A 62624-nucleotide genomic window follows, 5' to 3' on the forward strand; every position below is an offset into this window, starting at 1 on the left:
TTGAATTTTTGTTTTGCTATTAATAATAAAAATTTTAAACACACCAATAACTGATTACTCTAAATTTTAGGAGTAGAATTTCCAGGATAACAACTATATTTATCAGTTATGTCTTGAAAAGAGCAAAAGTTATAGATATTTCAAACACATGATTTAGCATAAGGTTGATGAAGCATATATTGAGAAGATAAAGAGAAAAAAGAAGTAAAGATAACCTAGAGATTGATAACTTCAACAAACTCTGGTTAGAAAAAATCAAGTGATGAAATTCACTTATAAATAGGTGGATAAGGAGAGTATCATGCTGAATGAAATAAGCCAGAAGAAGAGGGACAGACATAGAGATGACTACATTCATTTGTGGGATATAAAATCATAGTATGAGACTAACACCCAAGCACACTAGAAACAAGGGCAAGGAGGACTGGTCCACAGTTGGAAGGCTGCCTCAGGGGCTGGAGGAGGGCGCAGTTGGGATAGAGAAGGGACTATTATGACAATGATGGTTGGAAAGGATCACTCTGGATGAGAGATGTGTGCTAAAAGTGAGTAAAAGATCAAACACGATGGCCTCTCAGTATCTGTAATGCAAACCATAATGCCAGAAAGAGAGAGAGAGAGAGAGAGAGAGAGAGAGAGAGAGAGAGAGAGAAAGGAAAGTGCCTGCTATAGAGACAGACTGGTACTAGGGGGTGGCAGAAGATATACAGGGGATATTGATGATGGAAAATGTACACTGGGGGTTGGAGCAATAGCACAGCAAGTAGGGTGTTTGCCTTGCACGTGACTAACCTGGGTTTGATTCCCACATCCCATGTGGTCCCCTGAGCACTGCCAGGAGTAATTCCTGGATGCGTGAGCCAGGAGTAACTCCTGTGCATCACCGGGTGTGGTCCAAAGAAAACAAAAAATAAAGAAGAAAGAAAGAAAATGAAAATGTACGCTGATAGAAGGATGCATGTTAATGTACACTGATAGTAGGATGGATGTTGGAACATTGTATGACTGAAACTCGATTATGAAATCATGAAAGCTTTGTAACTGTATATCACAGTGATTCAATTAAAAAAAAGACTTGCAGGAACTTGGAGAATTAAAGGGAAAATACTACTAGAACTCAAGAGAGTGAAGAGGATCCAACTTAAACTTCTAGGTTCCCAAGGCGCATGCTTGGATACCAACAAGCTCCCATGGGTGACACACAAAGTCAATGCTAGGAACTCCACAAGGAACACACCCACAGTGCTATTCAGACTTCACAGTGAAGGACCATGACTCTCCTCTGATAGAGTGTTGTGTGCTGGATGGTACTCTAGATGGTACTACATCAGAACACTATCTGGTACTGCTCCGAAAGGTGCAAATGATTTGAGGAATGCAGACCTCAGCTGGAAGCCAAAAGTCCCTTCTCCCCTTATCTTGCCTTCCAATTTCCATCCTTAACTTTTATCAGCCAAGTAGAAACCAATTGCAGTTAACTCTCGTAGTAATTTTGAAATGAAATATGTCATTGTTTTCTAGAAAGTTTGATTATATAACACACTACCATCAGGGCAAGGAAATATCTAGATCCCAAAAGTTTATAACCCTATTTTCATTTAAAACTTTTTCTCAAACTATCAGGAAAGTATTATTTCTTGTAGCTTTTCTTTTTTTGTTTTTTTTAGTGATTCTGAATACTTATCTCATTTTGTGAATTGTTAAAATCTGAGGCTAAACAGTAGAAATGATATCTGTACTATATGTTCATTGTAGCACTGTTCATAATAGCCAAAATCTGGAAACAACCCAAGTACCCTAGAATAGATGACTGGTTAAAGAAACTTTGGTACAGCTATACAATGTAATACTATGCAGCTGTCAGGAGAGATGAAATCATGAACTTTGCTTATAAATGGATAGACATGGAGAGTATCATGCTAAGTGAAATGAGTCAGAAAGAGAGGGACAGTCATAGAAAGACTGCACTCATCTGTAGAGTATAAAACAATATAACATGAGGCTGACACCTAAGGATAGTAGATACACGGGACAGATAGACTGCTCCATAGCCTACTCCTGCCTCATAAGCAAAGGGGAGAAGGCAGCTGGAATAGAGAAGGAATCACTAAGAAAAAGATGGCTGGAGGAATCGATCAGGATGGGAGATGTGTGCAGAAAGTAGATAAAGGACCAAAAATAATAACCTCTCAGCGTCTGTATTGCAAACCATATTGCCCAAAAGTAGAGAGATTATGGGGAATATTTTCTGCTATGGAGGCAGGGGGAGGATAGGAAAGGCGGGGGGGTATGCCGGGGATATTGGTGGTGGGAAATGTGCACTGGTGGAGGAATGGGTGTTTTATCATTGTGTGATTGTAATCCAAACATTAAAGTTTGTAACTATCAAAAAAAAAAGGACAAGCAAGAAATAAACCACTGTCTATAAGCCATTTCAAAAAAATAAAATCTGAGGCTAAATAAAATGTCAGATTTCATGTATTTTAGCCATCTTTTTAAAAAACATTCTCAAGGTCAGTTATTTTCATAATTTTGAAAATAGTTCCTTAATCAATCAAAACTCCATACTATTACCCTTATTTCTTAAGTTTTAAAAATAATTAGGCACTTGAGATTGCATGTCCTTCTCTTCCAAAAGGGAGCACAACATGACGCTCACCATAGCCATGCTACCAGACCCAGCACCAGTCTGTTTCATTTGGAGCGCCCCAGACAGACGGGATGGGTGAGAGCCCTCCTCACCCCAAAGGACCCAGCCCCAGCAGTTGAAAACCTCCACAACCCAAGCACCACCACGCTCAAGGATGCTCCCCACAAGCTCCAGTCGAGCCTTATGCACAAGAGAACCTATTCCTGGACCACATGGCCACATTGAGGCAGCACGACACATCATAAGACACTCTCTACCCATTCTCCAAGAGTACCAGGCCACATTTAATGGGGGCTCAAATAGCAGGAAACCAATCATAGAGGGAAAAATATACATATTTTAGTATATATATTTCAGATATATACATATACATATGTCTATATATACATATGTCTATATAGACATATGTATATGTATATATCTGAAATATATATACTAATATAGACATATGTATATGTATATATCTGAAATATATATACTAATATATGTGAAAGTTTGCAACGCTCAACCTTTAACAACATATTAGTGATATCTTAAAGAAGGTATTAATGGCCCCTGCCAAAATAGAACAATCTTCACACTCTTTACCCTATGGATACTTTTTTGTAGCATTTTCAGCATTTTTTCATAACAAACCAAACAATACAAAATATATTATTTCACTTCTGCTTTGAGACAGGGATTGGGGCTTGGGATGAAAATATCCCAAATATGTTTTGGGATAGGTGGGATGGGTGGGAAGGCGTAATGGTGGTGGGAAGGGTGGGATGAATGGGTGGTGGGATTGGTGTTTGAATATTAAATGTAATCAAATATTGTGAACTACCTTATAAAATAAAAAATTTAAATTTAGGTTTATAATACTGCTAATGACAGGTTTTCATTAATAACATATTCTAGCGCCTACTACTCTTTAATCCCATCTGTATCTAGAGCACAGACAGTATTTCTCTGCCTGTAGCCTGAGCTCTGTATGAGGTCCTGCTTGGGCTCAGTATATTTTGTTACAGATGCAGGTGGCAGAGAAGCATTGTGTATACCAACTGCACAGAGGTACGTAGCTGAATCGCTAGACTGGGACTCTCTTATGAACAGAGAGAAATGCAGGTTGTTTTTATCGAGCTTCATTGCAAATTTTCCTGTGTCTTTGTCTTCACCGGAGTACATAGAGATCAGGAACTCAGGACCTTTTCCAGGATATTTTCTGTACCATAAAAAGTATTGAGAAGCACTGTTACTGTAAGTGCACTTGAGAGATGCCATGGCTCCCGCTGGGACACTCAGAGGTTCAGGACTCTGCTCCACTTTATTCTCTTGGCTTCTTGTCCCTGTGGGGGGAAAAGATATTTTTTTACTCAGTCAAGCAAATGGGTAGTGGTTGCTTTGTGTCCAGGATTTATAGTTTACTGCAGGTTGACTTTAGGTTGACCTGCAACCACTCACTACTTTCAGACTAATCTGAGTCCAGAATTTAAACTATCTTTTCACAAACCTCACACCCACACCCTCCCTTGGAAAAATATATTTCTAATCTTGAACTGTGAATAGACAAAACTCATTGTATTTTATGATCCCATAGAAATGCCCCAAACTTACGGGTTATCTGAAGACACAGGATTACCAGCAAAATGCTAGAAGGTTTCATCTTTGTTTTTTCCTCTGATTTACTAATAATCCAAATTTTAGACCCTAAAACAAAATTAGCCTAGTGCAGTCAAATCTGCTTTAGGAAGCATATAAAGAATTGGTTCTACCAACCAGATAAAAATGTCCTACCTGCTATACCAACAAGCCCCTCCTCTCTCACCTCTCATTCCCTCCCCCACCTCTCTCTCTCTCTCTCTCTCTCTCTCTCTCACACACACACACACACACACACACACATTTTTGAGTTTTCCTGAGTTCCTAAGAAGACACTGCCACCTTGTGGATTCATGACAGTGATTTTTAAATTTTTTTTTTTTATGTTGAGGAACTTTATTATGTGAACTGAAGAAAATAAAACTCTTCTCTAATTCAATAAAAATATTGAGAAACAAAAGGTCAGTCAATGTGTATGGAGGGGGGGATGTGTCTGGACTTTACATCAAATAGCAACTCTTGTCTGATCAACAATGGTTATATCAAATAGCCACTTGGCTAAATTGAAAAAAAAAATCACTTTAAAGTATTCTATGATAGAGCTCTAGGTGAGGTTCTTTGCATTCAAGAAACATTTCACATTGCTCAGTTCTTCCACATCAGAGCAAATACCTCCTAACCCATTCTTTCATCTCCAATTTTAAAAGAAATATATTCTAACACAAAAAAAAAACCAAAAAAAAAAATTCAAGACAGAATAGCCTAAACTATAAACAAACATATTTCCTACTTGAAAACTGAGCAATAATATTTAATAAAACAGAGTCAAGAAATTGCTGGAGGGGGTATGGTGCTGCCAGCAGGTCAATCTGTACCTGTAAGGAGAGTGCATCAGCAGCCTAATGGCGCCTTCAGACTTCCAGGTACCCCAAAATTGCTGCTGTACCTTTGGCCAGACCCCAAAAACTTGGGGCAAAGTTTACCAAGAAAGTAAATTGCCAAAAGTTAGGTATGTGGGAAACACACCCACAAACCACCTCCGGCTCAGCTATATAATTGGAGGCAAGGCCTCTCTGGTTCCTGATTGAACTGCTTAATGGCCATGAGCCCAGAGACTCAGAAACAAATCTCGAAACCCAGCAGCTTTTGGCAGAAATGCGTCCAGTCCCTGCAGTAGGTTACTGGTGCTGGGCCAACCCAGGTGGGAATAGGTTTTGTGCCTTGGCCTGTTCCCCCTGGCAGCCCAGTGGCCTCCATCCTCCAGAGGCCACTGGAAAGTCGGGTTTGGGCCTGCAGTGACAAGACAGGCAGGGCCTAACAGGATGGGGGTGAAGCCAGTCCTGTACTCCCCACCCCAATGAGACCCCAAGTCATCGCCCATGAATGGCCTCTCTGGCTCCTGATCAAGCTGCTTAATGGCCATGATCCCAGAGACTAAGAAACAAATCTCGAAACCCAGCAGGCTTTTGGCAGAAATGCATCCAGACCCCACAGTAGGTCACTGTAGCCGGGCCACCCCAGGGGAAAAGGTGTTGTCACTCCACCTGCTCCCCCTTGGCGGCTCGGTGGCCGTCATCCTCCAGAGGCCATGGACAGTCAGGTCTGGGCCTTTCTGGCTCCTGATCAAGCTGCTTAACGGCCATGATCCCAGAGACTCAGGAGCAAATCTCGGAACCCAGCAGGTTTTAGCAGAAATCCCTCCAGATTTAAGTGTTAAAATTTCAGAATTTCAAAATAGCACAGCCACTACTGCAGCCACGCCACATCATATGTTATTCATAACCAGCAATAGAACACAAGTTGTCTACTGTTGCCTTTTCAGCAGATCTGAGTGTTGGGGTAAAATCTCAAATAGTAATGGTGGGTCTGGTGTCAAAATATTGAATGAGATCAAAGTAGAGAGAGACTAATGTGGAAATCATCTGCCCCACAGATAGGGGGAGGGTGTGAGATGGGGGTATACTGGGGTTTTGGGGGGTGGAGAATCGGCACTGGTGAAGGTACGGGTGTTTCATTGTATGACCGAGACTTAGACCTGAAAGCTTTGTAACTGCTCTCATGGTTCATAAATAAAATTATGAAAAATGAAAAAAAAGTAAGGTGGAGTTCATGCACAATTCAATCAGCTAATCAGTGGCTGAATAAATAGCAGTACTCTTACATAAAAAAAAAGAAATTGCTGGAAATTCTCTCTGCATTTTTGCACCAATGATACATGTAAAACAGTGCTTGATCAGACAGCAATTGGTTTTGATTTTATTGTTAATTTTTAAAATATAGTAGTGATAGACCCCAATTGCTAGACTGTAAATAAAATCCCATGTGACCAATCTATAGATAGCAATCTCTAAATGTTGTGAATTGCTCTGCATTTCCATCATATTGCAACAAGGAACCAGATGCATCAATGCAAAAAGCACAATAGCATCTTCAGTGGAACAAGCATAGGCAGCCTCTGTTCCACTTTTGTTCCATACCTGCTGCATGTCCTTGAAGAATGGCTGTTGGTTAGAAATCAGCAAAAACAGCAGTCCTTTTCTAGGAAAAAAGAAGCTGGTGATCAGTATCCGCCAAGATGAACTGGTCCATCAGTCCCTTCCCATTTCCACTGAGAGCTGAGAGTGAGATGAAGTAAGGGCAAAGGTGCGAACCAAAAAGTCCTCTTCTCTGAAAGTGCAGTGACAAGAACCACACAGCAATTTCTCTCACGTAAAACCTAAGAAGTTGTGACACTGACTCAAGATGACAAGACTTAGAACTTGCAGGGAAATCAAATATAAAGCCTAAAAGTCTAGGGTACCATAAAGCAGTCTTCTCAAGAAGCACCCCACTTTAAAGATTTATAATGGACATATATATAGGTGAAGGCCTAATAGATCTAATGCCATGGTGGATCCAAGCAATGCAGAGGCTAGAAAAGTCACAGAATTTGTGTCCATGCTGTCCCACCCCCAAAGCTTCTGTGCTTGAGAGGATAGCTTCACAGACTTCCACAAAAAAGAAAACCAACAGTCCCTCCCCCACCTGATTTTATTTGGCACAGTAATACATTTCTCAACTCTACCCTGTGAACCTCAAAGTACTTAAAAAAAAATAAGCACTCACTAGAAAGCTATTTATCTTGACATTGTGTCCATTTGTTTGTAAGCTGTATTATCAAAACCAGCAGTAAAGGAGAGAGCTGTACATGTAGAAACACATCTTTAATCACTGTTACCATTAACAGTGGAGCGATGGCACAGCAGTAAGGCGTTTGCCTTACAAGCGGCCAACATGGCCGACCCAAGTTCGATTCCTCCGCCCCTCTCGGAGAGCCCGGCAAGCTACCGAGAGTATCTCGCCTGCATGACAGATACTGGCAGAGCCTGGCAAGCTACCCGTGATGTATTTGATATGCCAAACACTGTATATGCCAAACACAGTAAGAACAAGTCTCATGATGGAGACGTTACTGGGCCCGCTTGAGCAAGTTGATGAACAATGGGAGAACCGTGACCATGACCATTAATATACCTCTATAATCATTGTTTCTAAAGGTAAAGGTAAAGGTAAAGACCCTCCCGTTGATCGTCGATTTGCTCGAGCGGGCCCAGTAACATCTCCATTGGAGACTTTGTTGTTACTGTGTCTGGCATATCGAATACTCTCGGTAGCTTGCCGGGCTCTCCGAGAGGGGCGGAGGAATCGAACTCGGGTCGGCCATGTTGGCCGCGTGTAAGGCGAACGCCCTACCCGCTGTGCTATCGCTTCTAAATTAAAAAAAAAAACATTCTTTTTAAAATCATGTAGGAGCAGGGAAGAGAACCAGTTTTTAAAGTACTGACTTTATGTTTATCTATGCAATCATCTTTTCTGTTGTTCGTTTTGTTTGTTTGTTTGTTTGTTGGTGGTTTGCCAAGTTACTACTCTGCAGTTTCATTTCAGGCTGTTAGGCTCCCTTTAGAATTTCCTGTAGGACATGTCCGCAAGTGATAAACATTGTTAACTTTCATTTATCTGGGGATTTCTTCACTTCTTCTTTTATTGAAAGGTAATTTAGCCAGATAGAGAACTGTAAAGTGACAGTTACTTTTTTCTTCTAGTAATTTACCTACATCATCCCTCTGCAGGGTAACTTCTATGGTTTGGTTGAGAAATTAGCTGATGGGTCTACAAAGGATCTTTGTATGTAATAAATATCTTATGTCATAACTTTCAAGAGTCTCTGATTATCTTTGTTTTTTGACAGTTGTTCTTAGGTAAGAATCAGGATTTCTATGTTTAACAGCAGAGGAGGAAAAAGTAAACTTACCTCTACTTTGCAGAAGTGATACTCATGATGCTTCATCCTTTCTCTAAGTAGTAACCTCAAATCAGTTTGGCTGGTCCACTTCCTTGGTTGCAGTTGAGAGAAATGGTATTTAAATTTAACTTTGGCTTAATCCTCTGGTTTCTCTACTTGGATAAATATGGGCCTGGCCTAGATTATGAAGATATCTAACACTGTTTACATACACTGCCCTAACATTTTTCTTATAATGTCCCACAAAGTCCAAGGTGGTGAATAAAAATTGGTATATGTAAATGCTTTAAAATTGATTTTTTTAAATCATTCTTTACAAATTGTTTTGATACATTAGTAACTGACAGGGTGGGCAGGGGAGGAAATTTAGAGCAACTAGGATATCACACTAATTTGGGGGCAGTGAATAAATAGCAAAAATTCTGATGCCTACGATGGGAAAATTTAGACCTTGGGAGAGGGGAAGAAGAGTGAGGTTAATGCTCTATTTATATGCTAAATCCAGCACCAGAGCCTAACGAAACAACCATGCAATCTTCTGGAACCAAGCAACAGCAGCAGCTAGCAATCTTGCCTGTTTCGGTTTGTGAAACACTCTTCCATGGTCTCTGAAAACATAAAAATTTATATTAATATAGCCTATCCTGAATTATTATGCCTAACATTATCAATGGACACTTTAAAACATGTACTTCTGTTCCAATATTTGTAAAGCACATAGCTCACCATAGCTTTGTTTCAGTTTAACTGATACAGTCTTGACTAGCTATAGAGAGTTATGATTTATCTAGTTATAGATATTGCAAATACTCATTAGCACTGTACACATAGCTTTAACACTGTACAGGTAGCCTTACTAAAGTGGTGTGATGCTCATCCTAACTAAGTGAATGATAAAACATAAACTGAAATTAGCTGTACCCCTTTGAATATACCTTTATGTCTAGGAAAAAGGGGTTCACCTAAGGTCATCGTAAATGTTTGCTTTTCAATCCTTATTAGGCAACTAAATCAGATGTTAGTGTGTCTGTCAATTTGAACTCCTTTTAATAGATCATAATGAATATATTTATATCTGGGACTTATTTACAGTCGACTGGATTCAAGATCCTAGGAGTGATGATTAAGGTTTATGCCACTGATTGGTCTCATCCAACATCCTAGAGTTCTGTTGATAAGGCTTTAATCAAATGTTGTTGAGAACAATCGAATGCATTTAGTCTCTGTCACTGTCAGACAGATCAATCAGAATGGATGTAGTAGTATATTTATCAGGAAAAGTTTCAGCACAGGACCATGGAGTAGATGTTGTTGGGAGACTTCACTGAGACTCTCTCATCCTCCTCTGTTCTTTCTGAGTGTTTCAGTATGTAAGAATGTTGCCACTTACCAAAATCATTCCTCAGGTTGATGCTCATAGCCAGCAAACTTGAGGGAGACAGTAATCTTCTCTGAAACAAAGAGTAGGTTTATTTATTGCAAGTTTAACACAAAGCAGTAAATCCCCAAGCTCAGTGAACCTCTTCTTTGACACAGTTCCATCCTCCTGCATCTTTTACCTCACTTCATAGAAATTAAAGACTAAGGGATAGAGAACCTGAAGCAAATCTGCTGATGTTCTGTTCTTGTTGTGCCATAATTAAAAAAGTTCTTTGTCTCTGTCTCAGAGTACTGTGTCTTTAATAATAGCATCAAAGATACAAATTTATTTTATACAAAGATAAGATCCAAGACATGACAATTCCCCTCGTTGACACTTTTATAGATACTAAAGACTTGAATTGCTTTTGAGTAAGATAAGTTTCTCAAAACTGGGCTAAAATGGATGGCCTTTATTTTGGAAGGATATAATATATAGCCCATATGGTACTTAGCTATAATTTCTGATAAAATGCTTGAGCAATTTTCTGATATGCTTTAATGAAATAAAGACTCCTTCTGGGAAATTAGTATCATATACCCAAATGACTATTAATCATGTGATGAAACTAATAGCCAGTACACAGACAGTAAGAAGTAGAATAATTATGACTTAGTCATCTGATCATAATAATGATCTTTAATCAGGTTTTTTAAAATATCTAGTCTCCTATGTCTCTACCAAAAATAATTAATTGAATTTGTTTCCTGAGGACCTTTTCTCTTGCAGTAATTTGAAATAAGACTTTGACATGTGCTCATGATTATTTGACTTGAGGTTACTTTTATACTTTCCAAGGTCTTTATGTATTTTTTCACCATCCTGTTAATAGCCTTAAAGCTGACCCAGTTCATTCATATTATATCTGACAAACTGATAAGGTGCGGTTAGTTGGATGAGGACAAGGAGGAGAGCCCGAGTGGATCTAATTGTGTGAGCAAGCAAAGGAAGGCTGGGAGAACTGAGGACAGGAGAGAATTAAGCCAAGCAAGAAGAGACAAAAAACATAGAGTTATGTTATCTGGATAGGAATATAAAGAAGGAAAGGGAAGTAGAAACTAGCAACATTTATTTATTCATTAGTTATTTTTTATTATGAGCCAGTTATTACTATAGAAAATGATAAAGTTGTGAGCAGAACTACAATATTTTAGACCTCATAGAGATTATAGTTGAATTAAAAATATAAGCAATGAACACATTAATATATAAATATAAATGCATATCATAATTATTCCCATAAAGGAAACTTTAGATGTGCTGAAATCAAGTTTCAATAACATGTCTGAAACTTTCCCCATACTTACAAGCAATTCTCAGACACAGGAATTATTTAAAAATTCAGCTCAATTCTGACATCATTAAGCTTAGATAGAATAAAATTCCATAGGTAAAGAACTCATCCAAGTACTAACCAGGCCCAACCCTGCTTAGCTTCCGAGATCAGACGAGATCGAGCGCGTTCAGGGGCTGGAGCGATAGCACAGCGGTAGGGCGTTTGCCTTACAAGCGGCCAACATGGCCGACCCGAGTTCGATTCCTCCGCCCTTCTCCGGGAGCCCGGCAAGCTACCGAGAGTATCTCGCCCGCACGGCAGAGCCTGGCAAGCTCCCTGTGACGTATTCGATATGCCAGACACAGTAAAAACAAAGTCTCCAATGGAGACGTTACTGGGCCCGCTCGAGGTAAAGAATTCAGTCTCCCAAGACTGCCTCATTCTTAAGACACCAATTGCAAGTCCAGGCTTTTAACCTGGTTTCTGAGTAATCAGATATAGATTAAAGGTTCCAAAGACATCCTCCTCAGGTTGGATAAATATGCCAAAACAACTCACAGAACTCAGGAAACTCATTTACCCAATAGATCACTGATTTATTACAAAGGATATAACTCAGAAACAGCTAGATGGAAGAGATATATAGGGCAAAGAATGGAGGAATGTCACAGAGCTTCTATTACCAAACTCAAATTGGATCCATGTCCCATGCATGCATTAATAAGCCAAACACTGAATCATCAGGGCTCAGAGGAGAGAAAGTTATATTATTATGCAGATGGTGCTAGCAGGAAAGCTAGGGCTATACCACAAATCTATTTTACTCTAGCTAGTGAGGTTAAACTTTATTAGACAAAGAGAGAGTGAGAGGAAGTGAAAAGGGGAAGATCATATTTTTCAGAAATGGTTAAAATCATAGAAATCTTCAAGACACTGGCAGAAGTCTTCGTTTGCCATTCAGTGGTCAACTGATCACCTTTGCTGCAAAAACAGTCCATAAATAAAAGATTATGCAGGTTTAATAAAATATTCTGGCCTGGGCTGAACAATGCTGAAAGGTTAGTAATTCATCTATATGTGTTTTTATTCTCTCTCTACTCGGTAGTCAGGACACTCAGACACGTATATGCCCTATCCAGGTGTATCCACCATTTCCTCCAAACTGCCAATTGCTCACCAACCACTTGAGTTTTTGTAGAGGTTTTATCTCTTGGATCACTGTCACTGTCCTCCTGTTATTCATCGATTTGCTCCAGGGAGCCCAGCAACGTCTGCATCATGAGACTTGTTGTTACTGTGTTTGGCATATTGAATACGTCACGGGTAGCTTGCCAGGCTTTGCTGTATGGGCGAGATACTCTCGGTAGCTTGCTGGGCTCTCCAAGAGGGGCAGAGGAATCAAACCCAGCTCAGCTGGGCTGGCTGCGCACAAGGCAAACGCCCGAGCACTGTGCTATAGCTCCAGCCCATCTCTTGGATATAATATACTAAATCAATGGTCATTGATAATTGAACAAAACTTCTAGTCACTCTCCCTTCCCCAAAGTTGGGGATGGACTGAAAGTTTCAATTTTACAACATAAAATTTGTTCCCTGGGCAATCAGACCCTGTTCCTAGGTGCTTCTAGCAAAGTCATGTGTTAATATACCCAGAGAGATCTATATACTCCTTATATTTTGGAAATCAACAAGATTATGGGATCTGGGAAGCAGAAACTTTAAATGAAAACCAATAATATATGAGAAATAAATTTTGATTATCTCAATAATCAAAGAAGTTTTTTATATAAATAAAAATAGCACTGTCTGTAGCACTGTCTTCCCGTTGTTCATCGATTTGCTCTAGTGGGCCCAGTAACGTCTCCACCGTGAGACTTTTGTTACTGTGTTTAGCATATTGAATACAACACAGGTAGCTTGCCAGGCCTTGCCATGAGGGCAAGATACTCTCGGTAGCTTGCCCAACTCTCCGAGAGGGGCGGAGGAATCGAACCCAATGCGGGTGGGCCGGCTGCACACAAAGCAAACACCCTACCACTGTGTTATCACTCCAGTCCAATATCCCAGAAATAAACAGGATGTTGTGTGAATTCACAGGAACTCAGTGGATAGCTAAATAAGCTCAGATGAGCAGAAATCAGGAAGATTTTTCTACAGATTCTCCAAGATTGAGGGGAAGCAGGGGAAACTTCAGATGGATAAAAGTGTCATCCATGGATCAAATGTAGGAAAGATCATGGCAAAGAAAGCAGTGAAAGGAAGCCCACAATGTTAATGCAGAAAGCCAAGGTAAGAAAGTTAAAGGCTAAGACTGGAGAATCAGGTGAGATTCAAATCAGGTAGAACCTTGCATCCTATGTGAAGAGGGGAGAAGAGAGATGGCAGCCTAATGAAGGGCATGTACTCTTATCTCTCTGATTGCCTCAGTCACTGGGGAAGTGTCTGGGAACCTTTAGGACTGATGAAAGTCTGCGAATGAGCAGCTGCAGAAACAAAGACCTCATGTCCCAGCAACACAAGCCACACCTGGGTTCCACTTGCTTGTTGAGCCCAGTGTAGGAAATACCTGTCACCCCGTTTCTCAGAGAGCTGTGGATCCAGGTTGGATCAAAGAATTGTTCTTTGCATAAAAGAGAGTAAATCTTAAATTCCACACTTATTTTCCAAGAATGTTGCCATCCCTCTCAGAAAAGAAAAATTCAGGAGGAGATGAACAGTGGAGTAAAAAGTTTTATTTAGAGATTGTGAGGAAGGAAAAAAAGAGAAAGAGAGAGAGGGGAGGGAAGAAGGGAGGGGAGAGAGGAAGGGAGAGAGAGAGAGAGAGAGAGAGAGAGAGAGAGAGAAAGAGAGAGAACATGGATTTATTCAGAGGGGAAAGTAGTATATATTTCAGGTATATCTCAGGTGGAGATGGAGGCCAATCCCCAGAATTGGCAAACATCCGATTTGCCTTTGTAAAGTTGGTTTTTGAAGTTTTTTCTCAAACTACCCCCATATGTTATTCTATACGCAGATAAGAGTCCATTGCTAGGACATTGTTAAGGGGAAGAGTTTGGAGTTTTTAGTGTGCATCTTATCACAACTCTTCACTCCTGCTGGGGTGGCATTAGGATAGATTGGAGTGAGGTCTAGTCTTCTCTGGACCTGCACTGACATCATAGTCTTACCAGGTCTCAGTTCTTATGTCCACAGAATGAATCTGGCTATAATGGTTTTTTTTTTTTTTTTTTTTTTTTTTTTTTTTTTTTGCCTACTTCGGCTAGTGACAAAGTAACTTATTTAAATTCCATCTTGGTTTTATTGCTTCTCAAAAGCTCATTTCCAGCTCATCCCTCTCTTCATCCACCTGTATAGCACAGCCTGAAGTCACTGTCACTGTACTGTTACTGTCCTGTTTTTCATCGATTTGCTCAAGTGGGCCCTATAACATTATGAGACTAACATTGTGAGACTTTGTGTTTGGCATTTTGAATATGCCACAGGTAGCTTGCCAGGCTTTGCCATGCAGGCAAGATACTCTCAGTAGCTTGCCGAGTTCTCCGAGAGGGACGGAGGAATCGAAGACGGAGGAATCGAACTCAGGTCGGCAATGTGCAAGGCAAACGCCCTACCTGCTGTGCTATCACTCTAGCCCACAGCTTGGAGTATGTATTTTAATTTAGAAACACTAAGAATAAAACAATGAAGCATATAGAAAGAACTTAAAGCATATAGCATATTGAAACAGCTTCCCACTTATACTCCAATATGTTATTAAATATTAAAATAACACCATATTTTATTTTAGGTGCTCAGAATTACAATTGAACTTTTGTGCATATTATATTATGATCTCCACCAAAATCCAGTTTCCATTCATCTTAACCCAAGTTATTCAGCCACTTCCCTGCCTCCCCTCTGGTAGCTACCATTTATGCCACTGCTTATCATTTGAATTGGTGCTTCTCAGATTTTTAAGTGATAAAGTCTCCTGGGTATCCTGTGAAAATGCATGTTTAAATTGAGTTTGGGTGAAGAGTGTGCCAAGATTCTGCACAAATTCTGATCTTGCTGGTCCTCATTTTGAGTAACAAATTTATAAATGCCTTGCTAGGGAAATGGCTCCTAGGGTGATAGAGTGCTTGCCTTGCATGTGTGAGGCCCTGGGTTCTATCCCCAACTAAGAGGGAAAAAAGCAGTAGATGGTAACTTGAATTAGAATAATGTTCTTCAAACTTTGTATATCTCATTTTGTGTAAGATAATTATTATCCATTGTAGAGCACTGCAATGTTTCCTATCTTATTTCTCACTACATGTGTGTAACCTCACAAGCTAAAGGAAAGCAAAATCAAATTACTAAATATGTTTACAAAGGGAAATGGGATATAATAATGTCTCTAATTGGCAAAGTATTTTAAAATAACCAGCTTCATTCACCACTGTTGAAACCATAGCTTGATAAAAAATTTCTTCATGGAAATCAGATATTCAGTGTCATATATTTCCCCTTATTAAGCAATTCCATTTCTGTTTTAGCTGTGGTTTTAATGATGTTCATAATGACAGTGTCTGTAACACTGGATAATTGAAAATGCCAAAAGTGATTTTAAAAAATACATTTATATAAAGAAAAAGAGGCAGTCATTATAATTATGCCTCCAATGTTTGTTGCTTGGCATGAAAATTCACTATAAACTGGAGAAAACTATGCATGTTAATAATTACAAGAAACATTACCAGTATACTTTATAGGAAGATATAGTTGTATATGTGCACCCACAAAATTGGAAAATTGGTAACAGTAAATTATTTTTAGGTCATGAAATTATGAGAGTGTTTCTACTTTTTTTTTCTGAATGCTTGTATCTTCTAACTTACCTAAAATTAACGTGTACAATTAAGTAATATAGAGTTAAATTAAATTTTAATATAAAACACACTGATCTTTTTAAAAATTAGACTCTACCTTGCATCTTTGTATAAGAAGCTATTGATAAGCATCAGAGTATCTAGGTTCTGCTTCTAGCTTCCATGTTGCTATAAGTTGGGTCATTCTGATTCTTTCAGCTAGTAAATAAAGAACATGAGTTGGTTCAAAAATTAATAAGTGGAGTTGCCCCCCACACCCAGCTTTCTGGCACAGCCATGGTCCCAGAGGTACACAGACCTAATTTCGGAACACAGCACCTCTGGCAGAAATGTGAATGGACTATGCAGTAAGCTACGGCGCTGAGTACCCCCAGGAGGGAAAGGGTATCTGTCTCTTCTGCCATTTTCCCCCCTCCCCACCCAGCGGCATGGTGGCCATCGCCTCAGAGCTTATTGGACATCAGGTATGAGCCGGTGGTGATGGGGCAACTGCGTCCTCATGGGATGGGTGGCAGAACCGGCACATTCTTCTTGCCCTGCCGAGAACATGAGTTGCCCCTCACAAGTTGCTCTCCAGCATGGTCATGGACCCAGACGCACACAAACCCATCTCAGAACTATTTGGCTTTTGGCAGAAATCCCTCCAGACTTAATTAGTAAAATATCAGAAATTGGCTGCACAACATTGTATGGTCTTCATAACCAGCAATAGAAAACAAATTATTTCATGATGCCTTTTCAGCATGTTTGATTGTTGGGGGGAAATTCCAAATAATAATGGTGCATCTTTTGTCGAAATAATGAATGTAGTCAAAGTAGAGAGAGAGTTAAGTGGAAATCATCTGCCTCACAGACCTGGGGAGGGGTGGCATTGGGGATATATTGGAGTTCTTGGTGGTGGAAAATATGCACTGGTGAAGATCCCTTCACCAGTGTTTGAACATTGTATGACTGAGACTTAAGCCTGAAAGCTGTGTAATTGTTCTCATGGTGATTCAATAAATAAATTTTTAAAAAATTCATAAGTGTTATTGATATAGTAAGTCATGTTATAGGTGAACTTTTCAGTTGTTACATACGTGATATTTCCATTTGTATTAGAAAAACTTGAATAAGGCCATGCTGTATATGGTTTCACAGACAGTGCTAGTTAAAGCAAGGACCTTTGTTCAGCTATTTTAAAAGCTAATTTAATATAAAGACCAATTCAATTTTCTTTTTAGTGCCAGGAATCAAACCCAGGACCTCATACATGAGAGGCATGTGCTCTACCATTATATTTTAGGTCCATAAAAATTAACAATTCTGCTAAACATTAAATTTGTAAATTATGGTACAAGTGACACATGAAGAAAACACAAAGAATAGTACAAATTAAAATGTTGGCAAGAATAAAAATGTTGGTGAGAGTGAAAAATAGTTTTTGGACTAGAAGTTGGAGCCACAAAGGGGTCACTCTTAAAGTCAAGGGTAAAGTAGTGAAAAAAAAACTGAGCAAATAAGTTTATAATCTTCATCGAAGAGGAAAATTTAATAGTAAGAATATTTAATTCAATATAAATTGAGATTCATCCCTTCAGAAAAATGATATATTACCCTATGCTCCAGTTTGGAAAATATTTTTAATCCCCTATCTTGTATAAATACAGAAGATACAACCCCTTCTCACCCACAAGGCTAGACCCAGGTCAAAAATTGCAGCTGCAGGATTAAGGCACAGACTTTCAGTGATTGGTAACTACCTTTTTGTGTCATAGAACATAAATGTATGTGGCTGAATCTTCATGACTCAAGGTTAGGATCTACAAAGTTCTCTTTAAAGTATTTATCTTTTTTACTTGGATAAATTAAAAGCCAGAGATAGAGTTAGAAGTCCCTTCCAAGGATCCTGCCTTAACCAATCAATGAAAGTTGTAAACTGCTTCAAGGTATATAAGATGCTAAGAACTATTTAAACACTGACACAGACAGAAATTCACTAGACTCATTACTTTCCGAAAGAGCATACTTTTTCTTTCTGTAATCCTCCAGGGTTAACATTGTAGGTCTAACTACTATCTGCAGTTTTCTGTATTAAAGGGAACATGACTAAGAAATCCTCCTTTCATTTCCATCTTCAGAAACTTCCAACTCACCACAAGGTGCTCAAAATAAAATCACAAATGGAATCCTTATGGACTTCTCTAGTTTTTCTATTTATCAGGCTCGTTGGGACTCTGGTCAGAGTGTGAGAGCTTCTCATTCCTCCATCAACCAGAGTCAAGATTTCCTTATCCATGCACAGGCTCACCCAGCCATCTCTGATGGTGACGTGCTAGAACATTGAGCCATTGTAGAGCTAGACCTACTTTTTTGTTGTTGTTGTTGTTTTGTTTTTGTTTGTTTGTTTGTTTGTTTTGCTTTTGGGGTCACACCCGGCAATGCACAGGGGTTACTCCTGGCTCATGCACTCAGAAATTACTCCTGGCAGTGCTTGGAGACCATATGGGGTGCTGGGAATCTAACCTGGGTCAGCAGCATGCAAGGCAAACACCCTACATGCTGTGCTATCACTCCAGTCCAGCTAGACCTACTTTAATTCCTTATATTGTTCTCTTTCTTCTTATCTTCCACAAAATTCTTCAGCATCTACCATGAAAAAATAATAAATTGAATAAGTAAATGGTATCATTTTTCTCTCAAGGAAAGCCTAGAGAAGTTCTATTTTCTTCTCTCAGTGCAGAAATGATCTCCTGCCAAATGACCTGTCAAATGTGTTTCTGCATAAGAATCTAGTTATTGACATTGTAGCTCAGCATATCGATCTTCTATCTGAGTCTTGCTCCATAAAGTTTATGCGTATTTATCTTTTCATTTACATTCAATTTGATTAGAAACAAGAAATTGTCATTGTCCTGTGATGAATATACATGAAATAAGGAAAACAAATAAGAACATTATTCCAATCTGCTCAAATAATTGAATGTGTTGTGGACAATGTGAAATAAAAGGAGACTCCCAGGCATAACCCTAACAAAATAACATATTCAATAGTAAGAGTAAAGAATAATCTTTCATCTGTATTCTGAGTACATACTCTGAAGAATCATGTTCTCCAAAGGAACAATGGTGGAAGGCAGTAGAAGGCAGCCTCTGGGAAGGCACCATGATATAAAGTTGGGCTAAGCAGTTGACGTTGCTCTCTCTGCACAGAACTCTTTCAAGAATTTGAGTGGGTAATTAAATGAAGACTTAAAACCTGTCAGGAAGGGAAGGAAACTTGTCAGATATTATCCTCAACTCCATCTATTTGTTGCTTTTACACTTATTTGACATTTTACTGGTAGCCAGAACCTAACTAGAGTTGAGCTCTGCCTTTCAGTCAAAATTGGCATTTTATTTTTTAGGCAGCAGTAATGCAATATAGCAGTGGTATCCTTGGGAGCAGCTAGAAGTAGAGGTATCTGCTTGAAAGAAGATCTTTCATGCTGAGACTGGAGTGATAGCTCAGCGGATAGGGTGTTTGCCTTGCACGCAGCTGACCTGAGTTCAATTCCCAGCATCCCATAGGGTTCCCCGAGCACTGTCAGGAGTAATTCCTGAAATTCCTGAGTGCAGAACCAGGAGTAACCCCTGTACATTGCTGGGTGTGACCCAAAAAAAAGCAAACACACTAACAAAAATAAAGATGTTTTATGCTATCCATGTATCTAGACTCACTTTCAAACCCAGTCTGAAAGAGAAGTACTAGCTCACAGACAACATTTTGAAAATTCTCATGCTTCAGCTCCAAAGATGCTTTGACAAACTGCAGGTGCAGGTTAGAGTACTGGCTGTAAGCATGTGGGAACCACGGTGCGCCCCACAACACAGATGTAGGAGGCTGTATCTTGGAGCTGGGCAGCTGTGATATGTAGGGAGCTTCGGAAAGAGGCTGGATTCAGAGTGACTGTATACCTTCCACTTGACTTCCTGCTGTTGCTGTAAGTCAGGACTATTAGGGGAACAAGCCCTCTCCCAGAATCCTGCTTATACCATCTTAAATTGTTAAAGGGGGTCAGTGTGTAATTGCATTGCAAGGAGCAGTTGTCTCCTTCCTGGACGATCAGGGATGCAGGACTCTGTTCCACATGGGTTTTGCCGCTCACCCCTATGCAGAAAGCAAAGTGAAATTCAATTTTTGTATCATCCATTCTTAAACCTTCTCATTTGTATTCTGTTCCATCTCTTCACAACAAACCCCAGATTTTCTATAAATTGACCCCATCTTTTTTCATATTCCAACCCCCATCTGATAAATATTTGCTGAAAATCCCAAGAAAATGTTCCCTGAACATTCCATGTCAATTGAATAAAAACTTTCATTAACTTACAGTGAAACTGAAGCCAGAAAACCACCCACGAGATCTTCAGATGCTTCCCCATTCTTCTCCACAGGATATCTCAAAATCTGACTTGTCCATTCAACATCTCCTAATAAAGAAAATTCTCAGGGTTTTTGCCCAGCCAATCAGAGACACATGTCCAATCAGAGAGCAGGCTTTGCTCTGCTGCTACAGAAAATCTTAAGTACAGGAAGGGCCAATGCGAACACTGCCATCTTGGGGTGGGCTACTGTCACTCAAAACCTTTGTGCAAGATTCTTGGTAGGTTTTCTTCTCAATTCTTGAAGGCTATATGACTACATGGCCCTTATCTTTCTATTTAAACATCACTATTACTTAAAACATGTGTGAGAAACAATTTGAGTTCTGTTTGTGTGTGATATTATATAGGAGAATTGAATCTCAGGTTTTATCTCTTAAAAATAGTGTAGTAACACCTGACAATTATTTTTTAATTTTATAAGAAGTTCACAATATTTCATTACATTTCATATTCAAACACCAATCCCATCACCATTACACCTTCCCACAACCATATTTAGGATGTTTCCATCCGAAACCCCAATCCCTGCCCCAAAGCAGAACTGAAATAATATATTTTGTATTGTGTGTTATGAAAAACCGCTGAAAATGCTGCAAAAATGTCTCCTTAGAGGAAAAAGTGCGAAGATTGTTGTATTTCACCCAGGGGCCATTTAAGCCCATCTATAAGAGATCAATTACATGTTGTTAAAGGTTGAGCCTTGTGTGTTTTATATATATATATATATATATATATATATGTAAAATAAATCTGTATTTCCCTCTAAGATTTGTTGCCTCCTACTTTGAACCCTATCAAATGTGGTGCAGTAATCTTTGAGTATGGGTAGGGTGTGTGATTTAAAATATTGCATGGCCGCGAATGCAGCTGCATGGTCCAAGAAAAGATTCACTTGTAAATGATGCTCGGCCTGAGCGTGTGAAGAGCAGCTGTGAGCATGGCAGTGGCTGGATTCTGGAGATTTTTGACTGCCAGGGCTGGGTCCCTTGGGGCAGGAAGGGGTCTCATCCGCGTCCTCCCCCCTCCGGCGTGCCCCAAGTGAAACAGCCTGGTACGGGGTCAGGTGGCATGTTACGGTGAGCATCATGTTGTGCTCCCTTCTGGGAGAGAAGAACATGCGATCTGGATGGTGGTCAATGACGAGATTTTCTGGTGCCAGCCAGAGGTGGTTTATGCGCGTGACTGCTGAGTTGCCAGAGACGGGGGTACGGGTGAAGAATCTTCATTCCCTGTCCGTTGAACCCAGAGTTCTCATTTAGAAAGTCTGCATACCTGTTTTTTTTTTTTTTTCGGAGATTCACTCATGGGTGAGGCTTGGCCCGAGCATGTGGAGAGAGGCTGTGAGCATGGTGGTGGCTCACACCTGACAATTTTTAAAGTGACTACCAAACATTAAACAATAAGTACCAATAAATTCTTCTCAAAATTGCCATGAAAACTGAAGAGAAAACACTTTCAGACTTGAAAAAAAAACATTATTTTATTCTAATAACCAAATAGGCCTAAAACACCACAAGAAAAGGAAATCACATACAATATCTCTGATGAAAATAGAGGAACGAATCCTTAACAAAATAACCATCACACTGAGTTAAATGCCGCTTTTAAATGATCATATGTCACACTCAGATGGAATTTAGCTGTAGGAGGCAATTATAGTTCAACAGAAACTAACCAAACTATACAATGCACCACATTATCAGAATGTGACTAAAATTTAAGAAAAAAATTGTAACATATAAAATTGTTGTAGTTAATGTTACTGAAGAATAAAATATAAAAATTGGGGGGAGTGGCTACAGGGGTTGGAAGATAGCACTGGGGTTAAGAACACAAGTTTTCTCTGATTGGGATAGTGGCTTGATCCTCAGCATCACAGAACCACACTAAGCCCTGCTGGGTTAAGCCATGGAGGACTCCCAAAAAACACCAGGTGTGGCCCTATTGCCCCTGGCACTGGGTGTCCAAGCAGCACCACATCATTGGGACCTACCACTGTCTAGCTTGATCGGACGAGGTCCCAGACCTTCTAAAGTGTCGTCACACACACACATACACACACACACACACACACACGCACACGCACACACACACACACACACCCCCAAAGAATAGACCTTTCTTGGGGAAAAATACAAATGGCAGAGAGGATTATTTAAAATGCTCCATTTCAGTAATCAGGGAAATGGTAATCAAACCCACAATAAGATATTACTTCATACGTCTTAAAATGACCAGTATCAAAAACTCAAGAGATAAGTATTAGTGAGGATGTAGAGAAAAGGATTCTTCATACACTATTGGTGAAAATGAAAGCTGATAGAGCCTTTATGGAAAACAGTATGAAGTGCACTCTATAAATAAGAACTACCAATAACATTTCTACATATATTTTCTTTTTTTGTTTTCTTTCTTCTTTCTTCCTTTTGGTGTGGGTTAGAGGGGGGCATGCTCCTGCAATGCTCAGAGACTTAATTCCTAGCTTCACACTCAAAGATCACTCCTGACAGTGCTCAAGGGGCAATATGGAGTACTAGGACAAGTACCTTTCTGGGTACATTTTCAAAGAAAATAAAACTGTTATCTCGTAGAGATGCCTCATTGTAAGATTGTTCATAATAGCTATGATATGAACACACTTTACATATCCAATACATGGCAGATCAAATCCTGCCATTTGCAACATGGACGAACCTAGAGACCACTGTGATAAATGATTAAAACCAGACATAGGAGACAAAAACTGCATTCAATCATTTAAAAGAATCTAAAAGCACTGAACAAGAAGCAAAGAGTAGGGGGGTATGGTGCCGCCAGCAGGTCAATCTGTACCTGTAGAGGCAAGTGCATCAGTAGCCTGATGGCGCCTTCAGACTTCCAGGTACCCCAAAATTGCTACTATACCTTTGACCAGACCCCAAAAACTTGGGGCAAAGTTTACCAAGAAAGTAAACGGCCAAAAGTTAGGTATGTGGGAAACACACCCACAAACCACCTCTGGCTCAGCTATATAATTGGAGGCATGGCCTCGCTGGTTCCTGATTGAACTGCTTAATGGCCATGATCCCAGAGACTCACAAACAAATCTCGAAACCCAGCAGCTTTTGGCAGAAATGCATCCAGTCCCTGCAGTAGGTTACTGGTGCTGGACCAACCCAGGTGGGAATAGGTTTTGTGCCTTGGCCTGTTCCCCCCGGCGGCCCAGTGGCCACTGGACAGTCAGGTTTGGGCCCCAGTGACGAGACACGCAGGGCCTCACAGGATGGGGGTGGAGCCGGTCCTGTCCTCCCCACCCCAACGAGACCCCAAGTCATCGCCCATAAACGGCCTCTCTGGCTCCTGATCAAGCTGCTTAATGGCCATGACACCAGAGACTCAGAAACAAATTTCAAAACCCAGTGGCTTTTCGCAGAAATGCGTCCGGACCACGCAGTAGGTTACTGTTGCCGGGCCACTCCAGGGGGGAAAGGGTGCTGTCCCTCCGCCTGCTTCCCTTGGCGGCTCAGTGGCCATCATCCTCCAGAGGCCACTGGACAGTCAGGTCTGGGCCCGCAGTGACAAAACTTGTTGGGCCTCACAGGATGGAGGTGGAGCGGGTCCTGATCTCCCGGTCCCAAAGAGAACCCAAGTCATCCCCCATGAACGGCCTCTCTGGCTCCTGATCAAGCTGCTCAACGGCCATGATCCCAGAGACTCAGGAGCAAATCTCGAAACCCAGTGGCTTTTGGCAGAAAACCCTCCAGATTTGTCACTGTCACTGTCACTGTCCTCCCGTTGTTCATCGATTGCTCGAGCAGGCCCAGTAACATCTCCACTGGAGACTTTCATTGTTACTGTGTTTAGCATATCGAATACATCAAAATCACATGACCCTACTGCAGCCACGCGACATCATATGTTATTTATAACCAGCAATAGAACACAAGTTGTCTACTGTTGCCTTTTCAGCAGATCTGAGTGTTGGGGTAAAATCTCAAATAATAATGGTGGGTCCGGTGTTGAAATATTGAATGTGATCAAAGTAGAGAGAGAGTAATGTGGAAATCATCTGCCCCACAGGTAGGGGGAGGGTGTGGGATGAGGGTATACTGGAATTTTTGGTGGTGGAGAATGGGCACTGGTGAAGGTACGGGTGCTTCATTGTATGACCGAGACTTAGACCTGGAAGCTTTGTAACTGCTCTCACAGTGATTCAATAAATAAAATTATAAAAAACGAAAAAAAAAGTAAGGTGGAGTTCATGCACAATTTAATCGGCTAATCAGTGGTTGAATAAATAGCAGTACTCCTACATAAAAAAAGGAAGCAAAGAGTAGAAAGATGGGTGCAAATATGAATATGTTCCTTTCTTAAGTAATATTTTCTTTTCTCTGAAGTAAGCATTTATTATATTTTTCTATTTAAATTATTTTGGCTTTCTTATTTTTTTAATGTGCTGTTCTCAATTCTTACTCCATCAACGGTCAAGAATTAGGGATGCTGTCTCTTTTGCCAACGTGTCGAAAATCAGATGGGCTGGACACGTAATGAGATTTAGAGACAACCGCTGGAATAGAGCCATTACTGACTGGATTCTGCAGGACGTCAAAAGACCGAGTGGCCGCCCACCTACGAGATGGTCAGACTTCTTCGTCAAGACCCTGAGCGATCGGTTTGAGGCTCTTTGTGTTCCTAGAACGAACAGACGCCATTGGGCTACACTAGCATGTGATGGGGACAAATGGAGACGTTACTGGTGCCCACTTGAGCAAATCGATGATTAACGGGAAGTCAAGTGATCAAGTCAGGTTCTCAATTCAACAATCATGAACTTTCAGCTTTCTTTCAGGTTTGCTATACAGGGACAGGATATTCGTTGTTTATAACAGAATCTTAGAGGATATCCTGCTATTCTTTCAACAAGTGTTATAACATTGGGGTTTCTAAATGTTAGTAGGAAATTGCTATTTTAAAAACACAATTAAAGAAGGCTAATCAGCAGATATCACTAGACAATAGAGACGGTGCTCACCAGGATTAATACCCTTTTCCTCTCTTTCATGCCTAGTTACGTGTGAGATTCTTACTCCTGTCTTTTTTTATTCCTCGTCTCTTAAGAATCAATGAGTTGGGGCTGGAGCAATAGTAGGGCTCTTGCCTTGCATGCAGCCAACCTGGGTTTAATTTCCAGCATCCCACATGGCCCGGGAACACTTTGCCAAGAGTTGCCCCTGAGCACAGAGCCAGGAGTAAGCCCTGAGCATCAAGGGGACCACCTCCCACCTCCTGCAAAATAAACAAATAAATAAATAAATAAATAAAAATAAATCAGAAGTTTTGCTTTGTTTGGTTTGGGGGGGTTATTTATTAATTTATTTATTGGTTTCGGTTTGTTTTTGTCTAAAGCTCTCTTTCAACTCTCTGACAGGCAGACATTATGTTGGTATACAGCTTCCTCTGGAAACTTTTTTCTTCTTTCTTTCTTTCTTTCTTTCTTTCTTTCTTTCTTTCTTTTTTATTGCATCACCATGTCACCATGAGATACAGTTACAAAATTTTCATAATTTTCAGTCATACAATGTTCCAACACTCATCCCTCCACCAGTGTACATTTCCCACCACCAACACCCACCACCACCCCGTATTCCTTGTCCCCTGCCCCCAGCCTACCTCTATGGCAGGCGCTTCTCTCTCTCTCTCTCTCTCTCTCTCTCTCTCTCTCTCTCTCTCTCTTTCTCGCTCTCCTTTTGGGCATTATTATTTGCAATACATATACTGAAGATACTGAAAGGATCATGCTTGGTCATTTTCCCACTTTTAGCACATTTCCAATCCAGAGTAATCCATTTCAACTATTGTTGTCATAATGGTCCTTTCTCTGTCCCAACTACCCTCTCCTCCAGCCCTTTATGTAGGCTACTAACCATGGACCATTCGTCTTGACCCTTGTGGAAACTTTCTTCTCTCAGAGTATAATAAGACACAGCAACGCCTACCAGAGTGCCCAAGGAAATTTGTGAGTGTTCAACATTGACAGCACAGATAAGGGAGATAATGCTTCATTGTTTATGGAATTTTACTTTGACATTAGTGGCATAACTGAATGTGAAGGTCATGAACAATTTTAGAAATGCTTTAAGCCTTTTTCTGACCATATTTCATTCAGTGGTTTATTTGTATATCAACTTTTGTGTTCCTATATACTTATGATTATCTAAAAATTACTTGGGGAAAAAGGGATTATCCATAGAAAAAGCTTAAGAATCTCTAACGTAGATGGCAGATGATAGGTATTACACGGGTGATAGATGATTGATAAGAAATTACTGGTGTCAGTTTCCATTTTCCATTTCATTAATAAAAAATTGGATATGGGAATTGTTCACCTTGATTTTATGCTCTATCATTTGAATGATCCTTGAATCAACCAGAGACTGTGCTGGCACCAGACTGCACTCAACTGTTAGAAACTCTCAGCCTCAGAGCCTGGCCCTGCTCAGGGTTTGTGCTCAGCTCCCCCTGCAGATCCTGTCACTGTGTCACTCACAGCACAGTAGTACACAGCTGAGTCTGACTCTTGCACTGCCGCTTTCTCCAAGTGGAAGGATTTTGAGTCTTTGAGGTACGTGGCTTCAAACCCTTTCTGTCTTCCAACTTCTTTGTCCTTCTGGGCTTTCAGGAGGACCTTTGGGCCTTCTCCCGGATATTGAACATACCAGAAAAGTCTGGGGTACCCTGAGGCAGAGTAAGTGCAGGTGATAGTCAGGGAAGCCTTTTCAGAGAGGGTCACTTGGCCTCCTGTCTGATTCACTGAATCTCCAAGTGTTTGTCCTGGGAAAAAGAAAAGATTTTTTTTTTTTATTTTTTTGGAATCTAGTGCATAGATTACAAAATTTGTGATTGAAGATTTTGCTGATAGAATTACCCAAAGTTTTAGAGGCATATAACTTACCTAGCAGGAAGAGTATCACAATCATTAAGCCTGGAGAAGGGTTCATGTCTAGAGTGTCACCTACACAGTGTTCTTTAAGTGTGAACCTGAAAACATGTGGCCGCCCCAGGGAAATGAGCAAGAATCTAAGACTCCACCTCCCAAATATGTTTGCACTGTAGTGCTGCGCCCTCTGGTGGACAGGGTGTGAAATGGGCTGCGTGATTCCTAGACTCCTCCCCAAGTCGTCTCCAATTAAGTTCTCATCTCTGCCAGGGGCATCATCTAGAAGTGCTAAGAAAGCTGAACCACAGCTTCTCCAACATCTAAAGTTTGCTGCACTACCCTACGTGGAAATTCTTTTTTTTTTTCGTTTATTGTTTGAAGGCCATACCCAGTGTGCTCAGGAGTTACTCCTGGCTCTGTACTCAGGAATTACTGCTGGAGAACTCAAGGGACCATATGGGATCTTGGGGATCAATCGAGGATCAAACCTGGTTCGGTCACTTGCAAGGCAAGAACACTCCCTAGCCAAAGTATCATTCTGGCCTTATCTGAAAATTCTATAACAGAGCAGAGTATTTCTGAAGCTAAGAAGGTACTAATTTACTTAGCCTTTAATACCATGATTATAGGCATTTTCCCCTCTGGAGAAGCCCCAGTTGTCTCTTGAACATGTGAGCTTCTTTCTCTCCCCTTACATCTCTCTCAGTAAATTCCTTCAAGTAAAAACTATCTTGCTTCACTAATACAGTTCATTATACTCTCATTTGTGATTGTGAGACAGTCTAAATCAGCGGATTTTCAGAATCGGATTTATGGCTAATTACTTACAAAGTAATAAAAACACAAGTCATTATTGAGTGATTTTTGTGTTTTTCCAAACGAACCCAGTTTATAGTAAAGTGACTGACATTTGTTATCTTATCATTAAATATTTGTTAAGAAGAAAATAATGAATAACTGGTATTTGATCATGGAGTCACTACTAATGGATATTTAATATTTTTTCCGCCCTAAGAGCATATCAATTGTAAAGAAAGTTATCTTTCAAATAAGACTTTTGAAAGAAAAAGGACGCATTATTTTTCTAATACATTGTCTATATTTTAATTTTTCCTAGTCTCTCAAGAGTACCCTTCCCCACAAATCCTGGACTCTCGTCAAAGATTATATATTGTGCTTGACTGACAGTGCTATTTCATTTTCATTTCATTTCATCATCCTGTTATTCATCGATTGCCTCGAGCAGGCCCCAGTAACGTCTCTTTCATCCTAACCCTGAGATTATATTCAAGGCTCTTGAGGAGAATGAGACCCATCATTGTTACTGGTATTTGGCATATTTGGTACGCCACGGGGAGTTTGCCAGACTCTGCCCTGTGGGCAGGCTACATTCGATAGCCTGCAAGTTTGTCCAAAGTAGGAATGAGATAATAAGATGTCATAAAAAGATGTCCTGATAAGATGTCCGGGAGCTGGATTTTATAGTCTCTGAGTCTTGGCCGTTAATGGGATTTCACGGCACCAGGGGGCCAGGTGGTGGGTGTGACCCCCGCCTACTGGAATTTGGAGAATCTGGGTGGAGGATGCTCGACTCCAATCCGAGTAGGCTGGGAGATCTCAGCCCTGGAACCCGCGTGGATTTGTCCCTCTGCCAGTGCTATTTATTTACAGTGCTATTTATTCTCCTTTAATTAACTTCTATCTATCTATTTTTCTTTTGGGGTGTGGCATTGGGTCACACACAACAGTGCTCAGGGGTTCCTCCTCACTCTGTGCTCAGAACTAACTCCTTGCATGCTCAGGGGACCATATGGGGTGCCCAGGATTGAACCCAGTCAGCCACATGCAAGGCAAGAGCGCTATCCACTGTACTATAGCTCTGGCCCCCAAACTTCTACTTTTCTTTGGACTTTTGCATTGCAGATCCTTTTATGTACAACTTTTTTAAAGACTCTGTTCTCCAATTCATATTTAAGTGATTGTTTCTTAATGATACGATTAGGCTGAAAATACTTGGTAGAGAAACCATGTGTGAGGCAGTGTCCTGCTGTCCTGCTCAGTGTGCCCCATTATTGTGGTCACTGAGGCTAAGACATTAAGATGGTGACCACTGGACTTTATTATCAGGTCCAGTGGCAAATATTTTTCAGCAATGCCTTCTGTCCCACACCCTTTACAATGTGATATGACAGTCCTCTCACACAGCAAGAAACTGATTCCCTTCGCTCAATCCTGGTTGGAACTTCATGTTAGCTTCCGCCAAAGGCATCTGTATGTTATGGTTAAATCATAAGATAAGTGCTTTACATTTCAATGCTGGTCTCCAAGCCCAGCCACAATGCTGAAAGGAAATCTAAAATTGCCTAAAACAGCAAGAAACTACTTTTAAATATTCTGGTCCACAGTCTGGATGAAGTCCCAAAGCAGAGGTTCCAGATGCTTTGAGTATTATTATGTCCTACACACATTTGCCTCATGTCACATGTTATTATATCTTTGTTTGAACTATCAAATATAATTTTTAAAGTTATGAAAATAATCCGGGCTGGAGTGATAGCACAGCGGGTAGGGCATTTGCCTTGCACGTGGCTGACCCAGTTTCCATTCCTCCATCCCTCTCAGAGAGCCCGGCAAGCTACTGAGAGTATCCCACCTGCACAACAAAGCCTGGCAAGCTACCCGTGACATATTCGATATGACAAACACAGTAACAACAAGTCTCACAATGGAGACATTACTGGTGCCCGCTCGAGCAAATCGATGAACAATGGGAGGACAGTGCTACAGTGCTATGAAAATAATCTATTCTATTTATACATATTTTTGCTTTTTCTGTTCTCCATTGTTGTTGTTTATGCTCTAAGAATATTCTTATATCATTCCATTTTGTTTGATGAACTTACTTTAGCCAATTAAGAGTCCATTGCTGGACAACAAATTCTAAAAATAATTTTATTAATAAATAGAATCACTTAATCACTTAATCACTTAAATAGAATAAGAATTTTTTATTTCCTCTTCATTAGTAAAGGATAGTGTTCCCAGATATTGAATTCATGGATAAAAAATTATTCTCTCTCTCTCTCTCTCTCTCTCTCTTGCTCTCTCTGCACTTGAAAACAGCGCCACTGCTTTTGTGCTTCTACAGTTTAAAATGAGGTTCCACTGTCATTCACTGTCTCCTTATAAGTAATATATTGGGGTTTTTTTTTTGCTTTCAGAGCTTATTAATCTTTGGTCTCTAGAAGGTTTGTTATTATGAGTATGTATATAGGTTTCTTTGAGTGTACCATTTTAAGACTTTTCTCAGTATCTTGAATAATAGGCTTTATTGCACTCTTTCAGTCTATATTGTTCATTTAAGACCTCTGGGACGCTAGCCAATTTCTGCTCATGCTTCCTACAGAGCAGAAATTTCCTCCCCAGTCTGTGGGGGAGAAGTGGCTCCTGGCTGGCTTTGTTGTTAGAGGGTGGGGAGCTTAAGTGGGGAGCTTGCTTCTTGCTACTATGCGGTCTCCTTGAGAGGAAAAGGGAGCCTGACCAATAAGCGACAAAGAGCTTTTGCCCATGTTAGAAAGGATGAAGTCAAGAAATTTACATACAAGTGGTACTACATGGAAAGTGTCATGCTAAGCAAAATGAGTCAGAAAGAGAGGGACAGACATAGAAAGATTGCATTCATCTGGGGAACATAAAGTAACAAAATAGGAAACTAAAACCCAAGAATAGCCGAGATAAGTACCAGGAGGTTTACTCCATAGCTTGGAGGCCAGCCGCACATGCTAGGGGAAAAGGCAGCTCAGATAGAGAAGGGAGCACCAAATAAAGGGTGTTGGGAAGATCCGCCCAGGATGGGAGATGCATGCTGAAAGTAGACTATAGATCGAACATGATTGCCACTCAATGCCTCTTTTGCAAACCACAGCATCCAAAAGGTAAGAGAGAACAAAAGAGAATGCCCTGCCACAGAGGCAGGATGGGAATGGGGAAATGGGAGGGGTGGGAGGATTACTGGGATAAGTGGTGGTGGAAAATGGCCACTGGTGGCAGGATGGGTACTCGATCATTGTATAACTGAAACCCAAGCACAAAAATTTGTAAGTCTACAACTGTACCTCATGGTGTTTCACTAATTAAAAAAAATTTTTTTAATGAGAAAAAAAAAAAGAGCTTTTGCCCAGCAGCTTGTGACAGGCTTCACCTGCCAGAATGGCAGCAGTCCATTGGTGTCTTACTTAGCCAACAGAGGACAGGGGTCCTCTGGTCAGGAGTACAAGAAACTCATACTTCCCAGGCCAGAGCTTCCAGGTTTCCTGAGGGTGTTAGTTGGGAAGGGAATCTGACAGACCTAAGAGTGTCCCAGTCTGTCTCCTTTCTGGTGCTGCGCATCTCTCATGATTCCTGGGTGGAGGAAGGGAGAGTCCAGAGGCCTGGGTGATGAGTTCTCTGGGGGCCACCTATGATCTTGAGGTTCCCACTTGACCTCCTTGTTGGTGCTGTTGGGATGACCCAGTATGGCTGGTAGGAATCCTACCAATACAGTGAGCAATGAGCCTAGTTGGGCAATCACCCACCACTGGACGCGGGCAAGGAAGGGCTGGTCCTGGTCTCTCTTTGTCACTGGGTGGTGAAGTCATGAGACAACAAGGCTGCTGTGATGTCCCACTAGTCCCCGACCCTCCCCAGCCTTCCTTCCTGTCCCTCAGAGCTCCACCTTGCCCAAGCCAGAAATTCAACTCAATCAATATCCCCCCTTTTGGGTGTTAGTAAATTCTGATCCATAACTACATTTATTTATTTCTGCGTGTATTCATATTGCTGCTGTTGGCTGTTGTGTTGCAGTGCTTTGAGGACCTGGCAGTCTTCCAAGGGTGAGTCTTCATTCCATAACGTATTAATATTTAATCCCATCTGTACTGATTTAATTTTTGAACCTGCATAACATCTTGTGGTTCAAAAGTGAAGTTAACATTTTAAAACGAGATTCAGAGATGTTCCGTCACCTTTCCTGCCCTTCCCAGTCTATTTCCATCCACCCACTGAGGTGGATGGAAAATCACATTTCTTTTCTGGTTTATTCTTCTTAGTTTCTTACTGTGAAGTTTCAGACATTTATGTCTTCTGTTTTATTCCTACATGGGTATCATTTGGCCTCAGAGTTTCAGTTGGAAGTTACCATTCAGAGTCCAGCACTTAAAATCTTTGTGATCCAGAGGATTCCCCCATGTAAACCTCTTTGAAGTTGTCATAGATCCTACTTAAACCTTTCTCTCTCCAGTTCACTCAAATTCCACAGTTTTCTGACACATTTATCTACTTTCCCCCTTTAAGTTCTGTTGATTACACTGTTTGTCCAGACTTTGCTCATAATTTTTATATTCTTCCTTCAGTCATATTTCAGGGTCAACCTTCTCAATATTCCCCAATCAATCATTCATGGAAGGTACTGGAAGGTCCCAACTCTGCCTCAAGACTCTCCAATATCCAGGGCTGACCTCCGCTACTCCTGAACAGTACTGCCCTTCTTTCTTGGCAAGGATATTCTTAGGTACTGCCAGGATATCTCTTTTTCACCAGCTGGACCAGCATGTCCTGGAATGCGGTCTGTTCTATTCACATCCCTTGAATGTTCTCTTCCACACTGAGCCTCCACCATACTCTGACCTGGGCATATTAGAGTCTTTTTTCTGGACTCAGATGCCAGAGAAAGTAAGTTAAGGATCAAGAAGGAGAATTAGGGACCGGAAATATAGAACAGTAGGAATTCACTTGCCTTGTACGTATCAACCCTGGCATCACACATGGTCTGCTTGAGCCCCACCAAAATTGATGCCTGAACTCAGAACCAGGTGTGAGCCCTGAGCACAGACAGGTATGGCCCAACTTCTTTATTTCCCCCTCATCAAAGAGAGAGAGAGAGAAAGAGAACCAAGAGGAATTTAGACTGCTAGGATTCTTCGTGTCCCAATTTCAGACAGGAGATGGCCTATAGCTCCCAAATTGACTGCCCCTCATTCACTGCAGCCCTCACTGCTACCAATTCTCAGGGCCTGAGGTCAGGAGAGAGGCAGCTCTACCAGCTTCAGAACCCCCCAAGCAGCTGGCTCTGCAGTGCCTCGAGGGACTCTGCATGCAGTCCAAGTCATACTACATCCTCAAGAGTTAAATATTTCTGAATTGTAAAATATGCAAAAGCATGAAAATATTAATCCTAAATATCATAATTGAAGCTACTGAATCTCTATAGAATGGTCTGGAATCGATATCTTATTCCTCAGTATTTCACTGACTCCAAGATGTGATCAGGCAAGGAGAACTAATTCTACACGGTTACTGGAGATCTAGCTTCAAGGATGCTTTCTCTTGCAGTTCATTTGCCACATTTTGTTGCCAAACTCTAATCAAATGACTTTCCCTACAAGATAAGAAAATCTGAAAATGTGGCTTTGCATCTAAATCCTGGAATATATGTTCAAATTCTCTTCTTTCTAAATTTTTTAAGTGTTAAAGATTTATTAACTAATATTCATACCACATAAAGAACTAACGTGTAAGTGGTTTAAAATGGCAAGTTCAAAACAGAGATGGTACAACTCTGAGGTGCTTGCCTTCCTGAGGCCGACCCTGTTTTGTCCCACAGGAGCAATCCCTGAGCATCTGAACACCATCAGAAGTGATCCCTGAGTGATCTCAGCATCACCAAGAGTCATTCCTGATCAAAGAGTCAGGATAAAGCACAGATAGGTATGGTCCAAAAGCCCAAAAGACTAAGTAAATAAAACAAAATAAAAATAAAGCACCATGTTTTGTGAACCACCATTAGTTTACACATCATTCTTTCATAGTTGAAACCAACAAAGCTGTAATTTTAAAAATTCCCCCAGGTGATTTTAACTCAGCTTTTTTTCTGGTTTATCAGACCTCATTTATAAGAACTGTCCTATATCAATATGGATATCAAGGATCAGAGCAAAAGCTCATCTGTATAAGAAAATGTCCCTGTAAATATACTTTTCAAGCTGGTCTTTTTCTACGAAATTTCAGTAGTAAAGACATACACACCTTAGTCTCTTTTTATAGAGTCCCTTTATCAAATTGAAGGACTTTTTTGAAAAATTGAGATTTTTTTAATTAATCACCTTGATATATAGTTACAAAGCTTTCATGATTAAGTTTCAGTCATACAATGATTGAACACCCATCCCCCCCAGTGTACATTTTCCACCAGCAAGGTCACCAGTATCCCTCTCGCCACCTCCACCCCAACCCCACCTCCCGCCTCTATTGCAGACAAATTTCTTTTTTACTTTCTCTCTGCTATTGGGCCTTATGGTTTGCAATATAGATACTGAGAGGCTATCATGTTTGGTTCTTTGTCTACTTTCAGTACATTGCTCCCATCCTGAGCAATCCGTCCAACCATCATTGACTTAGTGATCCCTTCTCTATACAAGCTGCCTTTTCCCCCAGCTCATGAGGCAGGCTTCCAACTGTGGAGCAATATTCCTGGTCCTTGTCTCTACTGTTCTTGGATGTTAGTCTCATATTATGGTATTTTATATTCCACAAATGAGTGCAGTCATCCTATGTCTGTGAAGACAGAGATCTGGATTCCTTCATTTTTGTACTTTCTTGTGAGGATTGCCTTAACTGTCCAACTATATTTTTGTTGTTTTGCTTTTTGTTGGTGAGAGCATGATTGGATAACACTTGACAGTGCTCGGGATTATTTCTGGGGGCAGGATGGCAAAAATTTACATTTGGAAGAGTTGTAAAATGATGGACAAGAAAAGAGAAAGAAGAAAACTCATACTCTTCATACTCTTCTCCTTCAAATGCCCTTCAAAGAGCAAATATTATGGCTCATTTTGTAGATAAAACTACCGTAAGATAGGGAGATATGCATTATGAAAGTTGAGATTTCCACATTAGAGGTGTTGTTAATAAGATAGACTAAACATTACCATACAGTTTGTGACATAGAAAGTACCTCAGAAAGTAAATGAGAGGGCCATTAACTGCAGAGATGCATAAATTAAACAAATTCATAAAATAGTATTAAAATATGGTATACAATAAGAAGAAAACCATGGACCAAGTCAATGATCTTCCTTACTCCAAATAGTTCCTGGAACAAGATATACTCAATTATTTTAAACTATATTTATAAAAAAATATCATAAAATTCAACAATTCACACAAATTTTAACAGATTTTTGAAAAATATTTCTAAATTTCTGTAGTCAAGTCTTTCTTATAGCTCTTTCTAAGCCCCAAATGGCAAAATGCTTATTGTGGTGGTTGTTCTTTACCTTCAATAAATAATTTTGAACAATAAATCAGAAATGAGATGCTTTTGATGAATGGTAATTCTGGAAATGGACTATGAACATAAAGAAACAGCGTGTTCCCCTCTAACCCTACATCTGTGCTGTCACAGCCTGACCACTTCCTGTTTGCAATAACAATTTCCTGCCTTGGTCCCTGCAGCAGAAGGATATATCAGTCAGAGTCCTGGGGTTCTGGTACACCTCCTTCCAGCACACCATTCACTGTTGGCTCACTGAGTACACAGAAATACACTGCAGAGTCCTCCGCCTGGGAAGCTGAAATGACAAGTTTGATGGATTTGCTTGTCTTCTGGAAATCCAGCGAGTAGCGACCTTCTCTTGCCTTTTTCTGGCTGTAAGAGTCCTGGCGAATAAGGAAAATCACTTCCCAGTGTCTGAGCTGTTTATACCAAAACAGACTGTAGCTTTCAAGATTGGTATTATATGTGCAGTTCAGAATGGCAGTCTCCTTCTCAGGCACTAACATTACCAGTTGGGTTTGAGTCACCTTCTGGGCAAAACTGGATCCTGTAGGGGAAAAATATGTTAAGTGTTATGAGGAAAAAATTCTATATTACACCTTGCTACCCCTCCTTTACAGAGTATCCATAAGACACGGCTATATCTCAGTTATTAGACGGTGAAAGAAGGCCATTCCCACTGGAACCATGCCTACCGAGCCATATGAAAGCCAGGAACACTTTCAGAGTACTGGAGAGCAACATGCTTTTGTTCTTCCACCAAGCACAAATATCTTCAACGTCAGGACTCTGCACTGTGAAGTGAGCCTGAGAATGAGGTTAGAGTTGTTGGGTTTTGTGCGGCTGTTACACAGGAACAGGAAACAGGGTTTCCTGAAAAAGCAAGCTGTTGATCAGGCCAAATTTCTCTATATTCTCAAAGAACTTCTCAATTCAAACTCTTATTGCATTAACAAGATTTTTTGTTTGTTTGTTTGTTTGTTTAAGCCACCACCAATAAAATGTTTTAATTTGTTACCAATGACTGTCTGAACCTGAAACAGATTCTTGAACTGATGGTTCATATCCATCAGTCTGTTCAACTTTAGCCTCTGTCTCATCTCTAGTAGCTTTTCCGGACCTGCTTCCTTCACCATGTAGCTCCATGAATTTCCCCAATTCAAACTTAGGCTTCTTTAACATTTTCACTTTTCTAAGACATTATGAGTTGGGTAAATAGACTGGCAAGCCTTTTCCATGTCTCTCCCTATGCTGTTTAGAATCAGTTTATTGTCCACCTTTTTAAAATCGTTGGCACCTCATGATTTCCATCTTCTGAACCTGGTGGACTTCCCGATGCTGAGCACAAGAGGATTCGAAATCTGGTTATTGTCCTTCTTGGTGAAACAACCACAAAATAGACAAAGAAAATAAACATCAGAAATCTTGACGTCATTGCCATGAAAAAAAATTCATGGAAAAACTTCAGGCAACTTTGGCCCTGAACATCTTCCTGAATTAACCCAAATTTCCTAAATGCAACTTCATTGTTCTGCAGACCACCAAGGTTCACTTCGAATACAAGACACTTGAGGCTATCACATCAAATTTTGGCTCTTTGGAGTCTAAGTCTTTGGATTTTGACAAGCATTTTTCCAATTTCTCTTGTATTAAACATCATAGGTGCTTTCACATCAGACCAGTTTTTCTTAGAAAAATGGATCAATCACTTTCTTCTTGGTTCCCCTTTTGCCACCTATGATATTTTTGCCAACATCCATGGTACAGCTTAGAGAGCCAAAAATGCATGAATAAACTTAAGTTGATAATAATTATATCTGAAAATAAACAAGCACAAATTTATATTTAAAGGAATATTGATGTTTCAACCAACTACCATGTTCAATCATTGCATCTGCAATGAAACTAGATAGGTAGCAGAATACCGTGTAATGGATTATGAATACAATATAAAGCATAATAGTTTTATGTCCTCACCCTTATGTATGCTGATATTTTACCTGTGGTATAAACAAATAAACCTTTTTTCTTATAGAATCACCATGAGATACATAGTTAAAAGTTGTTCAGAATTGGGTTTCAGTCATACAATATTCCATTACCCAACCTTTCTACTAGTGTATATTTCCATTTCCCACCACAAATGTCCCCGGTTTTCAACCACTTTCCCCGTGCCAGCCTGCCTCTCTTTGGAAGATACCTCTCTCATTTCTCTCTCTCTTCTCTTTCTCTCTCTCTCACTCTTTCTCACTCTCTTTCCCATCCCCCTGCCCTCATAAACATTGTAATTTGCAATATCATGTATATCACTTCACCTCCTTTCAATGCTCAGTTCTTGTCTAGAGTGATCATTTCCAACTATCGTAGTGGTCCCTTCTCTGTTCTAACTGCCCTCTCTATGCCTCCAAACTTGTAGCAAGTTTCCAACCATGGGCCAGTCCTCCTGGCCCTCCTTTCTACTATCTTTGGGTGTTAGTCTCATACTGTGTTTACTTATATCCCACAAATGATTGGGATCATTCTATGTCTGTCCATCTCCCTCTGACTCATCTCCTTCAGCATTAATATGCTTCATCTCCACCTACATATCACTGCATCACTGTTACTGTCATCCTGCTTTTCATCGATTTGCCCAAGCAGGTGCCAGTAATGCCTCCATTTGTCCCAGCCCTGAGGTTTTTATAGCAGCCTCTCCTTACTCGTCCTTTCCAGTGGAGGCTCTTTCAGGGTCAGGGGAATGAGACCTGTTGTTACTCTTTTTGCTATATCGAATACGCCACAGGGAGCTTGCCAGGCTTTCATCTACTTATAAGCTAAATAAATCACCTTTTTGGAGACAAATGTGTTTAGATTAATCACCACAGATTTCTCAACTAGCATTCTGATACAGCAGTATTTCTCTTCTTGATATCTCTTCAACTGCCATTTGGAACCAAACAGCAGATAAAGAGGACTTCATACATGGACTTTTTTTTAATTAATTAATTTATTTTTTGCTTTTTGGGTCACACCCTGCGATGCACCGGGGCTACTTCTGACTCTGCACCCAGGAATTACTCCTGGCGGTGCATGGGGGACCACATGGGATGATGGGAATCGAACGCGGGTCAGATTCAAGGCAAAGCAAGCGCCCTACCTGCTGTGCTATCGCTCCAACCCCCAGACATGGACTTCTGTCACAGAAATCCCCCCATTTTCTCTAGTCTTGACAGTTTATTTCTGTTCAAGAAGGCCAGGACACACAGAGTTTGACTTTAGGCTAACAAACCTCTGAATTTACATTTTCCCATAACCTCTCTGGGACCCTAAATAAGCCACAAGAAATCTCTATATTCTGTTTGCTCAACTAGGAATGAAATATGTCCTAGGAGATCTCATATACCTTCATAGGACAACTGGTAATATAAATGCTGATTATAATAAAACTTATCTTGTTCTGTGGGTCTTAAGTCATGTGTGAGTCTCGGCCAGAGCTGCCACGTGGGTCCGGAAAGCGTCCTGGAGTGTGGCGGCAGCTGTGGTTGGTAGGAGCAAGCAGAGAAACTCTGTCCCTGGGTCCGCCGAGCCTGGAGTCCAAGGTCTCAGAGAGTTCCGCTTATCTTGTTCTGTGGGTCTTCAGTCGTGCGTGAGTCTCGGCCGGAGCCGCCACGGGGGTCCGGAAAGTGTCCTGGAGTGTGGCAGCGGCTGGGTAGTGGAGGTAGTGTCGATCTACAAGTTGTTCACTCGAGTCATCCTAAATAGGATTGGCAGAACACTAGATGAAGGACAACCATGCGAGCAAGCCAGGTTCCGCAAAGGATTCGGCACCATCGACCATATCCACACGGTAACCAAGCTCATTGAGGTTTCTCGGGAGTTCAAGATGCCGCTCTGTTTAATGTTCATTGATTTAAAGAAGGCCTTTGATTCTGTTGAGACAGAAGCGGTCATTGAAGCCCTAGCCAATCAGGGCATTCAAGCCCAATACATCAAGATCCTCCGTGAGCTGTATTGCGGATTCACTACCAGGATCTCACCATTCTACAAAGAAGTGATCATTGATGTCAAGAGAGGGGTTCGGCAGGGTGATACCATTTCACCGAAACTCTTCAGTGCCACCCTCGAGAACATCATGCAACGACTGGAATGGGAAGGAATGGGAGTGAAGATAGATGGTCGGCAACTACACCACCTCCGCTTTGCTGATGACATTGTTTTAATAACACCAAACATCAGCCAAGCGGCACAAATGCTGGCCGACTTTGACCGTGAGTGTGGAAAGGTAGGACTACAGCTGAATCTTACGAAGACAATGTTTATGAGAAACAGCCTCGTTCCTGATGCCCCATTCGCTCTCAACGGAACGACCATCTCTGAATGCAACAGCTATGTGTACCTAGGTCGAGAAGTCAACATGACAAATGACCTGGCACCCGAGCTGCGCAGGAGGAAGAGAGCGGCTTGGAACGCCTTCAAGAACGTTGAAGAAATAGCTAAGAGGACGAAGAAACTCCAGCTCCAGGCACATCTCTTTGATTCCACTGTTCTTCCTGCATTAACATATGCCTCAGAGGCCTGGGTCCTACGCAAACAAGATGAGAACGCTATTCAGGTCTCCCAAAGAAGAATAGAAAGAGCTATGCTTGGAATATCACTTTTCACTCAAATGAGAGAAAGAATCTGGAGTTCCAACATCCGTCGACGATCAAGAATCAGGGACACTGTCTCATTTGCCAAGGTGTCAAAAATCAGATGGGCTGGTCACATAATGAGATTTAAAGACGACCACTGGACTAGAGCTGTTACTGACTGGATTCCACGGGATGTCAAAAGACTGCGTGGCCGCCCACCTACCAGATGGTCAGACTTCTTCGTGAAGATCATGAACGATCGGTTTGAGGCTCTTCATGTTCCCAGAGCGAACAGATGCCATTGGGCTACACTAGCACGCGACAGGGACAAATGGAGACGTTACTGGCGCCCGCTCGAGCAAATCAACAACTAACGGGAAGTTAAGTGATTAAGTGATTAAGTGATAATAAAACTTCATGAACACTGATTATAATAAAAATTAAAGTCTTGTCTAGGGGTATTGCTCATCAATGTGAAGACAACAAATACCCATCGTCTGTTATAGCCTATCTCTTGGTACAATAGCCAAAGTTTTCCTTCTTGCTTCAGAATGATTTCTGTCTACTAAATCAGTTGAAGCATCTTCGGGCCTTTCACCAACATTTCAGAAAGGCCTTTCACCAGGCCTTTCAGCAACAACCATTAAGTCTAACACTTTCTGTACCACATGCAGTGCAGATTATCCTACCATCAAAAATGACCAACTTGGAGCTGGAGCGATAGCACAGCAGGTAGGGCGTTTGCCTTGCACACGACCAACCTAGGTTCGGATCCCAGCATCCCATATGGTCCCCTGAGCACCATCAGGAGAAATTCCTGAGTGCAGAAACAGGAGTAACCCCTGAGCATCGCTGGGAGTGACCCAAAAAGAAAAAAATATGACCAACTTTACCAATTGGTTGACTAATTATGAAATATATTTCTCTTTTATTACTCAACCGTGTTATATTTCTCAAGGGAATTTAATAGATGTACTTTCATCATTCAAAAAAGTATCCAAGGTCAAAAAAGATCTTGTTCTTAGCACTCTCGTACTAAATTGTGAATAAAAGGTAAAAAGGTAAAGGCCCTCCCGTTGATTGTCGATTTGCTCAAGCGGGCCCAGTAACGTCTCCATTGGAGTCTTTGTTGTTACTGTGTTTGGCATATCGAATACTCTCGGTAGCTTGCCGGGCTCTCTCAGAGGGGTGGAGGAATCGAACTCGGGTTGGCCGTGTTGGCTGCTTGTAAGGCGAACACCCTACCCGCTGTGCTATCGCTCCAGCCCAAATTGTGAATGAATTTTTAAAATGTTTGGATAGCCCAAGCAGTGCTCAGGGGACCCAGAGGTCTCTCACAGGGCTACTAAGCCTGTCTCTACAGACCCCACCATTCAGGGCTTGGGACAATGATGTGTGTTGCTCATGCCTGGCAGTGCTGGGGAACACCAGAGTTATACTCAGCAGTGCTCAGGAAGACCGGCCTGTGCTAGCAATTGAACTCGGGCATAGTTTTTGAGTCATTTCCAAGTTCTGTAGTTAGAGGTTTAAATTTAATTCACAGCTTCGGAAAACTATAGCAACAATGAAATATGTTAATTTTCTAACTTTTGTCATCCTCTCAAGTACGACGTAGCTATTAAAAATGAACACCAAATGCATGAATTACTTAATATCTTCATGCAACTCAAAAAAATATTTTGTCATCAAGACAAATTCTCACGGTATAAAACACCGAGGGGGAGAAAACTGCTTGAGCAGATCATCATATTAAAACAGACTTTTCTCATGAAAGTCCTTCGGCAACTATCTCTTATAGAACATAAGGACAAATCCATGGAAAAGTTCAATAATTCTATCTTAGATGTAGCAAACTTGGCACCTAATTTTCTAAAGAATCACTGGGAATGATTTATTTGCTTGAGCTGTGAGTACAAGATATATCAAAGCCAAGACAGCTGCTTTGTGAAGCCAAATGATCTCCAAGGAACATTTGCTTAAAGCCTCCAGAGACAATGCATCACAGTAGGGACTTACTGGCTACAATAATGAACAGTGATGGGAAAACTTTTCGAGGTTGGCTGAAAATGAGACCAATTGAGACCTTCCTTGGAACTGTGCCATACATATCTGTAAAGGTGGGGAAAGGACTAAAGTGTTGTCCCACAGAAACATTTGAGTATATCCAAAAGAACTTTCACACGTGCACTTCTTCATTGGGATGTGAATATGCACTAACAGTAATATTTTTATTTTCTACATGGGTTGAAGCACTCCCTGTCAGACAATCATAGCTTAAAAACTGAAAAATAAATTTGGTTCTGTGTTTATTTTCTGTCTCACTTTGCTTTATATCTATATAAGGGAGAGAAATTCTGACATAGTTATGTAAAACTTGCCGCTGCTCAGAAACATCATTTTTATTTATTATCTCCATCCTCTAGAAGAATAGAAAGTACAAATGGAATACTAAAACCAAAATGAGTTACTGTAACATATTCCCTTGAAATCCTATGTCCTAATATGTTAGTAGCTTTAACTCTCACGGCTCTGCCTCCTTCTCTGGAACTCTCAGTTATCTCACTAGGAACTGGTCACTAAAAGACCCTGTAACTGAAATGTCCCAAGACATAACTACTCCAATATCTCACAAGGTGAACTCGAGAAACAAACCCATGATTCTCAATCCTTTCTTCACAGGCACTGTTAGCTTTACTGTTAGCTTCACTGGCCTTTTCCTTAATTAGGTTTTACTGGACCTTGTCCCACCTAACTTCTTGTTCTGAAAAACAAAACAAAACAAAACAAAAAAACAGAAAGACTGCCATTGAGTCTTTTGGAAGTGATTTATTACATACTATTCATTCATTACTTGTTCCCAAACAAAATAGTTTTCATATTTACCAACTAATATGGAATCATGTATCCTTCCTTAGTAAGAATTAAAAGTTACTTTCAGATTCACAAACAAATCATCCTGTTATTCGTCGATTGCCTCGAGCAGGCCCCAGTAACGTCTGCTTCATCCTACCCCTGAGATTATATTCAAGGCTCTTTAGGAGAATGAGACCCATCATTGTTACTGGTATTTGGCATATTGGGTATGCCACGGGGAGTTTGCCAGACTCTGCCGTGTGGGCAGGTTACATTCGGTAGCCTGCCAGTTTGTCCAAAGTAGGAATGAGATAATAAGATGTCATAATAAGATGTCGCGCGGCCACGCGGTTCCGGGAGCTGGTTTTTATAGTCACTGAGTCTTGGCCATTGATGGGATTACACGGTGCCAGGGGGCCAGTTGGTGGGTGTGACCCCCGCCTACTGGAATTTGGAGGATCTGGGTGGAGGATGCTCGACCGAGCATCCTCCACTTTCAGATTAAAGATTTCAAACCCAGATTCTCCATAAAGTCACTAGAAGTAGTCCATGGAAGATGAGTGCGACACTTGAAGCTAACATAGAATCTCATAAATTACATAACAATTCAAAAACAATAGAAGAAACCGTTTGGCAAAAAAAAATCTGCAAATTTGTCATAATTTTGTGCTGATTCTCATATTCCTTGGCACTCATTATTTTTTATTCATTTCGTGTTATTTTTCCTACTTTCATGAATATTATCTATTTCTTATTTTCGTAGTTAAATATCTTACTAGTAGAATAACTTTCTTAGATATTGACTTTATTTGAGACGATAACTATATTAATACTTAGAGTACCTTATCTCCACCAAAAAATGTTTTAAACATTTTCAATGTTTATAACAAAAATCAAAATTTATAATATTTTTGAAACAAGATTTAAAAGTTATCCATAATAAAATTTGATATTTTGATACTAAAGCATTATTTATATATAGAAAATTCTGAAATGCAAATATGGAATCATGCTTAAAGGCTGAACTTCAAAATAAAACATTACTAAACCCTTTCAAGAAACCACTCGGCAACGGAGTAAGAAAAAACATTCTACTATTGTTGAGTCACCAGGAACCTAAACTCTTTGATACTTTCATGTCTAATACATTAGCTTGCATTGCAGACAAACATGACGAATGCTTTATTTGAAGGTCTGTGTCAAAGGAGAGGGGGCTGTCCCATGTGTCGGTTTCAGCACAGGTTGCAGGTACCTGGGAAGCAATGTGCTTTTATGGCACAATAGTAGACAGCTGAGTCTCCAGGTTGGACGTTTGTGATGTGCAGGGATAGTTGTTTGTCATCCTTGTTCAATAAAACCGTGAATCTCTGGTTTTGATTTCTTGGATTATTTGAAAGTATTTGTATAATGAGCTGTAGTGCTTTTCCAGGCTCTTTCTTATACCAAAAGAAGTAAGTTGAAAGACTATCTGAATAAGTACAGTTGAGAACAACCGTCTCTCCTTCCTGGGCATTCATGGTCGAAGGATGCTGCTCCACATTCTCTCCTCGACTGGTGCCTAATAGAAAGAAAACAACAGAGAATAAAGGGCAACTTCCAGCTAGATATACCCCAGCGTTTACTTCTACTAAGGTCAGCCTGAATAAAAAAAAGTCAACCTCATTCTTGGTTTCTGAAAAATTTTTCTTTGAATATACTCTTCTCAAAACTGTTTCAACTCACAGTGCAACTGCAACCACAAGAATGTGGATAAAATTCCGATGAATGTCTTCATTTTTCTTCTCATTTGGGATCAATTGTGGATCTGCAATCTCCAGCCAGCAGAACCACTTCTAACATAAAGTGATCTCTTCTTTGTCTAACATTCTAATGCTTTCTCACACTATCTACTCAACCAATAAGAAAACAACTGCTACTGCCAGTCTTTTCTTCCAGAATCCACTAAAATGAACGCACTGCCATCTTGTGGTCACATCTTTAACTACCAAACTCACAGATTAGAATGTTCTCTTACCCCTGTGCCTATGGCACTTAAAGACAGTGATAGATCAAACTAATTAAGCCTTAGGTCAGAGATTTAAGAGCACAATGGATATATTTGGGTTAAGATTTCTATCTCTGCACATTACTGAGTCATTGTAAGTTGTAATGAGGTAAACCTCTTCAACATAATGCTAGGTTTTACATTTTTAGAATCAGAAAAGCACCATAATGCATTCACTTAAACAAAGAAAATTTGCTCCCTTTCTTTTAGTCAAGTGTGCCATCTTCATTGTGCACGGTGAAGAAAAATTCTTCCTGACTGGACTGTGTAAATCACCATCAGAATAAGAGAAGAGCAAGAAGAAAACTCAGACTGTTCCCAGTAAGTCAGGCTTGCCCATGACATTGACAATTTCTTAGAATTGACTATGCTAATAGTGAGAGCCCTCCCTGCCCTCAGGACCCTCAGGCAGCTGACTTCCACTACCCAACCGCCACCATGCTTCAGGATGCTATCTGGATGCCTGGGCTGAGCCTCACACATGAATGAAGTGCCACAGAACCCAGGTAATGTGGAACTTTGTGATCTTGGACTCTAGACCCAACAGGACCCGGGAGCAGAGATCCTCTGCCTGCTTCCCCCAGTCTCCAGCAACCCAGGGATCACACCCATAAGCCACTCTCTGCCAGCACCAAATAATCTCCTCAGCGGCCATCCTCCAGAACTCATGGCTGCTTCTCCCCGAAGGGAGCATGAAATGAAGCTCTCATGCCACCAGACTCCGCGCCAGGCTGTTTTCACTTGGGGCGCCCTAGAGAAGGGTAGGCGAGAGCCCTCCCTGCCCCCAAGGGACCCAGCCCCAGCATTCAACCTCCACTACCTAACTACCACTACGCTCCAGGTCACTTTCCAGACCATGCGGCCGCTTTGCGCACACATCATCAGACACTTCCTACTCATTTTCCATAATTACCACGCCATGTTTGATGGGGTACAGACAGTAGGCAACAAATCATAGAGAGAAATATATATATAATACATAATATATACATATGCCTCTCGGAGAGCCCTGCAAACTACCGAGAGTATCCCACCCGCAGGGGCAGAGCCTGGCAAGCTACTGTGGCATATTCGATATACCAAAAACAGTAACTATAACTGGTCTCATCCCCCTGACCCTGAAAGAGACTCCAATCGTTGGGAAAGATGAGTAAAATCTAAAATCTCAAGGCTGGAACGAATAGAGACATTTCTGGCGCCTGCTCCAGTAAATCGATGAACAGCAGGATGACAGTGACAGTGACAGTGACAATAGTCAACATGTGGAGTCATCGTTCAGTAAAGATAACTGTGATCGAGTGAAAGATTAACTCTCAGTGATACGGATGCAAGGGAATAACTTGCATGAGCTATTCCTATTTCAGCTAGTGGCAATATTTTGCCACATAGATTTGGTTGATTTGTGATGAGAAATCTGACATGCTTTCGGAAGTATATTCCAATGCTGTCTCATACAGTGCAAAATATTTAAAGGAAGCATAGAAATAATAAGAAAGCATTCGGTTTTAAATTCAGAAACAACCACAAGTAAGTTAATTATGGGATTGATTTTATTTTCTTATATCCAAATAAATCGCATGAACTAAAGTGCAATTACTGGCTCATATCCTTAGGCCAATTTCTTTTGAAGTATTAGCCAAGTCTCCTGGAAATCATTCCCAATTCCCTGCCATCCTGGCTCAGATTCTATATTCTACCATAATATGGTATCTTTCTATATAATATTATTTACTTTAAATTTGTTAAGATCTTAAATGTTCTCACCATAGTAAAAAGACAAAACATAGTAATTATGTGAAAAGCAGAAGTGCTAAATTTTACTATAATCAACATTTCACACTATCTACATGTATCAGATCATCACATGCTACATAAACTTATTTAATTTTATGTCAGCTATATCTCAATAAACCTGCGGTGAAGACAAAAGAGCAGCAGTTTTTAAAAAATGAATGGTATATCTTAAATATGATAACTGATATATATCCTTATGTAAAATTTCTCTAAAGTATACACAGCAACTCTCCTGCTGTGGGTTCTGCTGATTTAACCACTTCTGGCTGAGGTTCCATACACTGTTAAGTTTATCCCCAAATCCATTCCAATCTTCTTTCACAAAAAAAAAACATAAAGTCTCCTCATCCTGAGTTTCCAGAATTAAGTCTCCCCAAAATCCTTTGTCACTCACTTTAATTTTTTTTACATTTCTGATTCTCTCTTTAGCAGTAAATCTAGTGAGGTCTAAATATTGCCTGTGTGTCCTAGGAGTAAATTTCAAATAGAAAAATGATCCTAGGAGTTGATTGGGAAAAATAACTACTGAAAAATCAAGACTACCTTATTTCCAGAAGTGGGAGCACTGCCTAGTAATTTGTATTCATTGGTCCTCTGGAATTACAAAGAGTCAATATAATTCCTCTCCACATCTCATAGTCTTAGGATTTAATATCTCTATGGAGAAGACGCTAAAGTCTTTATATTTATAAATGTGTGCTTCACATATATGAAGCTCCTTAATTCTGAAGATAACCCATGCTTCCACCTGTTTCTCACCTAGCTTAAGAATCTCAGACCCTTATCTAGGCAAATTTTTCACTCTATAGTTAAGCACAGAACAGAGCACAAAGCAAGGCTTAGTACTACCAGGTGTGACAAAAAATAAATAAATAAATGGCAAAGAATATAATGGATTTTAACTGTCACTGTCACTGTCACTGTCACTGTCCTCCCGTTGTTCATTGGTTTGCTCAAGCGGGCCCAGTAACGTCTCCATTGGAGACTTTGTTGTTACTGTGTTTGGCATATTGAATACATCACGGGGAGCTTGCCAGGCTCTGCTGTGCGGGCGAGATACTCTCAGTAGCTTGCCGGGCTGTCCGAGAGGGGTGGAGGAATCGAACTCGGGTCGGCTATGTTGGCTGCATGCAAGGCAAACACCCTACTGCTGTGCTATCGCTCCAGCGATGGATTTTAACACAATAAAATAAAACACAATAGAATAAAAACTTCAATATGGAAACACTTATTTCAAAGGGAATCTATAACCCTGTTATTCAAAATAGTAAAAACATATAATCAATCAAAAAGCTCAGCATCAGATGACTGGAGAATGAAGTGATGGGCTATACTAAGTGTGTGTGAGATCTCTCACCTTTCTTAGGCAGGTCCAGACCACCCTTTTGCCAGTAGTAAGCAGCTATAGAACACAAACCTTCATCTATATCTCTTAAAGGTATAAGGGGACCCTATATTCTACTGCTGTAGCTACACAGAAGGCTCAACTCCACTGCTTCACTAATGGCCCATGCCACAGATTCTGAAGTCTCTGGACTACAAGCCCCCAACATGACATTTTCTAATTCCTCAATACTGAAAATTTCAGCAGAAACATATCAAATTATATGAGAAAGCAACATAGAAGCCAACTAAACTCCACAGACAAAAATAATAACACAGAAGGCTCAACTAACAACAAACAGCTTTGTAAATTCTTAGACATGAATTTAACAATCCCATGATGAGATAGGGCTGGAGCGATAGCACAGCAGTAGGGCGTTTGCCTTGCACGCAGCCAACATGACTGACCCGAGTTCGATTCCTCCTCCCCTCTCGGAGAGCCCGGCAAGCTACCGAGAGTATCTCGTCCACACGGCAGAGCCTGGCAAGCCACCCGTGATGTATTTGATATGCCAAACACAGTAACAACAAAATCTCCAATGGAGACGTTACTGGGCCCACTCGAGCAATATTGGAGCTTTGTTATCAAATTAATTTCAACTCTAAAATCATATCAACAGCTATGGCTTTTGTCTATAATAAAATTTAAAAAGTAAAAAATATTAAAAATGAATAAAAATTAAATCTCTGAATAGCATCACAATCACGACCATCCTGTTATTCGTCGATTGCCTTGAGCAGGCCCAGTAACGTCTCCTTCATCCTAGCCCTGAGATTTTTTTTAAAAAAGTGCCATATTCAAGGCTCTTTCAGAGTTAGGAGAATAAGACCCTTCATTGTTACTGGTATTTGGCATATTGGGTATGCCATGGGGAGTTTGCCAGACTCTGCCATGTGGGCAGGTTACATTCAGTAGCCTGCCAGTTTGTCCAAAGTAGGAATGAGATGATAAGATGTTGTGCGGCCGCACATGCAGCCACGTGCTTCTGGGAGCTGGGTTTTATTGCCTCTGAATCCTGGCCATTGATGGGATTACATGGCGCCAGGGGGCCAGTTGGTGGGTGTGACCCCCGCCTACTGGAATTTGGAGGATCTGGGTGGAGGATGCTCAGCCCCGATCCGAGTAGGCTTGGAGATCTCAGCCCCGGGACCCGCGTGCCTTTGCTTCTCTGCCGGTACCTTCATGTGTGAGGAGAGTGGTCTCAGCATGGTGGTGGCTGGTTCTGGAGGTCTTTGGCTGACGGAGCCCTGGTCAGGGCAGGGAGGAAAACTCAACCCGCTCCCCTCCAAGGGGCCCCGGCGAGGAGAGCCAGGCACGAGGGCAGGAGACTCTGCCTGGAATAACATAATAGAAAGCATTATATTTAAATATTTATACCCTTTTAGAATTTTTAGAAATTTTTATACAAAATTTCATAGTATTGTTATATATATCAGCCTGGAGTGATAGCACAGCGAGTAGGGCCTTTGCCTTGCATGTGGCCAACATGGCCAAACCCAAGTTCTATTCCTCCGCCCCTCTCGGAGAGCCCAGCAAGCTACCAAGAGTATCTCACCTGCCTGGCAAGCCTGGCAAGCTACCCGTGATGTAGTCGATATGCCAAACACAGTAACAGTCTCACAATGTTACTGGGCCTGCTCGAGCAAAACAATGAACAACTGGAGGACAGTGACAGTGACAGTGACAGAGATGTGCTTTCCCACTAGAGATGTGCTAGGATGGATAATCTGCATTAAAACTCACCTTAGATAAGGAGCTTTTTTTTTTTGCTTTTTGGGTCACACCCAGTGATGCTCAGGGGTTACTCCTAGCTCTGCACTTAGGAATTACTCCTGGAAGTGCTTGGGGGACCTTATGGGATGCTGGGAATCGAACCCAGGTCAGCTGCGTACAAGGCAAACACCCTACCCACTGTGTTCCAGCCCCAGGAGCTATTATTTATAATGTAAGTTAGATTTATCTTTATTTCTAACTAAACTGTCCTAGTTAAGAAAGCAAATTCCAGAGGCTGTCAGCTTACCCTTGTAAAAGAAAATTATGACAGGGACCCCAAATTTTGCTTAATCACATGAGAAAGATCAAATTTAGAGTTTCTTGAAGCAAACTCTGGCATATTAAAGAGTAATGAATGAAGTAAAGGCATTTTAAATAAATTATTAAAGATATCTGGCTTGACTAAAATATTTTATGAACTGTGATGGTTAATTGTGTTTACCTAATTAATTGTGCTATGGGCTATTCAGAGAACTGGCAAAAAAAAATTTTTTTCTCTAAGTGTGTTGGAATAGGTTAGTATTCATTCAATTGACTAAGTAAAGATAACTCTCACAAATGTGGGTGGACATCATCCAATCCAATAAGACTTTTAATGGAATAAAAAGGCAGAGAAAGAGTAGATTCTCTCTCCCCTGGAGCTAAGACATCCATCTTATTCTTTGCTCAGACATTAACACTATTAGTTTTTAGATCCTTGGACTCAGATTGAGATATAAACCATCAACATGTACATTTTCAAGTCTTTTGACTCACTCAATTACATTATCTACCTTTTTTATACAAACAAAATGTACATAAATATACACATACAAATATACATATATGCATAGATATAAAAAGAAAATTTTATTTGGTCTTGGGGCCACACCTGGCTTACTTCTAATTCTGTGCCCAGGGATCATTCCCGGCAGGCTTAGGGGAACATATAGGCTGCCAGGGATTGAACGTCAGTCTGCTGCATGTAAGGCAAGCACCCTACCCACTGAAGTATCACTCAGGCCCATGAAGCTCAGGAGGTAGTGAAGGAAACTAAAGATTCCTACACAGCTAAGGAAATATCAATAATGTTAAAAGTCAAGGTATAGGAAGGGAAGGATCTTTGTAAACTAAATATATAGAGTTTATATTCAATATACATGTATAAGAAATTCCTCCAGTGCAAAATATTTTTCTAAAAACAAGTAAACCAATCCAAAAAAAAATCCTAAGGAAAAAAAGAGCAATTCACCAAAAACATATTCAAAAGATGAACTTGCATGTGAAAAACCAAAATCAGGGGCTGGGGTAATAGCACTGCGGGTAGGGCGTTTGCCTTGCATGCGGCCGACCCGGGTTCGATTCCCAGCATCTCATATGGTCCCCTGAGCACCGCCAGGGGTAATTCCTGAGTGCAGAGTCAGGAGTAACCCCTGTGCATCACCAGGTGTGACCCAAAAAGCAAAAAAAAAAAAAAGAAAAAGAAAAAGAAAAACCAAAATCAGAGCCACAATGAAGTGTCACTTCCTGTTACCAAAACACAAAGGACAATTAAGTGTCTTTAGAGATGGGAATTCATTTGAACTCATCCACACTGTTGGTGGCAATCCAGTATATTGTAGTTAGTATTAAAAAGTATGTTCAAAACTTTAAGAATAGGACTACTACATGGTCCAGCATTTCCACTTCTGGGTATCTGTCCAAAACAACTAAAGAAAGAGACTAGAGAAAGAGGGATGGGAGAGGGAGAGAGAGAGAGAGCGAGAGAGAGTTGGGGGGGAGAGGGAGAGAGAGAACAGGAGTTAAGGTATTTACCTTGTATGCAACCAATCCTAGTTTTATCCTAGCACAACATATGGTCCCCCACCACTTTCAGGAATGATCCTTGAGCACAGAGCCAGGAGTAAGCCCTGAGCATCATGAGTGTGGCCCCAATCCTACCTCTCAAATGAAATTTGATAATAAATGTATTAAATGTGCACCAATAAGGGTTGGGAATGTGGTTCAGTGGTAGAAAAGTTACTTTGCACGTGTGAGATGCTGGTTCTACCAACCCCACTCCCCACCCCCCGCCACACACACACACACACACACACACACACACACGCAAATGATCACTACTCATAAAGGCATAGCATCTGAGGAAAAAAAGAGAAAACTTTCATAGATATGGAAGAATAAGGAAAAGAAAAGTTATTTTAAAAGAAACAGATATGCCCTAGAAAGCCGGTTTTCAACCCCTGATCTGCGTGGGACGGGCACAGAGGCGCAGCTCTGGGCAACAAAGCTGAAGGGCTCCAATTCCAAACAGGTACAGCCCGCCCCCAAGGGCCTGGGACCCTCTTTGGGCATGCGCAGCTAGATCCAGCCCCTAGAAAGCCGGTTTTCAACCCCTGATCTGCGTGGGACAGGCACAGAGGCGCAGCTCTGGGCAAAAAAGCTGAATGGCTCCAATTCCAAACAGCCCGCCCCCAAGGGCCTGGGACCCTCTTTGGGCATGCGCAGCTAGATCCAGCCCCTAGAAAGCCGGTTTTCAACCCCTGATCTGCGTGGGACAGGCACAGAGGCGCAGCTCTGGGCAACAAAGCTGAACGGCTCCAATTCCAAACAGGAGACCTTATCCAACTCCTCGCCCAGTGCTAGGGACTCTTTCCGGAGCCGCGGCCGCTAATGCAGCCGCGAAATATTTTCCCACTATGTATGCCATAGGAACCATAAGCTAACTTCTTAGATGGAAACTTCTCTATTTTAGCTCAGCCGCTAGAAACACAGTAGCCAATAACTCATAAGCCTATCTTAACTCACACTGCATATCAAGCAGAATAGCAACAGTAAACGTGAAGGACTAAACCACACCTCTCACAATGGTAAAGCAACGCAAAAGCCCACCAAACTTTCATATTGAAGAGTCTAGCCCAGATGACACCAACAGTACTGTAGTGTTAGACAACCTCTCTGACAAGGAATTCAGAAGGGAGCTACTTAGGATGCTTAGGGAATTAAAAGAAACAATGGAAAGCAATGCCAATAGAAGACAAGAGGATCTGAAGGCAGAAATGAGGAAAATGCAATCAGAAATGTCAGACCTGAAAAATCTCGTAGGCGAATTGAAAAGCTCAGTGGAAGGCCTCAGCAGCAGAGTAAGAGCTGCTGAGAACAGAATCAGTGAGCTCGAAGATGAAGTTCAGAGACTCTCCAGAAAAGAGCAGAAAATGGAAAAGAGACTCACAATTCGGGAACAGATGGCAAGAGAAGATCGTGATGAAGCCAAGAGGGGTAACATAAGAATTATTGGAGTCCCAGAGGACAGGAAGAAAACCTTGATGAAGAAGAAACTGTCAAAGACATCATTGCTACAACGTTTCCAGAGCTGAAGAAAACTTGTGACCACATTCAGGAGGCCCGAAGGGTACCAGCTAGAAGAAATCCGAATAAAAATACCCCAAGACACATTCTGATCAAAATTACCAAAACCTTAGACAGAGACAAAATTCTGAAAGCAGCAAGATCGAAGAAAGAAATTTCTTACAACGGAGCATCCTTAAAATTCACAGCTGATTTTTCTGATGAAACCCTCATGGCCCGAAAACAGTGGTGGGACATAGTGAAAAAACTCAATGAAATAAATGCCTCCCCAAAAATACTTTTCCCAGCAAGACTCTCATTCATAATAGAAGGAACAACACACAGTTTCACAGACAAACAACAGCTCAGGAACTTCATAGACTCAAAACCATGGTTACAAGAACAACTAAATGGGCTACTTTAAGGCAAGAAAGGCCCCTCAAATACACCAAATTTTAACAGAACAATGGGACAAAATCCCATAACAATAATCTCTCTCAATGTCAATGGGCTAAACGCACCAATTAAAAGACATAGAGTGGCAGGATGGATTAGAAAATTGAACCCAACATTCTGCTGCCTGCAAGAAACGCATCTCAATAGTCAAAGCAAACAGACTCAGAGTCAAAGGCTGGAAAACAATCCTACAGGCAAACAGCTCCCATAAAAAAGCTGGGGTAGCCATCCTTATATCAGACCACATCGATTTCAGAGTGAGGAAGATCATAAGAGACAGTGAAGGCCATTTCTTATTGATCAAAGGATCTGTACAACAGGAAGAACTTACAATAATAAATGTATATGCACCTAATGAGAGACCAGCAAAGTACTTAAAACAACTACTCATAGATTTGGAAAAAGACATCAATAGCAACACAATACTAGTGGGAGACTTCAACACTGCTTTGTCACCTCTTGATAGATCAACCAGACTCAAGCTTAGCAAGGACATACTTCATTTGAGGGAAACAGTGGAAGAAAGGGACTTAGTAGATATATACAGGACACTTCATCCACAAAAAGATGAATACACATTCTTCTCAAGCGTACATGGAACATTCTCCAAGATAGACCACATGCTGAGCCACAAAACATGCCTCCATAAAATTAAGAAGGTAGAGATTGTATCAACAATCTTCTCAGACCATAATGCGCTGAAATTAGAAGTAAATCACACACAAAAACAGAAAACTAAGTCAAACACCTGGAAATTAAACAGTGCACTATTGAACAACGAGTGGATTAGACAGGAAATCAAAGAGGAAATCAAAAGATTCCTAGAAACGAATGAAAATGAGAACACGAGTTACCAAAACTTATGGGACACAGCAAAGGCTGTGTTAAGAGGAAAGTTTATACCTCTACAAGCATTCCTCAGGAAGGAGGAGCGAGCACACATCAGTAACCTAACCTCACAGCTTAAGATCTTGGAGAAGGACCAAAAAAAGGAGCACAACCCGAACAGGAGAAAGGAAATAATAAAACTCAGAGCAGAGATTAACGAGATGGAAACCCAAAAAACAATTCGAAAGATCAATGAAACCAAGACCTGGTTCTTCGAGAAAATTAACAAGATTGATAAGCCTCTAGCAAAACTCACAAAGAAAGGGAGAGAGAAAACCCTAATAAACCGAATCAGAAATGAAAAGGGGGTCATTACAACAGAAACCACAGAAATTCAGAGGATCCTCAGGGAGTACTTTGAGAAGCTTTATGCCACGGAACATCAAAACCTCGAGGAAATGGATAAATTCCTAGACTCCTACAGACTCCCAAGGCTGAACCAAGAAGACCTGGAATACCTGAACAGACCTATCACCATCAAGGAAATTGAAATGGTAATAAAAAGTCTCCCCAAGCACAAAAGTCCTGGCCCGGATGGATTCACTAGTGAATTCTTCCAAATCTTTAAAGAGGACTTACTCCCAATGCTCTTTAAGCTTTTCCACGAAATTGAAATATCAAAAACACTTCCAAACAGTTTCTACGAAGCAAATATCACACTGATACCAAAAGCAGACAGAGATACCACAAAGAAAGAGAATTACAGGCCGATATCCCTGATGAACACAGATGCAAAGATCCTCAACAAACTACTAGCAAATAGAATCCAACTACTCATCAAAAAATCATACACCATGACCAAGTAGGATTCATCCCAGGGATGCAAGGATGGTTTAACATTCGGAAATCAATCAACATAATCCACCATATCAACAAAAGAAAAGATAAAAAGCATATGATCATATCAATAGATGCAGAGAAAGCATTTGATAAGATCCAGCACCCCTTTATGATGAAAACCCTAGCCAAAATGGGTATAGAGGGGACCTTCCTCAACATAATTAAAGCCATCTACCACAAGCCTACAGCAAGCATCATCCTCAATGGGGAAAAACTGAGAGCCTTCCCTTTAAGATCAGGGACGAAACAGGGATGCCCACTCTCTCCACTGCTGTTCAATATAGTACTGGAAGTACTTGCAATAGCGATTAGGCAGGAAAAAGATATTAAGGGCATTCAGGTAGGAAAGGAAGAAATCAAGCTCTCACTATTCGCAGATGATATGATACTCTACTTAGAGAACCCAATAACCTCCACCAAAAAACTCCTAGAAACAATAGACTCGTATAGTAAAGTTGCAGGTTATAAAATCAATACCCAAAAGTCCATGGCTTTCCTATATGCAAACAGTGAGAGAGAAGAAAGCAACATGAAAAAAACAATCCCGTTCACAATTGTGCCCCAGAAAATCAAGTACCTAGGAATCAGCTTAACTAAGGAAGTAAAGGACCTGTACAAAGAAAACTACAAAACGCTACTTCAGGAAATAAAAGAGGACATGAGGAAATGGAAAGATATCCCCTGCTCATGGGTCGGGAGACTTAACATTGCCAAAATGGCAATACTACCAAAAGCATTGTATAAATTCAATGCAATCCCTATAAGGATACCCATGACATTCTTCAAAGAAATGGAGCAAACACTCCTGAAATTTATATGGAACAATAAGCCCCCACGAATAGCTAAAGCAATTCTTGGGAAAAAGAAAATGGGAGGAATCAACCTCCCGAACTTCAAACTGTACTACAAAGCAGTAATAATTAAAACAGCATGGTACTGGAACAAAGGCAGAACTGCAGACCAATGGAACAGGGTTGAATACACTGACATCTCCCCTCAATCATATGCTCATCTAATCTTTGATAAAGGTGCAAGTAATGTGAAGTGGAGTAAGGAAAGCCTCTTTAATAAATTGTGTTGGCATCACTGGATGGCTACATGCAAAAAAATAGGCTCAGAACTCTGCCTAACACCATGTACAAAAGTAAGATCAAAATGGATTAAAGACCTCAACATCAGACCAGAAACCATAAGGTACATTGAAGATAAAGTTGGCAAAACCCTCCATGACATTGAAGCTAATGGTATCTTCAAAGATGCCACGCCACTGGCCGAGCAAGTGAAAACAGAGATAGATAAATGGGACTATCTTAAACTAAGAAGCTTCTGCACCTCCAAAGAAACAGTGACCAAAATACAAAGACAGTCTACAGAATGGGAAAGGATATTCACCGAATACACATCTGACAAGGGGTTGATATCCAGGATATACAAAATACTGGTTAAACTCCACAAGAAGAGAACATCCAACCCCATCCAAAAATGGGGCAATGAAATGAACAGAAACTTTCTCAAAGAAGAAATCCGAATGGCAAAAAAGCACATGAGAAAAAGCTCTACATCATTAATCATCAGGGAGATGCAGATCAAAACCACAATGAGATACCATCTCACACCTCAGAGACTGGCCCACATGCAAAAGAACAAAAGCAACCGATGCTGGCGTGGATGTGGCGAGAAAGGGACACTCCTTCACTGTTGGTGGGAATGTCGACTGGTTCAGCCCTTCTGGAAAACAGTATGGACGATTCTCAAAAAATTAGAAATTGAGCTCCCATTTGACCCAGCAATACCACTCCTGGGAATATATCCCAGAGAGGCAAAAATGTATAGTCGAAATGACATCTGCACTTGTTTGTTCATTGCAGCACTCTTTACAATAGCCAGAAACTGGAAGAAACCTGAATGCCCAAGAACAGATGACTGGTTAAAGAAACTTTGGTACATCTACACAATGGAGTCCTATGTAGCTGTTAGAAAAGATGAAGTCATGAAATTTACATACAAGTGGTACAATATGGAAAGTATCATGCTAAGCGAAATGAGTCAGAAAGAGAGGGATAGACATAGAAAGATTGCATTCATCTGGGGGATATAAAGTAACAAAGTATGAGATTAATACCCAAGAATAGCTGAGATCAGCACCAGGAGGATTACTCCATAACTTAGAGGCCAGCCGGGTATCCTAGAGGAAAGGGCAGTTCAGATAGAGAAGGGAGCACCAAATAAAGGATGTTTGGAGGATCCTCCCAGGAGGGGAGATGCATGTCGAAAGTAGACTATAGACTGAACATGTTTGCCACTCAATGCCTCTTTTGCAGACCACAACACCCAAAAGGAGAGAGAGAACACAGGGGATTGCCCTGCCACAGAGACAGGGGGGATGGGGGGATGGGGGTGGGAGGGATATTATCCATGGTGGTGGAAAATGGGCACTGGTGGAGGGATGGGTATCTGATCATTGTATAATTGAAACCAAAGCACAAAAAATTGTAAATCTACAACTGTAAAAAAAAATAAAATAAAATAAAGGGAAAAAAAGAAACAGATATTTCAAATACAATATAAATTTTAGGGGCAGGAGCAATAAAACATCGGTAGAGCATTTGCTTTGCATGCCTCAACATTTCTCCCAAGCAAAGAAAACACTCTTAGTTTGTCAATAAACAAATTCAGTTTAGTAGGTCTGCACCATATTTGCAAAGTCCAGAAGTATATTGCAGTGAATAGTGAGCATGGATTTTATTATTCCTTTCACACACCCTCGTTTCTTACTCTAATATCTTTTACCAGCTCCATGATTTTCCTCCCTTTGTGGGAAGTTGCAAAATAAGACTTAGAGAAATATATAGGATTTTCACTAGTCAGTGTAAACTGTCTGTTGTTAGGAAAAATTTCTACTCAAGGGGTTTTGTTCTCAACATATTTCATTGTCACTGAAAATTATCTCACTTGAGTTATTATTATTGGAAAACCAGTTGACCTAAGTAGCAGGTCAGAAGAAAGTTGAAAAATTATGTCCATAACTTAGACATGAGTCATTTCCAATTATATTCTTAGTTTCTCCTCTTCATTTTGAATATTAGATGTTTTCTAACATTTGATTCGCCAGAAAGAAACTAGGAAAAATACTCCTTTATCCTTTCTTTTCTTCCCTTAATTTTAAATTGTCTTAAAATTTGCTCGATTTGCTCGAGCGGGCCCAGTAACGCCTCCATTGGAGACTTTGTTGTTACTGTGTCTGGCATATCGAATACGTCACGGGGAGCTTGCCAGGCTCTGCCGTGGTCTTAAAATTAATTCATTTAAATTAATTTTAGTGTAATTATATAAAATAAAACTTTTAATATATTTAATCTTAATTATAGTTTAGATAACATGGTAACAATAGTGTTTTGATGTACAAAGTCTTGATGTACAAAATTACTCCACCTTTACCACCATCAGAGTGCCCAACGCCCTCCACTCTGTCCTTGTGCCATCTCTTCCTTCCATTCTCTTCTCTTTGCCCACTGCTTGCTAATCTAAATTTGCAGGAAAAGTATTGCAGATAAAAATGTCCAGTATTTCTCTTGAATATTGTCTATTACACACACACACACACACACACACACACACGTGAGATCATATTTGTTCCTTTCTTTTAAAAAATCGGGTCTTTGGGTGCGTAATCACAAAATAAATAAGTAAGCAGTAAGCAGTAGTGGTGGCGTGATCGCTCTCGTTCTTCTTGTGTGTTTGGTGGCTTCCCCACCCTGGCCTGCTGACGCTGCCAGCTGATGCAATAAGGAGGGAACAGGGCTGCCAGACTGGTCGGTGGTCAGTTGCTGTTTATTCCATTCTCCCCACGTGCCTGTTCCAGTCTCACTAAGCACCCCATTCCAGTCTCACACTGCCCCACATTCCCCTCTCCACCCGTCCCCCATGCTAGTCTCTCCTCCTCCTTCTTACCCAACTTCCAAGCATTGGCAGTAGCACTACACCCAGGTCAGGTAGCACAATCAACATATGAAACCCCTTTCTTCCAGTATGACAAAGATCTCCTGCAGCCATGAGATCAGCTCAAGGGTGAAATACCACCTAGAGCTGTGTTTCTCCTTTCCTTAGTCCAACGACTGTCTTAGATGTACTTACTTTTAAATAATCTTCCAAGACATTTTGTATGAACACAGTAAGAGATATATTAAGCTTGTAGGGTGGCTCTCCTAGGACATCTCGCTATAGATCCCAGACTACAGTGCTCATGCCAGATTAGTCTTTCCTAACCCTAGCAAGGTCCTAATACAGCTGTTATTCTTTGCATCATGACAGAACTTGTCCATCACCGTGCTCTTAAGTTAGAGTTAAGTATTATGGTGCTTGGCCTGGCCAGTTTCAATGCCGTGGTAGTTCACAGCTTGCCCTGGGTCCATCCAGTCCCTCGTGGAGACCTGCTTTTGGGGTGCTAGGAACTAAGGGGAACTGAGGCTTAAGTTGAGAAAACAGATGGCCAGGAGTGAATATTATTTGGAGTCAATTAATTCCCAAGTGGGCTGGAGCGATAGCACAGCGGGTAGGGCGTTTGCCTTGCACGCAGCCAACATGGCCGACCCGAGTTCGATTCCTCCACCCCTCTTGGAGAGCCCGGCAAGCTACCGAGAGTATTCAATATGCCAGACACAGTAACAACAAAGTCTCCAATGGAGACGTTACTGGGCCCGCTCGAGCAACTCGATGATCAACGGGAGGGCCTTTTAATTTCCAAGTAACAAAAGCTAAGCATTAACTGTCTGCCTGTGTCTATACAAAAAGGACATTGCTCTGAAGTAAACTATGCAAAAGGACATAAGGGAAGGAGAAAAGCAACATTTCTCTACAAATACAAAATCAGAGAATTCTGAGGAATTTGACTGTACAAGTCACAGGTACTGCTTAAGGGAAATCGTGATTAACCGCTTGGGGAAGCAGAGCACAGAGAAGAGGTTAAAGATAAACACAGAGGAATGGGAGTGCCTCAGGAGCACTGTGATGGGTGAAACCCAATAAACTTAAGCTCCCTGTGGCCAGGGACAAACGACAAACCAATGTTAACCTACATTTTAGGACTTTTTTTTATGACTTTACATGATCACTCATGTCATACTTTTCCAGAAACCCATTGGTAGTTGCACTCTCTCTGTCACATTTTTTTTCTCTCTAAAAGTGTCCCTAGACACATCAATACCCACCACTATGACTGGAACAAGATGTGAAAAAACTACATTGTTCATACGGTTATGCCTTAAAATTACTTGACAGTGGAGGAGGAACTTTAAATTACAAATTCAATTTCAGTGATGAACAGTCAAGTATGAGGATTGTCTAACTTCTTTGGATACTCTAGTACTTTAATTATTTTTGAATTGACGAGAGAAGGGGTGGAGGCCAAAAACAACCAGAGACTGTGCTGGCACCAGACTGCACTCAACTGTTAGAAACTCTCAGCCTCAGAGCCTGGCCCTACTCAGGGTTTGTGTTCAGCTCCCCCTGCAGGTCCTGTCACTGTGTCACCCACGGCACAGTAGTACACAGCTGAGTCTGACTCTTGCACTGCCGCTTTCTCCAAGTGGAAGGATTTTGAGTCTTGGCGGTACGTGGCTTCAAAACCTTTCTGTCTTCCAACTTCTTTGTCCTTCTGGGCTTTCAGGAGGACCTTTGGGCCTTCTCCCGGATATTGAACATACCAGTAGAGTATGGGGTACCCTGAGGAAGAGTAGTTGCAGGTGATAGTCAGGGAAGCCTTTTCTGAGAGCGTCACTTGGCCTTCCATCTGGGTCACTGAGTCTCCACGTATTTGTCCTGAGGAAAAAAAAAAGAACTTTTCTGTCACCTAAGACATTAGGAGTTGGATAAAATTGTGGTTGAAGATTTGTATTCAGAGTTTAAGAGGTATTTAACTTACCGAGCAGGAAGAGTATCACAGTCACTAAGCCTGGAGGAGAGTTCATGTCTACAGTGTCATTGAAACAATGTGTTTAAGTCTGAACATGAAAAAACATAGTCACGTTAAAACAGGAAGTCAGAGTCTCCCTATCACACAGGAAATGTTTGCGTTAGGCAGCTGCTCCCCCTGGTGGAAACGATGTGAAACGGAAAGCGTGTTTCTTAAACTCCCAAAGTCAGTTACAAATTTCTCCTTTCGGGTTTTTCTTATGAGGCACATCTCATTCTCCAGTAGTGCTAAGAAATCTGAACAAGAGATTTTTCTAACCTCTAAAATATATTTTGTGCTAGGACACTACCTGCCATAGAAATTTTTAGCAGTGTCGGTCATTTCTGTGATTGAAAAGGCAATTTACTTAATTTTTGAGGACAGTACTTTAAATCTCATGTATCATCTGTGATCCAGTCAATAAATCAGTGGAATTTAAGAGACGGATTTGGAGTTTAAGACAAAGTAAATAACAAGGAGTCAAATCATTGGCATGATCACTTTCCAACACTCAGACCAGCAAGTAGATGAAAGACTGACATTTATCCCATACCCATAAATATCTATTAAATGAAATAACAATAATAACTAAGAATCACTTCTGCTTGTAATGCAGTACATCCTAAGATCTAAATTGCATCAATTATGATGAATGTTATATCTCTTATAGAAGATTATTTTGAGAAAAAAAATAGCATTTTAATAAGTAAATGTTTTTGAATTTTCAAATAGTAAGGAGTGAAAACTATTATAGCCAGGTGAAAACTGACCATACTATCTCCTTAGAGATTATTCTCTAAGATTAGTATATACCGAGAGAAGCAAATCAATTTCAATGACTCTAACAGATGTGTTTTAACCTTAGTACTGTCCCTCAGGCCCCGGGATAAAATCTGCAAAGCATGTTACTAGATGCTATCAGCAATTGCTAGATAATTGTATTTCTATATCAACATCTACACATAAGAAATACGTCATAAAATATGGCATAAAAAACAAAACTGTATGAAGTACT

At 40.8% G+C, this 62624-nt stretch overlaps 2 gene segments (V, D, J or C); both read right to left on the minus strand.

Moving 5' to 3' along the window:
* Positions 1 to 19859: 19859 nt before the first annotated feature.
* On the minus strand, positions 19860 to 20231 carry LOC130041658 (T cell receptor alpha variable 10-like). The segment is given in 1 exon segment: positions 19860 to 20231. A coding segment is annotated over 1 exon segment (372 nt).
* A 6710-nt stretch (positions 20232 to 26941) lies between these two features.
* LOC130041659 (T cell receptor alpha variable 9-2-like) lies at positions 26942 to 27443 on the minus strand. The segment is given in 2 exon segments: positions 26942 to 27276; positions 27398 to 27443. Coding segments are annotated over 2 exon segments (381 nt in total).
* Between the last annotated feature and the right edge of the window lie 35181 nt (positions 27444 to 62624).

Source organism: Sorex fumeus, unplaced genomic scaffold (assembly GCF_029834395.1).
Source record: "Sorex fumeus unplaced genomic scaffold, SorFum_2.1 ptg000098l, whole genome shotgun sequence".
Classification (NCBI taxonomy): Eukaryota; Metazoa; Chordata; class Mammalia; order Eulipotyphla; family Soricidae; genus Sorex; species Sorex fumeus.